Genomic DNA, 72,089 nt, shown 5'->3' on the forward strand with positions numbered 1-72,089 from the left:
AGTCCCTAGAGGTTTGGACTCGCAACACACATGGACATTGAAGTCTCTGGAGATCAAAACACGATCATATTTCACCATGATCCCGGACAGAAAGTCAGAAAAGTCATTTATGAAAAATCATTTATGAAATCCTTATTGCACTTTGGCGGACGATACACGACTGCGCAGAGTATAGGCGAGGCCGGGTTCAGTTAAAAAAGCTGCAACTCAAAGCTAGCGTAGCTAGTTACAGGGTGAAGCAATCGGCATTGGAGGCTAGCTCTAAACACTGATGCTATGCCCCCACCACGGCCAAAATCCAGTTCACGAGAGGTGAAGAAGTCATTTAGCCGGAACGTTTTCTTTCCTATCGACCTAGCATTTAGCATTTATCTCTTGTTCTGTTGGGTTTAACGCCCATTCTGTTGAAAGAAATATCGCATCTTAAAAGCTGAATAGACAGCGTGGAGGATATATTTATGTGCTTATGAATGAATATAATATAATATTGAACATAGAATGGCCTTAGTCAGATAAAGAAATGCGAAGTCATAATGGACGTATACCATGGGTTAAAGAAAGCCCCCCTTTTTCTTCACAGCTTTCCTCTAATTGCTGAAGCAGCAGCCCGAGGTGTGACTGCTTGTGCTTCTTCTCAAAATGCCTCAAAAATGGCTGCTGAGCATTGAATTTAAAACAAGGAGTGAATAATCAACGACTGGTCTGAAGTTGGAGTGAATAACATTGAAAATTAATAGATCAATGTGTCGTAGATATTTAAGTAAATAAGAAACTATAATTTGTCGTTTTTAGCATAGTTTTTGTGGGATGCAGTTACGTCACATTGTGGTTTTCATGAGAAGTTTTGAGAACTGATTGTTACTATTGCATTGCATTGTGAATTTCGTGGTATTTGTCATTAACTGAGAATTGTACTTAATTATATTTCAGAGGAACTTAATTGCATACGGTGGCGTTGAGGGAAAGTAGAAATGGGTTTTGCTGAGTATATGAAGTACATGCAGGTTAAAGTTTGATTCAAATGTAATATAATAGTGGATTATTCCACCTAGATTGGACATGGAAAGATGAAAATGTGTTGGGCATTGGATGGCGAGCTCACTGTGAGAAATATATATTGTAATGTTATTTAGGAGTTGTATTGATCATGCAACAGTGAGGTTCAACTCTAGGTGTTGTGAACTGGCCTTGGCTGGTTACATTTTTTATTGAAGCCAGACTACAAGTCGTATGGTTTAATTTTATTGAACTCAGTCTCCAAGCAGTGTAGTTTATATCTGCACATGTATTGAGTGTTCACCTCCCCTTCCCCCACTCACATGAGGCCAGTGCTATACTGCTAAGCTATTTGTCCAGCAAGTTGGCATACGAGATGGTGGAATAGTGGGAGTAAAGATGTACACGAACAATGAGAGTAGATTAAGTTGTTTTGTTTCTCATGCTTTTCACCAAGGCTCATTTGAGTGGTTATTGTTTTAATGCAGTGTTGTTTTGTGTTATATTGTGTAAGATATAATGTACCCCCACACGCATGTGGTTTATTTGTCACAGTTCATTTTAAAGTCAGCCACCTCATGGCTAGATCTCATCTCTGAGAGTCCATTGGGTTAATGAGTAAGAGGTCCTTTTGTTCTTCAGGCCACATGTTCAAGTCATTTGACCCCATGAGGTCAAGAGTCATTCTGTTAGACCACAATCTTGTGTAAGACAAATCATTGTTCTTTTGTCACATTTTGAATAACATGACATTTTATTTTGCTAGTAGTTGGAGTTTGCTAAAAAAATTTAGAACGACATAGTCCTACACTTGGGTCAAATTACATTGCTGTGATCTGATTAGTGTGCTCTGCAGGCTTACTATTGTTCTAACTAAGCAGTGGGATTTTTAAGTACAGGGAGGTTCTTTCATAGTGTGTGAATTATGCAATGCTGGAAACATATAGGTGTTGAAAAACTTAGTTTGGGTAAATATGTCACAATGGATGAAACAATTATTAGAGTGAGTTTTTGTAATATCATTAGTAGACATTAATTGTGTTTTTGAGTTTATGAAGAAAGAGTAGAAAGTAAACAGGAGGGATCTATTCATGTTTAAACATGACAGAGGTGCTGCACGAGGCTAAAAGCCATCTCACACTGTTGGCTAAACACAGAGAGGTGATTGATGAGAGAAGCTTGTGCAGGAGCAGGCAGCTGCAGGGCACAGAGAGAGAGAGACAAGAGAAGTAGATGTTTTGGAAGAGTTCAGAGAGAGTAACACTTATATAAAGTTAACTACTAGTCTGGAAAAGGTCATATTGTTTTGTGAGTGAACATGAAGTAAAAATATATTTACTAGATATAAGAACAACATGCTTATCTAGGTTAACAGAAACTGCTGTTAACCAGTTTCAGCAGCTACTGTCCTATCTGTGTTCCAAAGAGAACATACGTTGCATTTACAATTCATATTAAGAAAGTTCACAATTGATACCATTAAAGACCGTTTTGGATTAATAGGGCGTGTCTGTCATAAACATTCGTGCTCAGATGGAATAGAGTGTTGAGATGTTCTCAAGAGTGGGAGTTTTCACAAACGCTTTTTAGTTAGTATTGAAACAATTAAGTGATAAGGACAGAAAAACTGTTCCGTGATGATTTCTTTAGGTTTTAGTTTTAGTAATGGAGATTACATTTTGTGAGGAAACTTTTCCACCAATAATCTGTGTTCAAAAATATATATTCATTGACTGTAATCAGATTACTTGTTTTTCAAATATAGCGCTAAATACAGTTAGTTTTGTGTTCTGTTACAAATCTAACCATGCTTGTAACACAAGTTAGATAAACAATTTCAAAAAAATAATAGAATAAGCAAGTGGTTAAGGAGGTTTTCCTGTTTGGCTCATTTGATTTAGAACTGAAGTAAGGAAGAATAGTGTTTTATAAGAACTGTCATTCCTCATGGTTTTTAAAGATAAATCATCAGTTTGTTTGGACTTTGAGGTAGAAATAGGATCATGGTGGAGAAGGAAGACCTTTTTTGGTTTCAAATTAAAGAAGATTTTAAAGATGAAGTTTATTTTATTTTTTTCTGACTAGAATTTTAGAAGCAGGACTTCAACTAGACAAGATATTTTACAATGTGGTTTTACTACTTTTAATGGAGTAAAGAATCTGGGTAGACTACTGCCATTGGTTTGTTTTAACATTCACATGTTTCAGCATTCCTGACCATATAGACACTCAGCCGTTTTATTTTGTAACCCTTTGGGGGAGAGATTTAAATTGAGTTTTTCTCCAGTTGCTGATTTGCTGTGATTACAGCAGCACTGGATAGTTGTGCGCCACCTTTGGGTTGTACTCTGAATCAGTGTGTTGGTGAAGAGTTGCTCACTACAGAAACAGAAGAACTGTGCAAAGAACGCATCTCTGAGGAGGGTTTGACATTTTTGCTTGGGCCTCATTGCCAAGGCAACAGTGGTGTGAAGAGGAACTGCAGTTTTTGGGGATTCCTGCTGTGCAGAGGACAACGTGTGTCTGCTGATTGTACCACATTGATCCAGAGGTTCCTTCCCCCTCAGGACATCCCAGTGCAAAACAAGAGTTTCATTGATCCAATTCACTACAGCTGCAGAAGACAACACATCACTGACTGTTCACATTATGACAAGATCTGAGACAGGCTTGTCTCAGATCGTTCAGACTCTGAAGAAATTATGCGATGATTTGACAGCATAACTGTGCAAGAGTTTTCCAGAGGGTGGTGTACAACAATAGGTTTAGTGTTTGAGAAGGGAGGCTGATTGTTTAAACGATGGTCTGGAATACTGAAAAGATTAAAGTTTAATATCCTTGTTTAACAAACAAGACATCTAATTATTAGGTCACACCTAATAATCTTGACATATAAACTAACTATGAGTAAAAAGATGAATGGATTTTATATCCTAGAGAGGGTTAGTTATGTTGCGAATACTTCACAAGGTATTTACTAATGTATTTTGAAGAACAAATAACAAGGACACAAGTCCAATTTTGTTTTGTTTTTAGATTAAATTGTCCATTACCAAAACTGTTCACCTTATGTCTAGATTTGGACTTTGATGGTAAGGGAGTATTTAGGCTTATTTTTATACATCTGACATTTTCAAATATGTTGGCTATTCACTAGATAGACTTTGGTTAAGAACTTTTCTGAAGATTGAATGTTTGTTCCATTTCTAAATATTCCTATTTAAAAAGTAATTTTAGAGTAAAGAAGGCTGATGCTGAAATTGGAAATAATGTGAGGCCTTCAATCACCCATTGTAATGGTGCATATTATTGACGACCAATAGGGAGGAGGGGTCACTCGACCCACCCTGCAGTGGTTTTTTAAATCTTACTTGCAGCTTCACAGGAAGCACACGGCACCAGATTATGAGTTTGGAAGACTAGCGTCACCACCTCCTAATGGACATTAATTTAGTTAGTAATTAACTGACATTTAGAGATGTTAAAAAGTAAAAACATACCTATCATAAGTGATAATTTCTGAATTTAGCTACAAACCATTGATGAAATGACTTCTGTTTTTAGAATCCTTGATAAAGGAAGGAGTGATTGTTACATATTCGGACACCCAAGGTTCCACGCACTGTTAAAGAGGTTAACATTGTTTTTAAGTGGACCAGATTTGAAGATAAATGAATATGAGTTATGAAATACATAGCAGAGCTTTACAGATCCTAGTAATGGTTTGACTCAAGATAATAATTATGTGCACAAGTTTCTGAAATAGATCTATTAGACATTTTAATATGGATTAGGTGTTGATAAACTGCAGTAGTAGTACAATAAGGAAGTGACATTTTTTGGCTAACACTTTTCAGGGAATGTGGGAAACAGCTGTCCCAATGAAAAGTTAGAGATATCTTGAACATTATAGTTGTAATTGTGAATTAATAAATGATGGCGCTCCATATATACATATTTTTGTAGACAAAGGATACTGGCCTATGCTGAAATGTCAAAGTCTCTGCAGAAAACGACACATGGCCAAAAAAGACTGAGACCAACTGACCTTTGACCCTGACCGACAGTGTAACTTGACAAGGCACTGTGAATGACTGACTCTGGGGTGAACCTGACCAAACTTGACTTTACAACCTGACAGTGTGAGTGTGAATGTGAGTGTATGTCTGCATGTGATCAGTGCAACTGCATGATTTAAAACAATGACTAATCAAGCCTGTTTTTGGACTAACACATTTTTTCTGGGGCTCAATAAAATTCCACAGAATTGGAAAACCGCACTTGTGCACTCCCACAGGAGGTGGCAGTTTGCAGAATGTGAAACTCAAACTAAAACATGAAGATTCTGTTTCTTTTAGGACTGAAGGATGGAGAGAAACACTTCATTTCACTGAAGTGTTTACTGTGGAAATGATGGATGTACATTTGGGAAAAAATGTTTGGTATTTTCTTATAATCCATTATTACCGGAAGGTTTTCTTCCCATACAGGATTTTGGTTATACAAGAGTCATGTGTAAAAAAAAAGGGGGAGTGTCTGACCATTGATTGACAGTTTTAGAATTGACCTGCTCCATATCTGGGGATAAGATACTGTTTGGTGAATGTTGACATGTCTCTAATATTGATTGAGTTATAACAGGTAACACAGATGCAGAATCAGTGGCCAAAGGGCTACTGTGAGAGATGTAAGTCCAGAATGGAATACTGAAGAAGTTGACCTGTGAGTAATGTTTCAACAGGTATTAAAGTAACTGAGGTTTGAAATGTAGAAAGAACATATTACAGTTAAAGCTAAAACATAGTAATGTAATGAGACATAATTTAATTTAGACAACATCATGTAACTAGCCTGGTAAAGGAGTAAAAGCCATAGACTTTATTGTTTAGGTCATTATGGGGATATACATTCCATCTAAATTCATAATAGAAAGACATTTGATGACAGTTTGTTGGAATTCTGTATTCATTTTTTCAGCTTGATAATATCTAAGCACTGACAGGTAGAAGCAGTATCACCAGGAAATCATTCACTTTGTTAGTATCGTGATTTTGGTTGTTTTTGAATCCATAACATTAGTGTGTTTCTTTACCAGAAACATTAGCAGTTCATATTATATTTAGATTTTAAATAGGATCTCAAGGATTTCATTTAAACATAAACACAGATGCTTGTCAGAAATTCAGAGCTATTGAAATATGTTATTTAGTTTACCTAAAGATGTTGGGGTTCTTATTTAGTTGGCACAGTCCAAGTATTAAGATTCTGAAGCTGCACTGGCAGATAGGAGGTCTACAATTAATTTAGAAAACCTGTTCACAGACGGCTGTTGTTTCAAGACACCCCACCAACAGGCTCCAAGTGGGTCAAAACAGCTGAGCGTAGGCTTGAGGGATTTGTATCAGATTTCTCCACACAGGTTGCTGGCGCCAAAAGGGGGACCCGAGAAGCACGAGGCCGACACAGCAGAGTTCGTCTGGCTGAAGGTCATCAGGACAAAGTGGCTCAACCCCAGGCTCTCCGGCCCCGACTGAGTGACCCAGCGGACCTCTCATGCCGTCTGCCTAGGAGAAAAGGGGGACAGCTCGTACCACGGGAGCCAGTGTGCGGCGGGGAAACCACCTGCTAGGACCAGGGGACGACATCAGGACGGACCTGGCCCTCGTCAAGGCAGTCGACCCGGGAGGCATCATCAGCGGGCCGGAGAAGGAGAATCGGGAAGACATCTCTCCAGCATCGACCCGGAAGCCGCCATCAGCGGGCCGGAGGAGGAGGAGGAGGAAGACATCTCTCTAGCAGGCAGCCCAGAAGCTGCCGTCAGCGGATCGGGGGGACAAAGACACGGCAAGCCAGGACGGCACAGGGGACTTGTCGAGGCAGCAGAGGAGTCTACTTCTCTGATCAGTTCCACCTGTGAAGGGAAAGCCGCATCTCCCCCTCCCTATCAGCTGCCCCTTGTTGGCGTATTCCTCTGAGGGGGGGGGGGGCTGATGATTCACCACACAAGGAGACTGCACTAGCACCCAGCTGCCCCCTCATGGTTCCTTCACTGCCATGGAAAGTGGTGTTCTGTCTCCATGAAGGTTTCAAGTACTCTAAATACCAGCTTCGGATGGATTTATACAATGTTTGGGGGACGGACACAGTAGAAAAGAATGACAGTGGGTATATGTTTCAAGTGCCTTGTGTAAATTGCACTCTTTTAAAAGAGTGCAAAAGGGGGAATTGCGGACGTTTATGAAGAGTATTATGCAGAAGATGTGATGCAGCATATTTTTGGTATATTCATTTTAATCTCACCAATATATAAGAGGTGTATTGCATCATGTTATCCCTAAATATATGTGCGGGTATATACATTCCTGTGTATTAATAGTTGAAGGAACAAAATACATTTTTCCTCTTAAATATAGAGAGGTTTTTTATAGATTCCTGAAACAATGTTCCCTTTTTCTTTAAAGTAGATTAGCGCAATAGTCTTTTTCTCTCACTTTTACCCTTTTCATCAAAAGGGTGCTTTAGGCTATTTTTGAGGGGTAAAATGCAGAATTACTTGTGAGTTCTGTTTTGAGTGAAAAGATTACCCTTTTGAGTGTTTTTCTTGGTTAACCATTAGATATAGTGGCTAAATTCGTTCTAAGTTAATTATGCGCATCCTGCAGGCCTTGAGAATTTAGTCACACAGTTAAGAGAGACAATGGTCCTTTTAGACTAAGGGTGAGCTTACTTCGGGTGAATAAAAGTTCAGAGATGATTGGGGGGGGTATGAAGACAGTTAGGCTTGTTGGTGAGCTAGTTCTGAGGATGTCATGGGATAATGACTGTTATATTCCCAACAAGTATGGCTTTCATAAAGAAACACATGACTTGGGTGATAAGATGTGTTTTGTTGTAAAATGGGCCTGTTTGGTTTTCTGCTGGCCAGCGCTGGGTCACTGTGACAAAGCATATTTTGCGTCTGCCAATGAGGGGACCTGAAAAGATGACCAGCTGATCTCACCCCTTCCTTCTGTCTTCTGGTATATATTCTGTCGATTCCTGAGTTCGGCCTCTCTTCACATGCTGTCAGGACAGAAGGATCTCCGCAGCAAGTGAACAGGGCAGAAGTGGGCCGGCTACTTCTTAAAACATTACAATATGATTTTAGTATATTGTATTATATGGTATTGTAATGTATTATAGTGCATTGCATTATTACCTTTGATAATTAAAACAGATTGTTTAAACTGGTATCTGGGTGTTCTCTGTCTGATTTTCTTCCTGTTATGATTTTAAGCAGGACTCGTCAAAACGACACGCGGAGCCGAGTGGGGTTGTAAAAACCTCAAAACTCCAACAAAATACTGGCTGTAATAATAGGATTACAGTGGGTTGAAGAGGTCAGACCAGATAGGGTGGTGATATGCACAGATTCATTATCCATTTTAAAAAGTATACAGTCAACAACAACTGTCAGAGAAGAATTACTCATATAACTTAATCTAGGAAATCATGATAGCTAGACTCAGACTGGATCACACAGCATTGAATGTTACTCTATGTCGTAGGAACTGTGGAGTTAAAAAAAATGTGGAACACATCATATTACACTGCAACATGTACAAAACAGAGAGGGAACAACTAAGAGACAGGGAGAGTGGAGCCTGATGGGGATACTGGGAACAGAAGGTGAGGGGGTAAGAGCTACCAGGAAGGCCATTCTTAAGTATTTGAGTGAAAAAGGATTGATTGGAAGAATTGAAAACAACGTAAACACAGTGGTATAATTCCACAAGTGCTGACAGGATGATATGTTGATACACGCTCTTGTACAGTAGGGGGCGGTATGCACCTTAAAGTTGTTTGCAATCCGCCAAAAAACCGAGAGAAGAAGAAGAAGAACGATTATACATCCATGGAAGGACCAGACACATGGCAGCAACGTTCCCATCTGCTTCATTCATTTCTCCTGTTCAACAGGTTAGTAGTGTGGACACAGATTATGTCATATTTCGATCAAAGAAGTGTCTTTGAAACTGTTTTATGTGTAGTTTAATGTCATTCTGTGAGCTACGCCACTAGCGTGTGGCTAATGGCGTCCGCTAGCTTCTTTAGCGCAGGCTGTTGTCCCTGAATAATGTAGGGCTCTACCATGTTACCATGTGTATGACTCCCTTGCACTAGTTTGGCTTACATTTCAAGTTTATTCTGTTTGTATAAATATGTGAAATGCTGGTCTGAGGTCATAATTGTTCATATTATTTAAATGCTAAAGCGCTAATGCTATGCTAATAGTGTGCCTGTACAACATAGCAATGTTAAAGTGAGTACAGTCGACCGGGTTGTGTGTGTGTTATCTGTAATCACTGTATTATATACTGTAAATGAAAAAGGCTTTAATCCTTCATCAAAGTCATAATATGGCATGTGGATTTATGTCCATTTTTTATTAGAGACACATATGTCATACGGTTATTTTGATTTGCTAAATGTATGTTTACATTCTCAGTTAGCTTCAGGCCTCACTGAGGCGAAGTATTGAGGTAGAAAGCTGGTGAAGCCATTTCCTGCTGTCATTATATTCTGTTTGCACAGATAATAAACCTGGTTGACAAGAAGGAAGTCGTTTTCATTCGACACAACGCAGAGATACATGTGGCGTCAATCCAGACCGGTTACACAAAGAATGATAAATAGAGAAAACAGATATAATTTGTAAGTGAATTTATTAATTTGTTTAATACATTCTGGCTAGAACGACCACACAAACGGCAGCAACTTTCCCTCTGCTTCATTCTTTTCTCCTGATCAACAGGCTTATTATCTGATTACCAGCTCTGCACAGCGGACTTGTAACACTAGCAGCAGTGGAGATGGAGCATCAGAACCTGGAGGCTTCTACTCTCCTGAAGAAGAAGAATACAGCAACAAGGATCCATTTGAAGATAGGTAAATGTAAATATTACAGTAATAGTGTACTTGCATTGTGTGGGTGTAAGGGTGTAACTTTGGTTTGCGAAGTGGGGGGGACACAAAACAGGGGGCAATGAAACATTTTCTCAATTTAATTCCATTTCCTGCCTTTCTACAAATATATTAGGGACTATAGTGTTAATAAATCCAAGAAAAATGTGTAGTGTATATAATGAGTGTGCACACTTATCTAGTATCCTATCCATGTGAACCTGTTTTATTTGTGATGACCTCACATCCTCTAGGGGGGTACTAGTATATATTTCAATCATCAAAAATCCTGCTTGCTCACAAGCAATAACACATATTTGATCAACTCCTCTCTCCTATCTTTATCTTACCTAGTCTGCATTCTTTCTTTTTATTTATGCATATTTTACTAATCACTCCCCTTTCAAATTGTGTTTTTTATTTTGTACTGACCTATTGCACACAGTGGAATGATTTATTAACTCATTTTATATACAACTAATATTACATAGATGGAAATGATGACCAAACCTCCCTGAGCTGACGTTATCTCTCTCAGTCCCACAGGAGAGAGCTCTCCCTCTCCTTATTGTTGAAACGGCTTCTAATCTCCGTTAGCTCCGAGCTAGCACCAAATACTAACAACGTCTCTCTTTCTATCTCTCACACGCCGCCTCCTCCTCCTCCTCCTCCTCCTCCTCCTCCTCCTCCTCCTCCTCCTCCTCCTCCTCCTCCTCCTCCAGAGAGAGAGAGATAATTTTATTTTGAGTTGTGCATTGTTATTTGTGCTTGAGAAACATTCCACTTGAACTTTATTTTAACAAATTTAGAAGTAATTATTGTCCTATATATTTTTTCAGATTTCACAGCTGCCTGGGCCTAGCAGCAAGAACCTCCACCTGTCCCTGCCCCCAGGTCAAGATCTACCGTGGCTCAAGGGCCTTCACCGCAAAGGACCAGAGGACCATCATCACTACAGTGGCCTCCATCTCCATCTGCCACAAGATTAAGATACATCTCGGGACAAAGGCCTCCACCACAGCCATCACGATCAACCCAGCCAGCAAAGAAGTCTCGCCTAGCACCGCCTCGGTGAGACTCCAGAAAGCATGGAGCAAGAGACAATTTCCCTTTTGGCTGAACAACAGAAAAGAAACAACCGGCAATCAATAAAAGAAAAAGATGGCGAAGGCGTTTGGATACCGAAGACAAGAAATAGTGCAGCGGAGGCCAAGCATTGAAGGCCTCTTGGAGCGGTGGCCTGCACTTTTTCACATGGAAGAGGTAATTATTTTGATGAAACCCTTGTTTGTAAGCCTGTAGTGGAGAAGAATTGAGGGCCCAACTTACTAACAACTATAGACAGCCGAGGCAAATATGTTGACGTTTATTTTTTAATATATATCACAATATAAGCTTTACATCTATTACTCTTAGTGTCTTTATTTGGTGGTGGTTTTCAATAAATATGTGGATTAATTAATTTAAATGTTACATTCATACAAGCTGACTTGGAGTACTTTTAATCAAACCATTGGCTCTTTATAAAAAACATGTGTATTATAAATTCTCAGTATTTTTTGTTTTCTATGCTGCTTATATTTTCTAGGTAAATGCTGAGTTAATGCGCATAACAACATTTCCATTGGAGACAAAGTTCTTGGCGCAGTTGGACAAACACTCTACCAAACTACTGCAGGTCATCAGGAGCAGGGGAGGAGTTGTGAAACAGAAGACCACCGGGATCTTGCAGGTTTTGGATGAGGTATCTATGAATGAGTTTTTTATCTGTGGGATCAGTGGCTGAATCCTCCTTTATTTGCATTTGATTTATTATATATATATATATTAGGGCCGGGACTCGATTTAAAAAAATTAATCTAATTAATTAGAGGCTTTGTAATTAATTAATCGAAATTAATCGCATATAAATATTTGACCTAAGAACAGTGAGAAGCAATTTTTTTCACATGGATTTTAGTATACCATTAGGCGCATTCACACCGCAGTACTTTTCCCACAAAGGTTCATGAGAACTTAGTTCATGAGAACTCTTTGAACCTGGGGGTGGATTAGGCAAATGAAGCCGCTGACGTCACTTCTTCTTCTTCTGCTTTGGGTTTACTGGCAGGCCGCAAACCACTTCACGGCGTATACTGCCGCACAAAGTCCCCGGCCGGAAGTCCCCGGAGTTGGGGACTGGCTTCAGTAGAAGCTGCTGGGAGTCCCAGCAGCTTCTACTGAAGCCTTCCGAGTAAATCGCCAGAACGCCGACACCTCCTCATCTCCACCGCTCCCATGTTTTATTTTGTGTTGCCATAAGTTATTCTCTCTCCGTTGGTGCGCGGGGCTAATGCTAATAATGCTAATGCGAGGATAATAAAATGGCGGCTTCACAAAACTTTTTTGGGAGTTTTACGGGGCGTGGTTTGCAATCCGCCCAGCCAATCAGAAATATAGCTCTTTTCTCACAAGAGAGCCGTACGAAAGTCCCTGCTCTCTAGCAGCTCTCTGCTCTCTAGCAGGGACTTTCGTGGGGGTAAAAAGGTTCTCATTAACTAATTTTAGTACCGGCTCTTTTTGGTGTGAACGCGATAAAAGAGGCTAACGTCCACGCTAGCTTCCACGCTAGCTGCTATATGTTTTGCATTGAGGTGATACTTGAGGCTTGATGTGCTGCGGTGATATGCAAATTCCTTTTTGCATAATTTGCACACAACCGTGCTCTTATCGACGCTTCCATCCGTCCGTTTTTTAAAACAACATTTCCCACTGTTGTTCACTGTGGTTTGTTGTTGTCTGAAGTCATGAACGTTAGTTGGTGCTCCAGTATAATCGGTACGCCTGAAACTCATCCAGTGAGAAACGCTCCGCGGTGCAAAAATAAGTGCGATTAAAATGCGTTAATTTTTTTAACGCGTTAATTTTTGTGTAATTAATTAATCTTAATTAACGCGTTAAAGTCCCGGCCCTAATATATATATATCTCTGTTCTTACTCAGACTGTGGACATCGCCATCAGAAGAGAATGCATCCTCAAATCTCTAATGATCTACCTGGGTGAACCTGTTGACCATCTCATCAAAGAATTCCAGGTAAGACCTCCCACTCACTCACAAGAAGTTTGTTCATAAAAGAAAACATATTTGTACTGCATGCAAATAACTGCTTGGTTAGAAAGATAGTCATTTGTGATGACCTCCTGAGCTTTCCTCTTGGGCCGACTGAACTGACGCCTCAGGCCTGTTGAACTACGCTCTGTGGTCCTCATCCATTCCCCTTTCTTTCTTTTTTGCATGATATGCAGGACGCTGAGGCTGGAGAACTGGAGCAGGCAACAATGGAAGCCTTTGACACTGGGAAAGAGGATCAGTTTCATCGACCCAAAGACGTCAAGGTTCTCATCGAAGGAACAGAGGTCCTCAGCGGCTTGCCCTCGGTTGCGACAGCTTTTGCCATGCTCTTCGGGCTCATATACGCACTGAAATGGGGCGAAGCCTGCGAGCTAGTTCAGGCAGTCAACTCGAGCACTTATGCTGCATTCATACATAACGCCCCCTTGCCACTCTACAACCAACCAAACAGAGTCTCCTTAATATGCCGCTCTATTTAACCTGCCATATCTCTCTCCATGCATTGCTTGCTGCTGCTATTGCTGCAGCTACCTCTACGTCGCTGCTGCTTGCCTGCCCCACCACCACCCCAGCTTCCACCTGTAGGCTCGGGGGTTAGTTATTTGATCATCACTCATCGTGCTATGTATATCTATGGAGTGATGATGCCCGAGCCTAGTCGCCAACTCAACTATATGCTGCTTCTAATAAACATGTTAAAGGAACACGTGAGTTGTCTGACTGAACTTAAGATATCAGAAATAACTGCAATCCACTTTTGAAGTTGTGCAAAAAGTCCTGATGGAGGGGAAAAAGATGAGCCCAAAAGTGAATAGACTGAGAACCCAGCTGGTAGACACTTTGTTGCACTCACTCACAGTTACCATTGTTACATGGTAAGGTTTCTAAAACCAAGGTTTTATAATAATTATGCATTGTAAAACATTTGCGAAAAAGTGTTGTGTTCAGAAGTTGCACTTACAGTATGACCGATTTTCACTGTAGAAGTATGCATGTCTAATCATTCTCAGAGATTACATGTCTCACAGGCGCACGTTTGTCAGTGTTGCTTTAAAAAAGTGTGCAGTGGATAATAAGGACAAGTCTTTTTTTCTAAGAGTTTGATGTTTGGAAGCGGCCCACATATTACCGCATTTTAACTGTGGTACTTATTAACATGTCTAGATCAGGTAATGGCTGCCTCAGAGGCCAAAGCTGGTTGTGTGAACAACTTGTTTTTCATTCAAATAAATGTGCTCTGGTGTTAAATATACAGATTGATCTGAAGAAAATTGAGTCAATGTAAATATTTCGTGTGATTGATTACTCTAATATTTTTTTGTTGGTACAACGTTTTACTTTTATTAGTGTACCTTTCAGTTGCATTGCACTCCTTAAACGTGTTTGAGACACTTTAGATAACAATGTGGCTGTCATTTGATTAACTCTGAAAATACAGAGGTTTTTATTGAATAAATCACCCCAAAAATCACATGAATTGAGTTACAGGTGTCCCCTCAGCTGTGCAGACTTATTTAATAATATGGTAGGAAATTGTGGAGTAAAGTTAATATCTATCTTGTACACACACACTTTTCCTCTACTGATTATATTACTGGATGGAAACTGAAAGCACGGGAACATTAATAAACTACACAACAGAAAGTATGAATAACATTAATGAAATTGTGACTGTAGATATGTTTATACTTTATATTAGTTACTGTAAATGTTTAATTTAGATTTAATTATTGTGATTATTCTTTCTATCTAAATCTCACAATGGGGTAGGTTACAGGAACTTTTCATCAACAGATTGCTTTAGTCTGGCTTAACTCTTCACTGATTGGTTGCACACACTTTAAATGTACTGGCTATGCAAAACAGAAGGTGGGGCTCATTATCATATTAAAAAAACGCGCGTTTATTTGATAAAAAAACGCGCGTTTTTGACGCATATAAAACGCGCGGTTTTTTATCAAATAAACGCGCGAAAAACGCGCGTTTTAAACGGGCGAATAGTGGCACTTTAGGCTTTCCATACTCCGACATAACTGCACCCCTATCAGACGAGACATATACCACGTGATGACAAGTTAGGCTCGTGTTGTGTTCAAGGACCCTGACCATGGCCAGGAAAAACAGGTACTCGCTTGTTTAATTTTTTTGTGGTCTAGATTTCTTTAATTTTTTGCCTGTGTTTATAAATTACCTCGAGGGCCGTACCAAATTATCTCGCGGGCCGTATACGGCCCGGGGGCCGCAGGTTCCCCACCCCTGCTCTAATATTTTACCTCAAATAACGTCTCCTTCGGGCTCTCGCCTATGGCGTTATTTTTGTGCCTCTATCCTGAGCACGCAATGAAACATTTTGAGTATAGGAAATGTTATTGAGCGCGCAATTTAATTGTAATATATTTTGGAAGCACAATTGACTCTAAGCCTTCTCACAAACTCCTGTTCCATGCGCAAGCAGACGCTGCACGCACTCTCTCCCTCGCTCAACCTCTCCACCCTGTGCACGCTCAGGTTTGCCTGTGCGCTCGTTCAAGTTGGCACAGGGTTACAAATGTGCCACAAAACCAACCAATCGGAGAACTCAAGGAGGTCCATTCTGACTGGCTTATTTAGTGGGAAGGCTGACACAGCATTGCAACTATCTGTTATGCTACGCACAAAATTCTTTATAATTCCGCCGGGTTATTTTGCGCCACTTCTCCTCCCACATTGAACATCGCAAAAACTCTGTTCAAACATCAAAACGTTCAGCTCGGTCGGGAATCGATGGCTATTACTTTTATCATTCATAACTTTCATAATTCCAGAGATACATCCCATAATACATCACATTTTTAACATGGAAGTCAATGGAGAAACTCTTCCGACTTCAACAATCTTCATGGAACTTCAACTGCTAACTGCTCCTTCTTCAACTGCTCCTTCATACTTTCACTCAGAAACCTCATTCCAACTTTAAAATGTTACACATCTTTCTGACATTATTCGTGTAACACAACCTTTAAATCTGATACTTACTTTTCGAGATATTAAACATTATTCAGACCTTGGTAAAGAGGCCTTCTTCAGATTTTAGAGTGCGTGATGTCACAGCTATAGTGAGGACAGATTTAATTTTGCCTTCATATTTTCTTTTAAACCTGCCATGATTCCCAAACCCTACATTCCTGAGACATAATTTTTCATGACAAACGTAGGAAAACATCTCGTAGCTTGAAAGATAAAAAAAATTAAGCTAAATAATTAAACAAAATGCCTCTTGAGGGCATGAAGTGACAAAAACTTTCAACATTTCTCCATTAAAACCCATTGTAAGTTCAGCCTCACCTTTCTCCACCACAGCAGCCGCATACTTTTAGTTAATCTGCCAAAAAGGCCACATTATTAACCCGAAAGTACACAAAAAGTACACTTCAGATGCTCAAGTTCCTTGACATGCTTCACGTTTTGAAATTTCACAAATATCTGTTACGGTTCTTCAACAAAACGTTCACATGTAACAGGTTTATCTCTCATTCAGAACAATGAAAATGCTCTCCTCTAACTGATCACCATGGAAACCTTTGATCTCTGGACACGTTGTTAGCTCAAATATAAACACCTGTGTCATGGAAGACGATAATGTCATAACTCCAACTGACATGCTCAGAGCAGCACACTTCAGATAATGGTTAATGGTCCTGCCCTCAACAGCTCTACATCAATTATGGGGTGTCATCATATGCCGTTTCCATGGAAACGCATCCCTCGCCATAAAACACGATGTCGCTGTAACTCCAATGGACACGGTCCGATCGTCCCCCAAACTTTGCTTGTATATCACCGGTCCATGCCTCAACAGCTTTACGCCAAATCTGAGATCTCACCATAGGCTGTTGCCATGGAAACGCATCCCTCGCCATAAAACACGATGTTGTGTAATGGACACGGCCCGGTCGTCCCACAATCTTCACCTGTATATCACCTCTCCATGCCTCGACAGCTCTACGTCAAATCTGACATCTCACCATATGCCGTTTCCATGAAAACGCATCCCTCGCCATAAAACACGATGTTGTCGTAACGCCTATCAAAAGGGTCAAAACAGCACCACACTTCAGATAATGGTTAACGGTCCAACCCTCAACAGCTCTACGTCAATTATGGGGTTTCATCATATGCCGTTTCCATGGAAACCTATCCCTCGCCATAAAACACGATGTCGCTATAACTCCTATGAAAATGTTCAAAAAGTGCTCAAACTTCACAGGTCTGGTAACGATGCAGCCATCAACAAATCTAAGCGTATTATGGGATGTCATCAAATGCCGTTGGCATGGCAACAGATCATTCACCATCAAGTTAGTTCAAAAGTTTGCAGTTCAAATATTCTGCTGCTTTTCCAAGCCTTTTTACTTTATTTTATTTTCTTCTCTCGTCACACATTCAAGCCCCCGGTGTTCATGTATTATTTCAATCTAAATTCTTCACTTTCTTCTTACACATTACATTTCAGCATAGCAGTTTAGCATCAGCTTTTCAGCATAAAGCATTCCCACTAGCAATTTCTTCAGGAATTGCATTCTCTAGTTTCAGTTAACATGCGTTTTAGGACATTTTAAGTATGTGTGGTCTTGAACGGGCTGGGCCCACCCACTCTTTGATATCTGCCTACGCCACTGCGACAGACATGAAAGATAGTTTCTTTCAATGTTCACCAATGCCAATATCAAACACAGTTTATTGCATTTTTATAAACTTGCTGTCATTTGAAGCAAAATTATGTCTAAATCTGGCCATCTGGCAATTAGATTTGTATATCTCTTCATCTGATTCTAGTGTTGTTGAAGGATCTGGATCCATCTATTAGACAAGCTGTTTAATAATTGACTGTCCATCATAGTTGTAGTTTAATAAACTATAAGTGTTTATTATCACTGGCCCCACCATTGTAACCACTGGCCCAAGAGCATTCCTCCAAAAAAAATCGACTAATAACGAAGAAAAACACATTTGTTGCAATAGTAATTTATGCACAAACTACATTACCTTTTCTAGTTCTTTTTTTTTTCCTATTACCTATTTTGTGTATATGATATATCATATACACAACTATGGTGTAGTTATGCAATGAATGAAAAACTTTGGTCGCAGGTTCCTCAACAGTGCATTACAAGACATCTATCAATATGTGTGTATACCTCCACCATTAAACTGTCATATTCTGCATCATTCTTATACTATCTACATACATAAGAGTATAATTCATATGTATAATATCAGTTCAAATAAGTGCTGAAACATAGTTAACATTGCACTAAACCGTTTTATTGTAGAGATCACTTATAGTATCTTCTTGATTTTTTATATTCTATATTTCTATCATTGACCTTCTACTTTCCCCCTATAAAAGTATGTACTCTTAATATTTTTTTCATGTGCTTTAACCACCATCTACGAATTGGAACACATATAAAAGTCAGCCGAATTCATGTTGATACTGCAAGGTGACGTATTGTGTAAAGAGAAATTGAAGATGTTGTTTAATTGCTGATATATTTATGATCCACGTCACATATTCAGTTTTGGCGGCATTTCTTCCAGTTTGTCCAAAGGTCTTCTAATAAGGGCTCTATAAATAGAGAACTACGGCAGATGTGTAATAACTAAGTTATGCAGCCGAACCATGTATTACAATGCCATAAGGTGATGACTTTCAAAGAGAAAAGCAAGCACAATAAAGTAATAAAGTATTATTTTCTTTTTTTAATGTTTTTTGGATTTCATATCGCATAAACACAATATCCCAACGAGCATTGCGGCTAAACAATCCAATCACCGAGCTTAAACCACAGCTGAGGATCTTGGGTAATCAGTTCAGTGGTTGTGTATCTGTTTCCCGATATTTTATTTTGAAATTCAGTTCCTGACGGACACCAAAAAAGACAGAGATTATGGAATTAAACAAATAAATAAAAACAAGGATAATTGTGTGTTATTGATGAGTAAATAACAGTGTGTTATTTATAAAAGAATAACAAATTAGAAGGAAAAAAATATTTAAAAAAATACAGATTTCACTATTCTGAGGCTCTGAGCCCCATTTATTTTCCTCACTGACGGCAAAAAAAGTCTGACATCATACGATTTAAAATTAAAAACAATAATCGTGGCTTTATATTGAGTAAGAACGTGTTTTTATGAACCCCACAGCTTCTGGTCTTCCAAGACCCGACCGGACAAAAAGACGTGTTGCAGGCACAAAACAAACTACCAATAGAAATACATTGCTTTTAAAATCGTTCTGTGTGACACAAAAAAAAGGGGGAAATCGTGTTGGTGAACACGAATCAATAGATTAAATGTCGTGACTATAACACAAAATGCTGTGAGACTGGGTTGATATATAACAAGGAGACATTAGCTATCAAGGCACCTAAACATTATACAGCAACTTCACAACTCACATCATCAGTGACTTCTCTCACTCCTGAGTCTGCAACAGCATGAACATAATAAATATAAACGGCTCAAACCGGAAACAGAAACAACCTGCATTACAAAATAAGAGCCCATTTCAAAATATTACTGCTGAACATGAGGAATTATTAACAATAAGAAAGGAAAATGGTTATAATAAATAATGCTTATGAATGTTTAATAATCAGTTAAGGCTTTATTTATTGTTTTTATTTTCTACAGAGAAGCAGCTAGAGAAGTTTTTGGAGGAACTGGGGTTGGATCGACACTACAAAGAGAAGGTGTCCCTAAGCACACTTCTGAGGATTGACGAGAAGACCATTACCGATGAACCTGCAAACTGTAATCCAGATCTTCCATGGAATTTTCTGAAGAAACTAATGATGGTTAATGTGACAGATAGGAATGTGAAATGTACACCTGCACACGAGTCAAACGGTGAGGATCACACAGAAGACCTTGATGATTTAGATTAAAGTACACATTCAGGAGACACACTGAATCCCCTTGACATTGTCACTGCTCTCTTTCTGTGCTCTGATGGTTTTGTTCAGCAGGAAATGGCCCTCAAAATGTCCATGTGACAGTTTTCCGTGCCTCTGTTGCTTCCCAACTGTAACACAAAGCAGTGCACCCTCATGCTTTGGGCCATGAGAGACATTGTTAAAAAGTACAGACCTCAGTCACTTTCAGAATCCAAGGGATTTATTGAAGAGAGAATTGTTGTCTCTGAACTTCCAATGATATATTTTGTGAGACTGGGTGAGTGCTCCTTGTCCAAGTCAGAGATCCTCAATGAGCTTCTGAGCAGTTCTCAGCAGTATCATGACACCTTTGTTCACTCCAACATGGAGTGTGGTGACAGCCCAAGGAGAATATCCAATGGATTGGTTGAAATGACTTGGTATCTTCCTTGTGGGAACAAAAACATGGATGTCTTCAGCGAGCCAGTTGCTGTAGCTAACCTTCGTGGGGACATTGCTTCATTTGAAACACAATTGTCTTTCTTGTGTCAGACATCTGCAGCAGTTTTTGTGTTCTTTGATGCTTTGGACTCTGAGTGTGAGCTGCTGACCAACCAAAACCACAAGGCCCAAATCTTCTTGGTGGGTAACCGTCAAAGCAAAGATTTCAAATTAGATGCCGTAAAAAAGGTAGCAACTGTTAGAGATTTAAAGGGATAACTGATCCGCTTTTCAAATCTCCGCGCGTCCCTATCAAGCTGGTTATAATACAGGAAGGAATCCAGTGCCACCAAGTAAACAATAATCTACTTTAATGGTAATATGACAATGCAATACAATCAATACAGTACAAATTCAATACAAATTATCTTTGGGATCCCGAATTTACCTGCACGTGTGCCTGCCAGAGGAAAGAGACTGAACACCGCGTGTGTTTCTGTGTTTATACTTTTTAACAATGGGAGGAGTTATCCGATCCTCCCATTTGGACCTCCTTGATTGGCAGCCCCAAATATCACAGACACCTCAAATCTTAGGTTTCCCCAATCACTGTAGCTAGATCTAAGTTGAATGCAAATCAAGACATGCTCTCACCTTCCCCCATCTTCCTTTGTCCTCAAAAACACATGTCAACAGGCCCCAAATCCAGCTCACAGTTTTACCCAAATTATTCCCATTTTAAGCTTATCCATAGTTTGCTAACATGAATACATACAAATATTTCACTACACAACCAAGTTGAGCTTAACCAAGAGAAACATCATTTTGAAAGATAAGCAAATAAATGATGCAAACTTTGTAAAAAATGTGCGGGAAAAAGTCAGCAATGCATTTGAAAACACAAAGGTGAAGAGGGGAATTGAGAAGATGTCTGACATTGCCCATGAACATGGAATCTGTGTTGATGAAGAATCTCCAGAGTGCCAGACTGCGAAGGAAAATGCAGATGACATCACTGCAGAAATTCAAGACATTCATATATACAAAGAGGTTCAGCTTCCCTTGCAAGGCCAAATATGGAAGGACCTTACTTGCATGGAGAAGGAAGAATTGCGACTTCGGAAAGTTGGGTCTGAAAATATAGAAAAGTACAAAAGTGATCTTCAGCTACAGAAAACCAAACTTCGGGAAAAACAGAACTCTCATGACATGTCGAACGCAATGACATGTTTCATCAATGCAATATCAAGCCCAGGGATACAGAGGTTCTATTTCCTGAAATGGATGCGAATGAACCTCGATAACGTGTCTCGAGAAAAACTCTTTGACCTCAGGGAGCAGTACAAAGAAAAATGCAAAAACCCTGAGAACAAAGAGGAGATCAAGGAGATTGACCAACAACTTGCCAACAGCTCATTAGGGACTGAACACTTCTTCCGTGAGATGGGGCAGATCTATGAAGCTTCCCTTTTCCTTCCTGAAACAAACCCAGCACGTCAACAACTACAGCATCTCCCCAAGCTATGTGCTGAGTTAATGCTTGATGGATTTCCACTTGAGCTTGTAGATGGAGAAGCATCCAACATACCTCTCAGATGGGTGACTGACGTTCTCTCTCAGCTCAATGCCTTGGTGTCTCCTAAGAACAAGATCCTAGTCGTCACAGTTTTTGGAGTTCAGAGCACAGGAAAGTCCACTCTCCTCAACACCATGTTTGGAGTGCAGTTTGCAGTCAGCAGTGGTCGATGCACTCGAGGTGCCTTTATGTTGCTGATTAAAATCAATGAATATGTCAGAAAACACTTCAACTGTGACTTCATGGTGATCATTGACACTGAGGGCTTAAAGTCACCAGAGCTCGCACAACTGGCCAAAGCCACGAGCACGAAAATGAGCTTGCAACACTTGTTGTGGGGCTGAGTGATATCACCATCATCAATGTTTCAATGGAGAATTCAACAGAAATGAAGGACATCCTACAGATAGTTGTACACGCTTTCCTCAGGATGAAAGAGGTTAGCAAAAAGAAGCCCAAATGTCAGTTTGTTCACCAGAATGTGTCGGATGTTTCAGCCCATGACAAGAACATGCGAGACAGGAAACGAGATGACCCAGGCAGCAGCCAAAATGGAGTACTCGAGCTTCACTGATGTGATGGAGTACAGTCCAGACACTGGAAACTGGTACATTCCTGGACTCTGGAATGGAAACCCACCGATGGCAGCAGTCAATGCAGGCTACAGCGAGGCTGTTTATGAGCTCAAGAAGAACATCATCCACATTTTGAGAAGTTGTGGATCATCGGCTAATAATATCTTGGAGTTTACGGAGTGGATGAAGAGCCTGCAAACATGAAAACTTCATCTTCAGCTTCAGAAACAGTCTCGTGGCTGATGCATACATGAAGCTGTGCACAGAATTCAACAAATGGGAATGGGACTTCAAAAAAGAAATGTACACATGGGTTACACAAGCTGAAACAATAATCTCCAACTTCGATACACCTGCTGATAAATCTAACATATCTGACACAACCGAACTTCATTTGCATTTGAAAAATTTAAAAACAGTGCAAAGAGCCTTCGACGAGAAATGGAAAGCTCTGTGTTTAACCAACTCAAAGCTGCAGCCGACATCAGACAGGAGATGACAAAACTTGATAAAATCAAGGTGAACCACACAAAGGAATTAGAGGGCAGAGTAGGTGCATTGATTGACAAATGCCGAAAGGAAAAAGTCAAGATGTCAGAGGAAAAGCTGGACAAAGAATTTGACAAGATGTGGACTAAAACAGTGAAGGAACTTTCCTTTACAAAAATGAAGGTTGAGGACATTTTCACACGTGTGTCTCACCACCTGAGAACAAATCTATCAACCAAGGGAAGTCACGTAAGTCATTTGTTAAGTCAAAAAAGCCTGAAAAATGTGGACAAGATCTTTTTAAATATAAACCTCAAGGACCCAGTGAGTGGTTGAAAAGCCTATTCAGTGCACCAGGTCACACAAAGGCTGTACAACAAATAGTTCAAACCGGAGAGACGTGATGTAAGAATTGTGAAGATAAAACTTCTTTGCAGCAATGTTGAGCCAATCATGAAATGAGTGAAACTGGATTCGCCTGTCAATACACTGATATTTATTGAGAGCCTGAGCGGCCGGAGAGTTCACAGCATATCACAGTTCCCTGCAAGATACCAGCAAACTCTGAAGCCTAAAAGCGCCAAGAACCCATCTATACAGACAAGAAGAGGAGGGCCCTAAAACACGCGGGTTTTCCTTTAATGCATGCCAGATGTCGAGACAAAGACTCGTTGCATTGTAAACCCACATGAGCCAAGCTTCTCCCCCACAAGACATCAGATGACCTCTTGACCTGTGTCTTCCTGAGAAGCTATGGATCACATTACAGGCAGGAATACACTTCAACCATATTAAACAGATTCCCGAGGACAGTTCACTAAACTCTATATACTTTAACAAGACCAAAATATTCCTTTACAGATCCACCCTTTTATCAATTTATGATAATCAATTAACATTAGTCTAAAGAATATTTCAGTCAATACTTAAGTCAATAAGCGTCTTCAGAGTTGTGTGGGCTCACTCACATTAATTACATCAAAAGTAGAACAAGAATGAAAACACTTCAATCACCATGACAAGATACAATCAATCATAATAAAATCATCTCTCTTCAGTGTTTGGCATCATTTGTCAAAAAGCACAATAATAAACACGTGAAATACAACAATATTATAGCAAAATATATGTTTCAAGAATAAGATATTTTATCATTTATCACTCAGTTAATCTCCTTCATCAAACACAAATTCTAAATCAGCTTACATCTCAAAGATTTACTTCAAGGCAATTACTTATTAAAACACAATTAGAATTTAGGATTTATAATAAATCCAATTGAGGTATAAATCAGACTTCAACTATCAATCATTATGTCATCTCAAAATCTGAAGGGAAAACTAAACAATTCTCAAAATGTTTAACAATCTGAAGAATCAAACATTTTATTGTATAACGACCTGAAAAGGAAAAAATCAAAACATCTGTTCTTTATTCAGAGCATCAACTGTAATCAATATCAAAACATCTGTTCTTACCTGGTAATGATTAAGGATAGTAACATTGTCTGTTATAATATTAGAAATATCTTATTGTTCAATACCTTATAAATCTGAAAATATCAATTAATTAATTAGTTTAGTGTGAAAGTGTAATCTGATAAAATATATTTATCACCACTATTTAACACATATCTGTTCATTGGGAATACAAAAACAATCATTAATTGTTAATTGTACATCTGTAATCATCTGGTCATTCAATTCAAATGTTATCTTTGTACGAGAGCTAGAAAAACATGTTTTCCTCCTCTCTTTATGACACAGAATGTCTGGTGTGTAAAGGCATCCTGATACTGTAGATTAGCACTGAGGTGCTGATTGGCTCAAAACTCTTCTTCATCAGAGCGCCATATCTCAATCCCCCCCAATTGCTCTGCTTTTGTGGCTCAATTCAGTGAGCACTTTATGATCTCCCAGTGAAACAGAGGCTCATCTGCCTGTATTCCTTCTGCTATCTGCTTGAGAGCAGTGCACCTGCCTATTCCAAGTGGCACATCCAGATGCCCCCCCCGTGATGGGAGAGGTTATGAAAATATCTGCTCCTCCAATGAAACATGGAAACCTTGTATGAAGCCTCTGAAGCCATCGCTCGTCCTGCGAGCGAAAATGAAGAAGCATCCCATCTCATCAGAAAGTTGAAGATTAGAATCCTCTCATCTCGAACGACCTCCTTGCCCGTGGATAAGTTGCTCTCTGCAGCCGCAGAGTGTGCTTCTCTCTCTGACCCTTCGCCTTCAGAGCTGTTTAACACTTGATAGGGATGTTTTCCTGAGTGCAGACAACTCAAGGTAATGGATTAGCACATTATCATTCAATTACAAAAATAGGATAGGCCCCCTCAAAATTATTTGGGAGCCTTCCTGAGACATGCACATTATAAATGTAAGGTTTGTGTTAGTCATTTAACATGCAAGAATCATATACTCATCAGTCCAAAGCAGAGAAATGTTATTTTAAGTTAAATGTGAGCTAGTCCCTGTGGAATAACCCTTTCTCAATGATTATAAATGTTATATTAATTCACCATTTACCGTTTGATCAAGGATTAGTTTATCAGAAGTACATTTCCTCTTCCATAAAACATAGGTTTGAGAAATGAATGTTCCAATATGAAATCAATTGCTCAATTTCTCAATATAATTTGACTCTTCCCTCCCTTTTCTTACATATTGTCACATATGAAATAATAACTTAGGAGTCTATTTAAGCATGGTATTGTCTATATAAGCTATTAATCGAGAAAACTCAGAGTCAGTATGCAACTCGCAAATATCTCTTCTCCTTCCTATCCCTCTTTACTCACTTTCCCATCTCTTTCTCTCTTATTTCTGTTAGATATGAAGGAAAAAACATACAAGTCCATGTAAGCATCTGAGTTACCAGCGGCACACTGGTGTGCCGTGAGGCAAGTCCGGGTGTGCCGTGGGATTTTGTGACAACCATACATTATTTTTTCAATATACAACTACACAAAAATAATCATTTATTTTTTAATTTACTATATCAGTACTTTGTAGGTTTATGTACGTAATCTGCGCGACTTGCGCGTCCACATCTCCACGTGCAGTGCTGCATAAACATGGCTGAGTCAGCGATAACTATCGAGGGGTGGAGGTCTGCCCATTATTTTTATATCACGCAGTCTATTCTTCTTCTCTGTCTTCCGGTTGTTGCCTGTATTAAATGACACATACACACTACCGCCATGGATTTGATATGAACGAGGCGGCAGTTAGCAGCTAGCGGCTAGCTAGTAATGATCTAGTGATATCGGTAATATTAACTCCATTTAATACAACATTTAAGGTACAAGATTCAATCATACAGCCCATGTAGTATGACAATGAATTACAGCAAACATGTGCAATATATCCATTATTACAGCTCCGTGGGATGGCAGTAAGACGATATGGATCCGTTCCCATTGTGCATCCATGGGTAAAGATAAACGCAACTCACATTGGTTCCTCATACAGCATCTCTGTAAACTACGTGTATTCACTGAATTTCACTCTCTGCCTTTAACGCTCGTTGTAGCTCCAAAAGCTCCAGCCCGAGCCTGGCTCCAGCACCCTCCCTGTGAGCACAGTGTGCTCTGATTGGTCGGGACACGTAACATGAACGTGCCGGGCTATGCGATCCCGTGGATTAGATGCGCGTTCATAATGCAGAGGGAAATAACTCTCAGAATAACGTTATTAGCAAATGTTTTACAACTTGAGGAACGAATGTTTTTTAATAAGGGCTATACAAGTGTTCATACTGGGTAGTTTATTTAGTTAAAAAAATTATCCAACGAGTTACAGACCACTCTTTCCCCATGTAAGTCAATGGGAAAAGTGTTTCCGGTAGGGGTGGGCGGATCGATCCCAAAATATCGATACCTCCGATATTACGTTACGTTTCAAAATATCGATACTAGAGCCAATAGGATCGATACTGTTATACTTTTTTTCTCGTCTCCTCTACTCGTCAATTTCTTCAAAAAACTATGTGCAGACGAACACAAGTATATGCTCTTTTCTTCTCTCTCCACTGCTGTCCTCTTCTCCTCGAGGCTCCGTGCCTGAACGCCGATTATCAAGCTGACTGACCGCAGCCAGCAGGGCAGGACAGCAGCAGCCAGCGACTCGCGAGTGCAACACACACACGCGCATGATGGCTGAGAGAAAGAGCAGCGTTGTGTGGAGCAATTTCACAACTGGCCATTAAAACTTAGCGAACTGTGATGTGTGCAAGAAGACAGTTCGCTACTTTGGCCACTTTGTATTGTTATTTTTCATGTTTGCACTTTAAATTTGCAAAAGTAAAACGTGTATTTGTCTATAAAAACTGTCCTGTCTTTATTCATGAAAATGAATTCAGATTTAGTCTATTTATGATGATTTCAGCTAAAAAATCATGTCATGCAGCTCTCCCCTATATGAAAGTACATAAGACGCTTTTCATTAAAAAAAAGTATCGGTATCGATATCGGTATCGGCGATACTGGCCCTGAAATACTTGGTATCGGATCGAATCCAGATTTTGTGGTATCGCCCACCCCTAGTTTCCGAGCCTGGCAACCAAACCGGAAGTGTAGTACCGCCGTTTGGCCAGCACGAATATTTTCATCTGAGTCCGGTGCACTACCTGGGGGCTTGACTACCGCCGCCTGCTGGTAAGGAAAGTTATTGCCACTCACGCATGCGCAGTTTGTACGTGCTCGGCGAGGAAAGTAACGAGTAAAGTACCGAGTTACTTTATGTAGATAGTAACGAAGTAGTGTAATATATTACATTTTTTTTAAGGTAATACATTTATAATTTGTAGTTCCGGACCATGGACAATGCAGCTTCCTTGCATTGACAGTTGTCTGTGCTGAATTTCTGCTGAGTTTCCTTTGCCTCATTTTCTATTTTGTGACCTGTCTGGTGTAAATGAGTGTGTTGCTGCTTTGATGAAGCCTAATTTGATAAAGTTTCAAATTAATTTCGGAAATATTTCGTAATATAGTTGTCTTTGTCACATTTTATTTGGCATTAGTAAATAATTATGCACATTTACAGATACTTTACATAATATGAGTGATAACACGTGTTATAAGGGCTATCTTTTCACAATAAGTGTGCCTTGAGATTTTTTTACTTGTCCTTTGGTGTGCCTTGGGCACAACAAAGTTTGGGAACCACTGGCATAAATGATAGTGGGCGTCTGAGGGTGTCATTACTGAGAAATGTCAAAGAAATTCAAAACCTTACATTTAAAACAGGTTTGCATTCCTCCACTTAAGGTGACGTTATCATTGGAAACAATAAAAACGAACTATTTTGATGTAGAATCGTTAGAGCAGAACAAAATGGTTGTATTGTAGCCTGAGTTCCGTGCAGCCCTAGTTTCAACAGGTGTAAACATGGTCCATATAATGTGAATACATGCAGAAGTAGACAGTAAGAGGCCCCTGACAGACCTATTTGTTAAAATAGTAGGGGCTCTTCACTCTGCATAGCAGTATGAATAGCCTTAAAAAACAAACAACCCACTCCGTGGTAACGAGAGTCATATTTCTGACCCATATGCCCTAAGTGAAGCCGTTAGTCTCATCTAACTGACCCAAGGGTTGGTGCTGGTGTGACAGTTCCAAGTGTTCAGAGCAGACTTCCAGCTTCCAGTTCATGGCTCGGTGGGGGGGAGCAGACCCACGTGAGACAGTGTCAATGGCTGTATTGTTCAGTGTGAGGAGCGTCATTCTCTCTGGGAGCAGGAAATGGTGTCCATTCTCGGACCAAACCATTAATGTCATGTAGAGCAGCCATAGCATCTCTGTGACTGCACTCAGCCGGACTGTAGCTGGGTGACTCTTAGTGAAGCTGTCCAACGCCATTAGACAAAATGGAACCACGTGCTAACAAAAAGGACACAGGGTCATCAATGTCTCTCTTTACCATTGGCCTAATCATAAACAAATTAGTGGGAAAAATGTGGAACACTAATCCATCATGTGGAATGTTGAGTTAATTTAAATAATTACTTATGGGTTGAAATCAAATTAACATTAACATTAGAACCAAAGTCAGTTAACAAATTGGACATGCACAGATCAGTAATCAATACACCATTTTTCCAGCTCCGTGATGAAAACGATAACAGGCAGGGATGCAAACTTGTCATCTTTTGGGGAAATTTGCCGTTTTGAATCCAAAATAGGTCATGGGTTTAATTACACACATGCGCACGAAGTGACTGCTATCGTGTCCGTAGCGGGACCTTAGCATATATTTAGGATATATATATATAATATATATATACAAATACACAATATTGGACACAGACTATAAAGGGCACACAGTTTCATTAAATAATGAAAGTCAAACACATGTTTGTTTCCACTGTTTTATTGTGTGCCTGTCGCGATAAGCAACTTATTGACTTATCGGCTCCCGAGTATTTGCGATATTTGCGTTGGGTAATCTATGGTAGGGCTAACCCATACAGTGGTGGGGCTCAAATCAGTATTTGAAATGTAATTACATACACGCTATATCGCCCCCTTGTCAGTGAAACGCCACGCGTGAGGTTTAGATTATTTCCCTGTCTCAATCCAAATTGAACTGTATGAAATAAAAGGCACATTTGTGTTGTAGTAAATAAAAAAATAAAAGCGACCTGGAGGCACTCCTGCCATTTCCTCACAAGTGAAAGAGTTGACCCCTGCTTGGGGTCTGGGGGGATTCTCCCCCAGGAGATATTTTTTGAAATACTAACATAAAATACACATTCTCTCTTTTAGAGGAAAAAATAAATCCATCTATAACTACGCGACATATTTAAATGAAGCTGAAACTGCTGCTCCTCCCATAGGGAAGAGGCTGTGTGAATTACTTCGAATTACTTTGAAATTACCCCATTGTTCTTTGTGTCAAAATGGAAGGTTTCTGGCTAACGTTAGCTTAGGTACTCAGATCTTGTTCTTAAGTACAAGTAGAAGTACCAGAGTGTAGGAATACTAAGTTACAGTAAAAGTACTGCATTCAAAATGTTACTCAAGTAAAAGTATAAAAGTATTGTCATCAAAATATAGTGAAAATAGCGACAGTAAAAGTAGTCACTGTGCAGATTGGTTTATTTCAGAATAATATATATGATATGTTTTATAATGATTGATCATTAAAGTGTTCTCAAAGCTGGTGAAGGTGCAGCTAGTTTGAATGACTTTGTATACTGCAGGGTAGCTGGTGGATTTACTCCAGGTGGAACTAAAGTCTGATTCAACACTTGATTAGATTTCACATCATTCATCCACATCTGTAAAGTAACTAAAGGTATTAAATACATGTAGTGGAGTAAAAGTACACCATGTACCACTGAACTGTAGTGGAGTAGAAAAATAAAGCAGCAAAACATTTTAGATACTCAAATAAAGTACCAGTATCTCAAAATTGTGCCCAAGTATAGTACTTGTTGAGTTTATGAACTTAGTTACTTTACACCAGTGGCTATACAGATAGAAAGACTAAGCCTTGCACAGAGGCATGAAAATAGATTTTCAAAGTGCTCAAAAGTTCTGCCAATAAAAAACTGACTGCTGAATGAAATGTTCCTTTGTGCTCAAGCTCATAAAAAACCCCCAACGCACAGCGCTGTGGTCTGCTTCAAATTATCTTCTCCTTCCAGAGGTCACGCCTGTCTCTGACCCCGTGTCTTGCGTTTTATTTTATTTTCTTCTTCTGCAGCACCAAGCAGAGTAGAGAAAAGGAGGGGATTTTGACTAGAAATAATTTGAAACAGTTAAATAAAGAATGTTGAACTATATTTAAAACTGTAATTGAACTTCAACTCATATCCATTATCTGATTCCAGTGGCCAGTTGGAAACAGATAATGACAAAGTTTTCATTTTGCATCAATCGTGCAAAAAGGTTGAATCACCATTGTGTCTGAGTCTTGTCTTATCTGCTTTGTTTCGGAATGTGTTCAATACATTAGGTTATTTTATTTTCATTATTACCATACAATACATAGATTAAGAATAAATGAAACAAATAATACAACATTGATCCATTTGAGCAGACAGATGACCCGCAGTGATGCCTCTGAGGTTCCCGGGTGTAAAACAGAGGCTTTTTGCTATTTATTTTCCTTTTGCGGAAATGTAGATTACAATGTATAATTTTGCTCTACATCATGCATTTTATTTTTCTTTCAAGTAATTTACTTTTGGTGAGATAACTATAGTTTAGTTCATTTTACCTTGGCTGTGGACTGATTCATTTATTAGTTGTTAGAAAGCATGCACAAGACGGCAGGTATACAAACAAACACGAAACAATTATACAAACAAACATGAACCCGCAACAAATATCAGGTGACAGCTAAACTCATCCAGTTTCATTTTAATCCGAATTAGGGAAACTTCAGCGGGGGTAGGGAAATATCAGTACTTATTTTTACTTATTTTTTTTAATTTTTAAATTTTTTTAAACAACATCCAATTAAATAATCCGTAAGTTTATTAAACACAGTGTGAATGTAATATTCTGCCACCACTCTTCCCATTTAATAGCTCAATTTAGTTCTTGAGCTTATGGTGTGATTAACAGAAAATACAAGTCTGTGTTGTTAAACATTCCTCGTGTGCCGTTCACCACAGGGAGGAGGGGAATTCTGTTGAAGAGTAATAAACTACCTTATTCTCAATCAAAACCACTATGCAAATGTAGTGGTAAAACTGCTCAACCGACCGAGAGCAGAGATATTAATTAATTTAATTAATTCTAAGAACGGAATCTGCTGAAGAGTAATAACCACATTATTCTCAATCAACAACCACTATGCTAATTTAGTGGTGCTCTGCCCTCCCCGATCCGGAGAGCAGAGACTTTTAATGAATTCAGTACCCTTTATTTTAACAACAGCCAAATTCAACAACCCCTCAGTTTATGAAACACAGCGTGACGTAATATTTAGTAACATCCTAATAAGAGTTATGTTTATTTCCAAAACTCATAATGGTGCGATTTAAGTAGAATACGACGCTGTGCTTTGTTTCTCCCTGTGTTGCTCTCCACAGGGGGGGGAGGGGAATTACCCACACCCTGCACCCTGCAGCAGCAACAGGAACATTTCGAGGCGAGTTGATTTAACTAGTTAAACCGTTGAAATCTCCAGAATTCGGCGATTCGTTTCAGTACAAATCTTTACATTGCTTTTAAACCGAAGTTCCACATTACTGATGCCCTCTTTAAGGTCTCTCCGAATATTTGCCGTGCACACACACAGAGGAAACCAAAAATATTGCATCTATCTGTTCCACAGGTAATTTTATACCGTCAATCACAGAGTCTGGCGAGGCAATGTCAAAATATAGATTTGAAATTACACTCACCAGCTCGACGATTTGTTGGTAACTGTTCGCGACGCCAATTGTGAAGATAAAACTTCTTTGCAGCAATGTTGAGCCAATCATGAAATGAGTGAAACTGGATTCGCCTGTCAATACACTGATATTTATTGAGAGCCTGAGCGGCCGGAGAGTTCACAGCATATCACAGTTCCCTGCAAGATACCAGCAAACTCTGAAGCCTAAAAGCGCCAAGAACCCATCTATACAGACAAGAAGAGGAGGGCCCTAAAACACGCGGGTTTTCCTTTAATGCATGCCAGATGTCGAGACAAAGACTCGTTGCATTGTAAACCCACATGAGCCAAGCTTCTCCCCCACAAGACATCAGATGACCTCTTGACCTGTGTCTTCCTGAGAAGCTATGGATCACATTACAGGCAGGAATACACTTCAACCATATTAAACAGATTCCCGAGGACAGTTCACTAAACTCTATATACTTTAACAAGACCAAAATATTCCTTTACAAGAATTACATATTTATTGTTTACACGTCATATGAATGAAATGATTGCCATGATAATACAACAGGAGAATGTAATGGTGTTTGGCGATTAGGCCCCGGTTTGCAAGATAATCATTCAGGAGGGAAAGCACCGCTCCGATGAAATCCCCGGGGTCTAGACACTGGTGGTGGTGCTGAGTAGGTGAGACCGGTCTGAAGAAGGAAGGTTTAGCTTTGTCCTGGAGGAGACTGGAGGCGAGAGGGGTGGAGGCGGGTTGCGGTCATCTGCAAATGACAACTGACAGGGAGGAAGAGCAGGCATTTAAGGCATTTAGCATGTGCAGCTATTGGCTGTTGAGGGGTGACGCCCTCATATTTAATGAGGGGGGAAGGGAGCCATAGAGTGACGTGTAAGTGACTCGTGTTAGGTCTTCCTTATTGAACTTGCGCTAAAGCTTTAATTTCAAACCGGAGAGACGTGATGTAAGAATTACATATTTATTGTTTAAACGTCATATGAATGAAATGATTGCCATGATAATACAACAGGAGAATGTAATGGTGTTTGGCGATTAGGCCCCGGTTTGCAAGATAATCATTCAGGAGGGAAAGCACCGCTCCGATGAAATCCCCAAAACCAGTGAAGTATGAATACTGAGATGAACTGAGTTGCTTACCTTGTGGGGTGACTGGTGATCTGGGAAGGAAAGATAACTCTGACTGCCGAAATCAGTGCCGGTCTTACCTGAAAACGACCTGCATGCCTGGCCAGCAGGGCTTGACTACGCCGAGGAGCGAGCGGTTTCGTTTTGTAACGGTGGCCCAACGTCCACGACACCGAAGTGTACGGTAGCCCGAAGCTACGACACCGAAGTGTATGGTGGCCTTCCGCCACATATATCTTCATATATCCTTCCGCCATATATATATATATATATATATATATATATATATATATATTAGGGCCGGGACTCGATTAAAAAAATTAATCTAATTAATTAGAGGCTTTGTAATTAATTAATCGAAATTAATCGCATTTTTAATCACATATAAATATTTGACCTGTGAACAGTGAGAAGCAATTTTTTTCACATGGATTTTAGTATACCATTAGGCACATTCACACCGCAGTACTTTTCCCACAAAGGTTCATGAGAATTTAGTTCATGAGAACTCTTTGAATTTGGGGGTGGATTAGGCAAATGAAGCCGCTGACGTCACTTCTTCTTCTTCTGCTTTGGGTTTACTGGCAGGCCGCAAACCACTTCACGGCGTATACTGCCGCCCAAAGTCCCCGGAGTTGGGGACTGGCTTCAGTAGAAGCTGCTGGGAGTCCCAGCAGCCTTCCGAGTAAATCGCCAGAACGCCGACACCTCCTCATCTCCACCGCTCCCATGTTTTATTTTGTGTTGCCATAAGTTAGTCTCTCTGCGTTTCTGCGCTGGGCTAATGCTAATAATGCTAATGCGAGGATAATAAAATTCACAAAACTTTTTGGGAGTTTTACGGGGCGTGGTTTGCAATCCGCCCAGCCAATCAGAAATATAGCTCTTTTGTCACAAGAGAGCCGTACGAAAGTCCCTGCTCTCTAGCAGCTCTCTGCTCTCTAGCAGGGACTTTCGTGGGGGTAAAAAGGTTCTCATGAACTAATTTTAGTACCGGCTCTTTTTGGTGTGAACGCGATAAAAGAGGCTAACGTCCACGCTAGCTTCCACGCTAGCTGCTATATGTTTTGCATTGAGGTGATACTTGAGGCTTGATGTGCTGCGGTGATATGCGAATTCCTTTTTGCATAATTTGCACACAACCGTGCTCTTATCGACGCTTCCATCCGTCCGTTTTTTTAAACAACATATCCCACTGTTGTTCACTGTGGTTTGTTGTCTGAAGTCATGAACGTTAGTTGGTGCTCCAGTATAATCGGTACGCCTGAAACTCATCCAGTGAGAAAAGTTCCGCGGTGCAAAAATAAGTGCGATTAAAATGCGTTAATTTTTTTAACGCGTTAATTTTTGTGTAATTAATTAATCTTAATTAACGCGTTAAAGTCCCGGCCCTAATATATATATATCTTTTTCTTTACTCTTTATTTCTTTTTCCTTTGTTTTGTAACTGACAACGAAGTGTACGGTGGCCTTCCGCCACGCCTGACTTCGCAGGCTATATATATATTTTTTTTTCTTTACTCTTTTCTCTTTCTTTCTTTTCCTTTGTTTTGTAACTGACACCGGAGTGTACGGTGGCCTTCCGCCACGCCTGACTTCGCAGGCTATATATCTTTTTCTATACTCTTTTCTCTTTCTTTATTTTCCTTTGTTTTGTAACTGACACCGGAGTGTACGGTGGCCCGAGTCCACGCAGACTGCAGGAAATACATTTTACACTGATACGTTTGAGCAAGGCCTGGGAATGAAATACCTGTGTGCCGGAGATGAAGCCTGTTACATGTAGTTGCAGCGTGAGACGAGACATTATTCCCTGTGGGCGGGGCCCGCGGAATTAGGACAGGAATGCAGTTTTGAATATCGGGAACCTTAGTGAGACATGTATACTTTTGAATGTGTTTATGAGCCACCACCAGTTATATGTATAGCTACCATAGTTAGGGTCCGGGAGATCTTTGGGGAGCCAGTACGGTGCTGATGTCTGGGCGAATGTAGGTTGCGAAGGCGGAGGAGGTCCACCGTCCTAGTTGTTGAAGGGATGAGGTGGAGAGACCTTGATTAGCAGCCGAGGTGGCTGCACCTATCCTAAAGGAATTTCCTGAGTATGATGTAGGTGATAGGCCGGATTTAGTGAGGACTTGCTTGTTTACTGAGCGGCAGAAGAAAGCGAACGTTCTCCATGCGAAATCATAGGATCTGAGGGTGGATGCGGCTAAGCCCTTTCTCATGTAGAATCTGGCGGACTCGAGGTGCCGAGCTAGGGGACTCTTGATTAGTGCAGAGAGAGGAGATGAAGTGGAGGGATTCCGACTGGTTGCGGGCTGGCTTCCGGGCAGAGGCTCCGGAATGTATGAAAATGAAAGCGAGAGAGGGAGTCAGCGACGACATTGAGGTGACCGGGGATGTGGCGAGCTGTGATGATGAAGTTGTGGATTATGGAGGAACGCGTAATGCTTCTCATGAATGGCATGATGTCGCTGCACTGGGAGCGCGCCTTATTGATTATTCCAACCACTGATTGGTTGTCGCACAGCACCGAGATGCGTTTACGGAACCACAGGTGACCCCATACGTGGCATGCAACAGCGATTGGGAATATCTCGTGCAGAGCGGAGGATGAGGCATGATTAGGGAATGACGGGGGCCAGGACCCTGCGAACCACTCGCCCTGAAAGAAACCCCCAAAACCCACGGATGGGGCGGCATCCGTGAAAAACCTGATTGAGTCGGAGGAACACGCAAGGTCATCATAGAAAAAGTAACTCCGTTCCAGTGGGCGAGCAGGAGAGACCAGAAACGTAAGTCTGAGCGGCAGCCTTCGTCTAGGAGAACGCGGTCATGAAGATTGTCGACCGCTGATGCTGTGTCCAGGAGGCGGGAGATGAACGAGCGCCCCTGGGGGATGACGCGCATGGCGAAGTTGAGGTGTCCTAGAAGGGAGAGCAACTGTTGTTTTGTGATGATGTGTTGCTCGCAGTATGATTTTGTGATGTCCCGGATGCGCTGCAGTTTGTCTGAGGGGAGAGATGCCTTCATCTCTATAGAGTCGAGGGTGATGCCTAAGAACTCTAGGCTTGTGTTGGGACCTAACGTTTTCTCCTTGGAGAGGGGGACGCCTAACTCCTGAAAGCAGTGTTTTAGTTTGCCTAGTGAAGTCCCTGAACTGTCCTGTGGCGGATCTATGAGGAGGAAGTCGTCCAGTAGGTGAAGGACGGAGGGGATTCTAACTATGTTCAGCAGGATCCAGCAAAGCGCTTCCGAGAAGGAGTTAAAAATGCAGGGGCTGCTTCTGCACCCGAAGGTTAGGCGAACGGCGAAATGAAATTTGGACTCCCACTTAATGCCGAACAGATTCCACTGGGACGGGTGAATAGGAATGATTTTGAAGGCGTCAGTAATGTCCGCTTTGGAGAGCCATGCTCCGTGCCCTGTGAACTTAATCAATTTGATTGCATTGTCCACTGAGGCATAGTGAAGGGAGAACTGTTCTGAAGGGATGATACTATTGACGCTGCGAAATGGGCCGGAACGGGGAGCGGACAGATCGAAAATCAGCCTTTTCTTTCCGGAGTACTTGCGTGTGGCTATTCCGATGGGATTTGAACGGAACACTGGGAAGGGGGAGGAGCTAAAGGGACCGATTATATATCCTTTTTGGAGTTCTTTGTCGATGAGCTGGGAGACTATGTTAGGTTCTTTAGCGGCTGACTGAAGATTTTTTGCTACGAAAGTAACTGTGGGAGATGAGAGGACCCCTACCGTGAAGCCTTGGGAGAGCCCTGATAGGAGATAGTCCACGAACACGGAATCTGGGTGGGTGGATAGCGCAGCTGCTAGCTGAGGGATGTTAATGGGAGTGGAGGGGTGATGTTTCAGAATGTTTTTCCGCCACGAGGTTTCTGGCGCAGAGCTACTAGGTTTTGGTTGCGCCTGGGGCATACGGACTTCGGGTGTGCCTCCCTGCAGAAACTACAGATATGGAGAAATGAACAATAGGGGTGAGTACAAACATTTTCGTTGAATCTAGCGCAGAGTTTATCTTCGTATCTCGTGGGCACCTGACGGTTTGGTCTATCGATTCCAGAATACTGCATGTGAGAGGCTCTGGGCGCGGAGAAAGGCACTGATGGGCAGAGGGCAGCAATGTGGCCCTGCGCTCCGCAGCTGTTGCAGGAAATAGCGGATTGCCCGCCGGTAGCCATCACGAGCAGCTCGATGTCCATCACTGACCAGTCGAGGCGGATATTGCTATGCGCTAGGTGAAGCGCTGCTTTACTAGAAAAGCTCTTGTGATACTGGTAGAAGATGGATTTCCCGTATCTAAGGTTGATATCTCCGATAATGGCCATGTATGCATCTAATTCTGCTCTTCTCTCAGGGTAGACGGAGCAGATTACGTCACGGAAAATGCCGAAAGCTACCATGAATTGCCCTACGCTGATGTCTCTGATGAGCCTGGGGTCTGCGGTCTTAAAGACGGTGGTGATATTTCCTCCTGTGGCGATGGCTTTATCGCACTCCGGGGAGGGCAGAATAAGGCTAAGCAGGTTAACATCCTTCCCTTCAAGAATTTTTGACCTAAGCCGTGTGGAGATGTTAGCGGCTTGGGAAATAAAAGGCCTACCTTGTAGAGTTATATTTGTATTTATTCATGTTAGCAAACTATGGATAAGCTTAAAATGGGAATAATTTGGGTAAAACTGTGAGCTGCATTTGGGGCCTGTTGACATGTGTTTTTGAGGACAAAGGAAGATGGGGGAAGGTGAGAGCATGTCCTGATTTGCATTCAACTTAGAACAAGCTACAGTGGTTGTAATATTAAGAGAGGTCCCTTGGGTTTCTCTGGTGGTTATCAACAGTAGCAGTTAAGTGAATACTGTTCAAACAATACCTGTGTTTGTGTTTTATATTGATTTCTCTGTTTTATCCTTTCATAAATGTAAGGACTACAAATGGCTATAAACATTCTGGGCTGGTTGGAGTAAACAGGGTTTTATTGCTCTGTGGGGGAGGTGTAGGTATGCAGGCCTTGAGACCTTTTGTTGGAAAGTGAGCCTGTTTGGTTTCCTGCTGCGTTTCCTGCTGCGTTGCGTCTCCCAATGAGATGACCTGAAAAGATGACCAGCTGACCTAACACCAAACCCCTCCTTCTTACTCTGGTATATATCCGGTGGATCCCTGGCGTTCGGCCTCTTCTTCACATGCTGCCCTCGGGTGAAAGTAGCTCTGCAGTATGCGAACCAGGGCAGGAGTAAGCCGGCATTACTCCTTAAGCATTACAATATAACTGTAATATATCATGTTGTATTGTAATGATTGTATTGCATTGTCATATTGCCATTAAAGTAGATTATTGTTAACGGTTACTTTGTAGATATGGATTCCTTCCTGTATTATAACCAGCTTCATAGGAACGCGCGGAGATTTGAAAAGCGGACCAGTTATCCCTCCAAATCTCTAACAACCTGCAGGGGGGGCTGGGAGGGCCGAAGCCAGAGAATAAGGATTATCTGCCGCTGGGATGCGTGGAACACCCTGACCTGAAAACCCCAGCGGGACTGGGGCAGCGAGCGCTGCTCTGAGTGCGACAGACGTTGATGCTCCTGTGCCGGAGTCTTCAATGGCCTGAAGGCGAGCATCGATGGCTCTTATGGAGCTATTCAGGGATTGCAGGGCGCTGGCCACGCTGTTCTCCCCGCTCCCGGCCTGGTGAACCTGGGAAGGGGTGGACTTGGGAGGCGGACGGTGTCCTGGAGGGTTCGATTTCCTGGTCCTTTTTCCTCCGCGGCCTCGGCCGCGTCCTCGGCCGCGTCCTCGCCTTGGTCTCTCTGGGGAGCTGCTTGGGGCTGCTTCCCCGGGCTGGGGAGCTGTGCTGGAGACCTGATCCGAGAGCTCTCGGAGCTGCGAGAGAGTGAGGCCTGGAGCTGTGGGGATGCCCTGCTGCTGGAGTCGGGCGATGAGGAAGTCTACCTCCGATGATAGGCCGCTGTGGGGAGTCGAACCGGGATCAAAGATATCCATGCCAGGTTCGTCTGAATTGTCCGAGTTGGACATCTTGCGCTAGTTTTCTGTTTGTTTTTTCTCACGAGGAGGAGTAGTATTACTGCTACTGGTTGCGGTCATCTGCAAATGACAACTGACAGGGAGGAATAGCAGGCATTTAAGGCCTTTAGCATGTGCAGCTATTGGCTGCTGAGGGGTGACGCCCTCATATTTAATGAGGGGGGAAGGGAGCCATAGAGTGACGTGTAAGTGACTCGTGTTAGGTCTTCCTTATTGAACTTGCGCTAAAGCTTTCATCTGTCGGCATCATTACAGTTTGCTCACAGATGGTGAATGAAAAAATGCAAAGAAAGAGTCATTACCATGATACCTACATCAATGAGATTTTAAAAAAGATTGATGAGAGCCTGTAAAACAATCAGGAAGTTGGAACAGACATCACTTTTGAAGTCTCTCTGAAACAGCACATCTGTGCAGACGCAGCCAGAAGGTTTCAGAGAATGCATCAAGATTTCATCCAAAAGAAGGATCCCTACAGATGTCTGAACGAAAACAAAGGAAAGTTTCTTGCTGATTTCAAAGATGTGTTCTGTAATGGAAACTTCTGTGTAGCTATGCAGTGGGAGTCACCGACTCAGGAAGGAGACACGGGAAGAGCAGTAGCTTTGATGTCAAACACATGATGGTTTATTTGGAGTTAACGGCCGGAGGATTCACATCACAAGTCCAAGAGTCAGAGGTTCTGACTTCACGGTAGAGTTGCCACGTCAATTCTGGAGAGCCTCTCTCTTGCCAGCCCATCTAACTGGTTTCGCAGAGAGTAAACAACATATTTTGAGGAGATAGCCTAAACAGTGTGGGAACACAGAGCTACTTGCCTCGGACACTTATGACCTCGAAGATTTTACCTTGGAGTCCACAAATACAGAGAAGGAAGTGTCCCAGTGTACCCACAACACAGACCATCTGTATCCCAGTATTGACCGGTCACAGAATGGGAACAATAACATTATTGGCTAAGCCGCCTGTGTCCTTAAAGAAGGTAAACAGACATCAAGGTTTGTCCTGTATGTTACTAATTGGCGTCTTATGATAATTATTTCCACAACAGTCCTCTCTTTTTATCATTTATGATAACCTAAAAACATTAGTCTAATAATAATTTGGTCAATAATTAACTCAATAGGCGTCTCCAGATTCGAGTGTGGTCTCACCTTACATTAATTACATCACAAAGTAGAATAAGATTGAAACATTCAATCACAATGATTGATACAGCCAATCATAATAGAAAAAATCATCTCTCATCAGTGTTTGATCATCTTTTGTCAAAAGCATAATAATGAACACACATAAAACACAGGTGCACAATGGCTAAATATTTGTTTTTAAACTAATATTTTTTTATCATTTACCATTAGTTAATTTCATTCATCAAACTATAAAATCAAAACCAGCTTGCCGCTTTAAAGATTTACTTCAAGGCAATCACTAGTCAAAAGCATGTTAAAACTCAGGATCGTAAGAGATCCAGCTACAAATGCACAGTTAGAGTATAGAATTCACACTGGTGATTTGATCAATCTGTAATCTGCAAAAGTGCAGTGTCCTCAATTTTAGGATTACTTTTACGTTTACTTAAATACCCTTTAGTCAAGAGTAAGGCACTTAGTGAAATCAATACATTCATTTTAGTCAAGTACATTGTTCAAAATCTGAAAAGGAAAAGTTAGGCAAATATTCAAAGACGTTTGTAAAAACCTGGAAAGGAAGGATTACACATTTTTAAACCTTGAATTATTACATTTGTAAATGCTACCACTGATCTGTACCAAATTAAGTCTATCAAGTATTCCTATTAGCCATACTTACCTGAGCTACTTATGGTACTTGGAAAGGATTCTTCTGTGTTTATCTAATGTTGAGAATATCAATTTCTTTAAATTATACTTCTCTAATTTGAGGATCAAATATGCTACATAATTGTTATATGAAATATTATAAATATTTGTTTTGGGCCAAAACTGAAATTAATCCAGTACTTGAAACATCATTGTAGGTCTTTCTGTGCATGGATAATACATTAAAGAGTAGTGTTGTTAAGCCTGATTGCTGGATTCAAATCCACTAGAGTGCATGTACCTATCCAGAGGGGAGCCAGAACTTGATAGAGCTTGTCGCCGCACAACCAAACGTAATCTTGTGGCGAGCTAAACCCCACATCACTGGGCCAGGCCAGTTGTATTGCTCACGGTTGCGTTGTCGTTTTCCCAGGCGAGCCGTCATCACGAGGTGGGAATGCTCCATGGGGTGTGTGTGTGTATTCCCTCGGTCGATGTTGTGACACGGACAGTCAGACTCCGCACACCGGTAACACAAACGAGGAACCAGAGAGCATATGGAACCGCTCAGCTGGCACTCGCTCGTGATACCTTGTGTGTAGTGTGTTTTGGTGTATGTAGTGCAAGTGTGGTGCAAGTTGGTGATTAGGACACATCACTTGTTGTCATCTACTTTTGTTGGTGATTAGGACACATCACTTGTTGTCATCTACTTTTGTTGTTTCTCCTTGTCTGTGACTACGACCTTGCAGTGGCTGGCGTGGACCCACGTAGCTCTCTCTCTGACCCTTGGCCTTCAGAGCTGTCCTACTGTAGTTATTGGGTTAACACTTGATAGGGATGTTTTCCTGATTGCAGACAACTCAAGGTAATGGATTAGCACATTATCATTTAAATACAAAAATAGGATAGGCCCCTCAGAATTATTTGGGAGCCTTCCTGAGACATGCACATGCATAAATGTAAGGTTTGTGTTAGTCATTTAACATGCAAGAATCATAAACTCATCAGTCCAAAGCAGAGAAATGTTATTGTAATTTAAAGGTGAGCTAGTCCCTGCGGATATCACCCCTTCTCAATGATTCTAAATGTTATATTAATTCACCATTTACCGTTTGATAACATATTACTTTATCAGAAATATTTTCCTCTTCCATAAAACAGGTTTGAGAAATAAATGTTCCAATATAAAATCAATTACTCAATATAATTGACTCTTCCCTCCCTTTTCTTACATATGTCACATATGAAATAATAACTTAGGAGTCTATTTAAGCATGGTGTAATCTATTAATCGAGAAGACTCAGTATCACCTGTGTGCAGCTTACAAAAAAAACAAACAATTGTGAGAAACATATATTATGCAGGAAATGCATACCTTTGTTAAAAAAACAAAGCATATCTGATTTGGGAGGAAAAGCTTCTTCCCCTTAACATCTGAGTCACTACTGATGGCATAGCATAAATGATAGTGAGTGTCTGAGGGTGGTATTACTGAGAAATGTCAAACACATTCAAAACCTTACATTTGAAAACAGGTTTGCATTCCTTCTCTTAAAATGACGTTATCATTGGAAACAATAAAAGCTAATTGTTTTGATGTAGAATCTATCAATTGAATTGTTAGAGCAGAACAGAATGGTCGTATTGTAGCCTGAGTACCGTGCAGCCTTCAGTTTCACCAGGTGGAAACATTGTCCATATAATGTGAATACATGTAGAACTAGACATTAAGAGGCCCCTGACATTTAGGCCTATTTTAAAAAAAATAGTAGGGGCTTTTAACAGCTTGCCAACCTACAGGCATCCTCTGCATAGCAGTATGAATAGCCTTAAAAAAACAACCCACTCTGCGGTAACGAGAGTCATATTTCTGAACCAAATGCCCTAAGTGAAGCCGTTAGTCCCATCTGACTGACCCAAGGGTTGGTGCTGGTGTGACCGGGAGGCTTCCAGGTGTTCTTTCAGATGTCAAGCTTTCAGTTCATGGCTTGGTGGGGGGAGTGGCCCACGTTAGACAGTATTGTTCAGTTTGAGGAGCGGCATTGTCTCTGGAAGCAGGTAATGGTGTCCATTCTCAGACCAGACCATTAATGTCATTTCATGTAGAGCAGCCATAGCATCTCTGTTACTGCACTCAGAACTGTGTCAGAACTGGGTGATTCTTAGTGAAGCCGTCCAAGGCCATAGACAGAATGGAACCACGTACCAACAAAAGGGACACAAGGTCATCAATGTCTCTCTTTACCATTGGCCTAATTGCACAACAAATTAGTGGGATAAATGTGGAGCACTAATCCATCATCATGTGAAATGTTGAGTTAATCTAAATAATTACTTATGGGTTGAAATCAAATTAACATTAAAACTAAAGTCAGTCAAAATTGGACTTTGCACGGGTCAGAATCTAAGCAATACACCATTTCCCCAGCTCTGTAATGAAAAGGATAACAAGATTAGGTACATTACAGGAGTGTTCCACACCCAAACATGCACACTTATCTTATTCTAGTAGAGATTAGAGGACAAGGTCTAATGTCGTGAACAAAATGATCAAGTCAAAGTTATTTTGTTTATTGTTATGTACCTAATTTAATTTAATAATTAATCTTGAATTACTAATAACTTTAAAGAAGGCAACAATTTACAATTTGGATGAAGTGATTACTCATCCAAAGTGTGTGTGTGTGCTTGTCTGCCCAAGGTTTAAAACATTTGGGACAGCACAGCAGTGAGAATGTTATGAGAACCAATCTGTTGTTTATATTAAACTCGAAGGAAGCTAGACTGGAACATTTTAAATAAATCAAAACACTTGCACATTAATTAAATACATTTGACATTTAGCTCGAGCTGGGTTCAATACTTTTCTTTATGGTATTTAAAATTGGACTCGAGTAGAACCCCTGGATTTGGCTTGCAACACAAAGTGATACTGATCTCTGTAGGACTTGGAAGTGTTATGATTCAAAGTGCCTGTGAAAGAGAGGCCCTTGGAAAACAACACCTATTTTGTAACTGTAATTACCTATTTTAAAGAAATTGCAACATTATACTTTTAAAGAATTGCTCAATTAATTTAACACATTTATTATGCACACAATAAAAACTTCAACAAATATATTGATCCTGGCTTAACCAGCGACCTTTACTCTGTTGTTCATAAGCTCGGTTTCAGAAAACTTGTCAGTAGTTTAACAACTATTTTAATTTTAGTATTGTCTCTGGAGACCAATTGGTTGATACTAGAAATCATTTGAAGCAGTTTAATAAATAATGTTAAACTATTTTTAAAACTGTAATTGAACTTCAACTTATATTAATTACCCGATTCCAGTGGCCAGTTGGAACAGAATAATTAACACAGTTTCCATTTTGCTGCAACAGCGCAAAAGGTTTCAACAACAATTAGTATTATGTCTGAGTCTTGTTCTGCTTATCTGCTTTGTTTCGGAATGTGTTCAATACATTACGTTTTTATTCATTATTACTATACAATACATAGATTAAGAATAAATGAAACAAATAATACAACACTGACCTAAAACCAGATTTTGCAACCCTGATCTCCTCAGGCAGGTCTCTGAGGGTCTCGGGGCGCAGGACGGGCATAGGGTTTATACAGGGTCACAAACATATCTTAACATACCAGCAATACCATTTAAGAATGGATTCTTAAAGCAATATAATCTTATTTTCTTCTTACACCTAGCGCTCACCCTTAACAGTGGGCTTCTTGTTTACATTTTCCCCTGCACTCAGAGGCAGGACATAAAAACACTTTTTATTTTTCTCAGGTCATTTACTTTTGGTGAGATAACTAAAGTTTAGTTCATTTTACCCTGTCTATGGACTGATTCATTATTGTTACAAAACATACACAAGACGGCGGGACAAACCAATATAGACCCCCCATACAAACAATCAGACAAACAAAACATGAACTCTTAATAAACACCAGCGCGACAGCAAAGCTCTTCAGCTCAATTTAGTCCGGATTTTAGAGATCTTAGAGGGGGTGGGGAATTCTCTCCAGTGCGGCGTCTTCTCACGCCTCACCCTTGCATACAAGTTATTGATCGGTGCCTGAAAGCCGTCCAAGAGCGGTAACTAGCTTATCCTCTTGCGACAACCACTAGGCTATTTGTTTCTAGTGGCGCTGTGCCCCCCCGATCGGAGCCCACAGACTTTTCCCTGCCCTTTCTCTCCAAACAACAGCTCAGTTGACTGTAGTCCGTACGACCAGCCTATATACACTTGCTATCGAGTTCACCTCAAGGTGAAACACAGTTTGCCTATGCTTGCTTGCCACTACACACCTCTGATCAATTAGCCTATAATTTTATGTATGCACTCCTGACCGCCACCTGCTCCAGAGAGCCGTAGCGCATCGGGTGATGCACGCACCTCGCGCTGGCCCGTCTAACCATGAGAAAAGCGGTCCTAAACAACGAGTGCTTTTAGACCGTCCCGTTTGAAGGACGGCGGTGCCGTGAGTTAAAACCTATAGGCAATAAGCTGTGACTTTCTCCCTCTCAGCCTGCACTGCTCCAGCCCCACACACACACGGTGAGGTTTCTTTTACACACACACACACAAGCCTGCAGCTGGAGCCGTGTTTTTACAGATAGGTGATAGCAGCAAATATCTTTGGCTGCTTATTTTCAACTGCTGTGCTTAGCCACTAAGACCCTCAAAATCCGGCGATTTGTCCAATACAAATCTTTTACATTGCTTTCAATTCACACAGAAGCTCCACTTCACTGATGCCCTTTCCTTAAGGTATCTCTAAACATGAGCTGTGTATGCCTGTATGGCACTTCCGTCCCGAGCAGCATACACAGAGGAAATAAGCCAGGACTGAGTCCCCAGACACTGATCTCCTGGGTTTATCATCCCCAAATGTTCATTAACCAAAAGGAAACGCAGCCGATCAGTTTCACAGGTAATTTTAGGATACCGTCAATCACAGACTCTGATAAGGCAATGTCCAAAGTAGATTTGAAAATCACACTTACCACAATCTGAAGATCTGTTGGCATCCTGCCGACAACGCCAATTTGTAGTGGAAACTTCTGTGTAGCTATGCAGTGGGAGTCACCGACTCAGGAAGGAGACACGGGAAGAGCAGTAGCTTTGATGTCAAACACATGATGGTTTATTTGGAGTTAACGGCCGGAGGATTCACATCACAAGTCCAAGAGTCAGAGGTTCTGACTTCACGGTAGAGTTGCCACGTCAATTCTGGAGAGCCTCTCTCTTGCCAGCCCATCTAACTGGTTTCGCAGAGAGTAAACAACATATTTTGAGGAGATAGCCTAAACAGTGTGGGAACACAGAGCTACTTGCCTCGGACACTTATGACCTCGAAGATTTTACCTTGGAGTCCACAAATACAGAGAAGGAAGTGTCCCAGTGTACCCACAACACAGACCATCTGTATCCCAGTATTGACCGGTCACAGAATGGGAACAATAACATTATTGGCTAAGCCGCCTGTGTCCTTAAAGAAGGTAAACAGACATCAAGGTTTGTCCTGTATGTTACTAATTGGCGTCTTATGATAATTATTTCCACAACATGTTCCATAATGTAGACCAGTGCCAGAAGAAGGCAGAAGAATTCACAGACCGATGCTTGAAGCCTGCAGTCGAAGACTTTGTCAACCGTTCCCTGGGTCCTGATATCATTGGTGAAATGAGGACAAGTGAGCAGTTCAGCACAAGAATGTCCTTCCAGTATTCAGTTTTACTGGATCTGCTCTCAGAGGATACATTTGAAAAGTATCAGAGCTTTATTTCCTCTTATGAGAATTATGTGAAGGAATGGATACTCAACAAAATATTGGAACGCTTCTCAAATGGGTCTACGGTGTTTGAGGAACAACATCTCCAGTCATGTGTCAACAGCATGAATAATGCTATCCAGAAAGCTAAAACAGAAAAGAGTGGCAACATAAAGTCATTTGTTGAAGTTATCTGTCAGGAACTTGTTGACAAACTGGTCATTTCCCAGGATGCTCTTGGGGCATTCATGACCCTGAACAAGGCCGACCAGGAACAGTTTGCTCACTGGCTCACTGAGTGTGTGACGGAGATGGCACAAACTCTTAGAGAGAAGTTTAAGAAAACAGACATCCAAACTAAACTACAGAGCCTTCATGTGAATCCTCAGGACGAGCTTTTCAACACACTGATTGGATGTGGTGAACAATGTCCGTTCTGCAAAGCGCCCTGTGAGGCAGGAGGAACAGCCCACACTGAGCACTTCGCTTCACTTCATCGACCACAGGCTCTGGGTCGATACAGATGGAGTAATACCAACAAACTTTGCATTGACATATGCTCTTCCCTAGTAAACAGTGACATTTCTTTTCTCTGCATTGAAAGGGAATATCAATCGCACCCTTACAAGGGCTACAAAGAAATGTATCCGGACTGGAAAATCCAAGCAGATGCAAGCCTTCAGGCATCAGACTACTGGAAATATGTAATGGCAAAGTTCAATGATGAGTTTGCAGCAGCATACGTTGCAAAGCCTGCTGATATTCCTGAAGCTTGGAAAGAAATCACACCAGAGCAAGCAGAGGCAAGCCTCAAAGAGTCATTTCTTGTCATATGAGAAACTACAAGCTCACAGAGGGTCACGTCCTCCTCATTACAGTCAGCATCCTCTCATGGACATTTAGATTACACTTGATTTATATGAAGAGAAGCACACAAAGTAACATGCTGTTTATGAGATGGCAAGGTTGACCAAATATTTCAACAACTGACAAGGAATTTGTAAACAATTCAGTTTGATTAAATCAAACTTTGAATCCTTCTTTTTTGGTTGTTATTGTAGTATCAATTAATCAAATTTGATTTGATTGAGTGTTTTTATTTCCGATGCGAAAATATTTGCTTTTATGTTTTTTTGTGGTTTCGTCATAAACATATTAACAATTTCAATGTTTTAAAATATCATTAATTCTTCATGTCAACATGAAGATTATACAATGTCTTTATTTTTATTTCAAATAAGTATCTGATTCTTATTATTTACATTTTTATTGACTCATTCAGAATGGTTGTCTTTTCTTTTCTGAGCTGCATCAAAAGCCACACATTTAGATGTTTAAATCAGTGAATGAATCATTGTGTTTTAGTGGTGGTACAGTCAACATGTAAACATGACAGAAAGTCTGTTGTAATCAAGTTCAGTTTGACATGTGACCGTTTCCCAGAGTTAGAATATATTCTTATTTTTGTTTCATATATATGTTTAACAGATCATTCAATCTAAATGTCAACATGTAGATTACACATGCAGTTTCTTCTTACCTTTTTGAGTGCTAAATGTCATTTTCTTACCAAAAACCTGAAATCTTTGTTTTTGTTCCAATTAAGAATTTAGTTAAAAAATATTTACATTTTAATGTTCATGTTGTACTTTTTATTCAAAATGTGTTATGCTAGTTTTCATTTTGGGATGCATCAAATGCCACATTTTAACATGTTTAAATCAGTTAAAAGATCATTTAGTTCATATTTAGCATGTCAACAAGTAGACATGATAAAAAACCTTTGAATCAAGTTAAGGATGATATGTGATTGTTTTCCAGAAAGTTATATCTATTAGATTTTGTCAATTTTTAATGTTTTAAATATATTCCAGTCTAAATGTCAACATGTAGGTTATCCTTCAGGTTGTTTTTCTTACCTAAACAAGTATGATATGTAACTTTCTTTGCTACAAATCTGTAACAACTTTTTTTTCTTTCAACTAAGTACCTGATATTATATATTTACATTTATTTATCACTTAAAAGATCATTCAATATAAAAGTGCTATTTTCGTTTTTTTTAGCATCATATACAATCTTTATTTTACTCAGAATTTCTAATCTTTTGTTTCTGTGAAGTATCTGATTCTACATATTTACGTAATAAAAAATAGCATTCATTCTATATATTGTTAACATGTATACTTTACTATTTCAATAAAGAGACCAAATCTGCAGACTGGCTATGGATTTCTTTAATGTTTCCCAGATCAGAATCACAGCATACAGTGTATAATAACTTCTAAAGGAAACAGAAATATCATCACCTCATTAATTTAAATAGTTTTACTATACTTTTATTAATCATCTTATTCCATTATTCAACATTTTTCTTCATCTCAAGTCTTGGGTTTCTGAATTCAACAAAGAATGTAAAAACGATAAAGGTAATTCATTGTGTGTGTGTGTGTGTGTGTGTGTGTGTGTGTGTGTGTGTGTGTGTGTGTGTGTGTGTGTGTGTGTGTGTGTGTGTGTGTGTGCGCATGTGTGTGTCACTGTCTTTACCGTGGGCCACATGAAGTCACTTTGGTTTGCATGGCTGACTGCAGTTTGCTGAGGCTAGGTGTGTCCACATACATCCAGTCTGATCCACAGCTAATCACAGGTTCAGACTCTGAAAGTGAGAGGCATTCAGATTAACTTAAAGTTGCATTTAAACTGTTATCAAGAAACTAGAAGTAAAGAATGTTTTTAAGGATGTGTGTGCATGTTTTGCTTTCTAGTGTTTTTGTGTTGATTCGTCCCATAACTTTATATTTAGCTAATTAAAAACATATGATTACATTTGGATGAAGAAAGTATAGATGGAAACACAACAAGGGGAAGTCGGTCCATGTCATTCATTATCTTCATCTTCAGGTCAGCGGAGTTGACAATAATGAATAAATGACTGACCTGTATTCCACCCTGAGCTTTTTTTTAACAGTGTTAAAGATCAATTCAGCCGGTTATATAATTTTTCAAGAAATCAATCACATGGTCTTACTGAAACTGTCCGTTACCTATTCATTCTGAACATGGACTCCAGCAGACTACTGACATCTAGTGGACATTAATTGCAACAACACCTTAAACTCAGGATTTCTCTTTCTAATTGTTATTTTAAAAACATAAAGACATGATGGAACCTTACAAATTTCTTAAGTGTTTAAGTACAGTTGTCCCAACTGAAGCTCCCGTCACAGTGTACTGACTGATTCTGCAGTCCATTGCTGCTGTCATCAAACATCTCCACACACAGACAACACATCATATCTGTCTACTGATTTATCGAGAAGGGTCCAGCTGCGGCCGCGGCCAGTGGAGGTTGAACCTGTCGGAAGTTGTACTTCCAAATATGGTCAGAAGAGAGCACGCCCAACACGTGAGACTCTGACGCAAGGATATTTAACGAGACATGGGGCCCTTCTCACTTTTCTTATTTTTCATTTCCTCGCTCCTCGGTCTCGGTCTCACTGGAAGTTGATTTGTCTGCGCCATCTTGAGTAGCGTCCCAATGGCCTTATTTTTGCCGGAGGACCGAGGAGCGATAATAGAGGAGCTCGAGGAACCACCAGACCATCCTTCGATGAAATCCTCAGACACTCGTCCCGCCCCCTTACTGTGTAAATGTGTGCTAACCATAGAGTCGGGGGTGTTTGTGAAAATAACGGGGACAGAGCTGCTGTCAGACGATCAGCTGTGCAGCGTCATCACAAACGGACGTCGCTTCACGTGACGCTCCGGAGGAAAGTACGTCCCATTGCTCTTAAAACTAATTTCCCTGCTTCTCATGGTTTCCTTGCGTCTCTCCATGCTTCCCTGGTGGGAGGGACTAGTCACAGGGAAACGACGCAAGTGAGGGACGCAAGGAATCAATTTAACCGAAGCGAGAGCTGTGTCCGGGTCCTCGGCAGTAAGTCGGACCCATTTCCGGTGAGCGTTGGCCTCCGCCAGGGCTGCGCTTTGTCACCAATCCTGTTTGTAATATACATGGCTCGGATTTCGAGGCGTAGTCATGGGGGAGGGGGTCTGCAGTTCGGTGGACTAAGGATTGCACCACTGCTTTTTGCAGATGATGTGGTTCTAATGGCTTCATCGGTCTGCGACCTTCAGCACTCACTGGATCGGTTCGCAACCGAGTGTGAAGCGGCTGGGATGAGGATCAGCACCTCCAAATCTGAGGCCATGGTTCTCAGCAGGAAACCGATGGACTGTCCACTTCAAGTAGGGAATGAGTCCTTACCCCAAGTGAAGGAGTTCAAGTATCTCGGGGTCTTGTTCTTGAGTGAGGGAACAATGGAGTGTGAGATGGGCCGGAGAATCGGAGCAGCGGGAGCGGTACTGCAGTCGCTTTACCGCACCGTTGTGACGAAAAGGGAGCTGAGCCAGAAGGCAAAGCTCTCTGTCTACCGGGCCATTTTCGTTCCTACCCTCACCTATGGTCATGAAGGATGGGTCATGACCGAAAGAACGAGATCGCGGATACAAGCGGCCGAGATGGGTTTTCTCCGCAGGGTGGCTGGTGTCTTCCTTAGGGATAAGGTGAGAAGTTCGGTCATCAGGGAGGGACTCGGAGTTGAGCCGCTCCTCCTTCGCGTCGAAAGGAGCCAGTTGAGGTTGTTCGGGCACCTAGTTAGGATGCCACCTGGGCGCCTCCCTAGGGAGGTGTTCCAGGCACGTCCAGCTGGGAAGAGACCAAGGGGTAGACCTAGGACCAGGTGGAGGGATTATATCTCTTCGCTGGCCTGGGAGCGCCTTGGGATCCCCCAGTCAGAGCTGGTTGATGTCGCCAGGGAAAAGAAAGTTTGGGGCTCTCTGCTGGAACTGCTACCCCCGCGACCCGACCACGGATAAGCGGGAGAAGATGGATGGATGGATGGAGAAGGGCCCAAGCATAGATATATATAAACTAGGGCTGTCAAACGATTACAATTTTTAATCAGAATAATCACAGCTTAAAAATTAATTAATCATGATTAATCACCATTCGAACTATGTCCAAAATATGCCATTTATTTATGTATATTGTTGTGGGAATGGAAAGATAAATGAAAGAAGGCGGATATATCCATTTAACATACAGTAGCCTGTCTATGTTTATTATAACATTTTTCTGCATGTCAAAATGAAAGACAGCCTATCAATCATCAAACAGTGGGGTCTTAATTCATTACGTGTTGATTTCTACCAACAGGGGGGGGTCGGGGGGCGCGGCGGCTAGTGGAGTACTTCGTGACCACAGTGTGAACGTTGTGATCAGCTGTTTTAGCGCAGTTCTCCAGTGAAGGGGGGGGGGGGGGGGAGTCTCCCTCCGTAGCCGGTTGGCGTAGTTTTGGCACAGTTCCGTTGTACAGACCGACGTTAACAGCAGCCCTGTCTGTGCACATGGAGACCGACTCTGTCGTCCGGTGATCTAACCGCCTTCTGGAAAAGCTTCACAAGTACGTCGGTACGCAAATGTGCTTTGTGACACAAGTGACGGTACGCATTTCAGATTACGCACATAACCTGCGTACCAGTTATGTGCACCCCTGTAGGCCTACTACAGCAAAAGTATTCTCTGTCGGGACTTCCTGCAACAACACCACGCCGTTATCAAAGATGTTCTATTGAGAAGACGATCACTATGTGACAAAAGTTTTCAAAACCGTGGCTACTGAAATCAATCTTACTAACTGCTGTCTGTGCAATTTACTCCGCGCGAGTTGGCAGACTATATTTTGCTTACTTTAACATCATTTTTCATGGTGGGGCTAAGCCATTTCTTGGTATGGGTGTAGCCTACCCCAGCCATACCCTGGCGCTGCCACTGTGGCACGTATGGGGCGGGCCATTCTGCACATGCGTTAAATGCGTTAAATATTTTAACGCAATTAATTCAAAAAATTAATTACCGCCGTTAACGCGATAATTTTGACAGCACTAATATAAACACTAGATGGCTCATCATGGGAGATTTTCCAGCGTAGCTGACCGGCCGCCATCTTGCTACAGTCAACAGTTACTCTGATTCGCGTTATGGTAGCTGTTGTAAGGTGAGTGATCTGCACAAAAATACTCTTAACTCGCTGAAATCTTGACTGATTTACAAACGGTTTGGTTTATTATAAACATTATTAGCATGGCTATGATACAGGATGCTTGGACATGTTGAAATTGCAGCTTTTCTTTGTGTATGTGGTTGTATTTATTAGCTGGCTAATAACAAGGGGCTGTGAGTGAGACCTAGTATTACAAAGTTCACCCAGCAACTTTACACCAGTGGGAGAGGCAGAACTGCTCTTTCTTTTCAACATAACTTAAGTTACACATGATTTCTTCCAAGTGGTTAGGCTTGTTAAAAACATCTTGCATTATGATACAGGAATTTGCTGGCTTTGTGTTTACAGAAGTACCTGACTATGCCGGACTTTTGTGCAACCTACGGATGCTCCAATCGCCGCTGTCTGCAAACAAGAACCCGTGGGATCACCACATATGTTTATGTTTGCTCAGTCTAATAACCCCATAACATGGTTGTGAAAGAATACCAAAGCTGAGGCTGGACGATGATTGATTGTTGGTGTGCCATGTGTCACCGTGTGTCTTATTGGTTTTGTGTTGTACTGTATTTTATTGTGTGCAGCTGGTCCTTATCTCCAAGACACATTTAAAACAAATAACCTTGAACCTTGAAGCCCCATATCTCCCCACCTGCTCCTGCTTCCTACATCCCCTCCACACCACACCAAGTTGTTCTTCTTAATAATAATAATAATAATAAATTTATGTTGGGGGCCGCCTTTCCTAACACCCAAGGACACCTTACAGGGGCAATATAGGGAACAATTTAAACAGTGGATTTTGTGATATATCAGCCGGGGTGAGACAAGACAAACCACAAATGGACTACAGAAGGACATAAAAGGACACATGGTACAGTTTATATTATTCTTGGTCTTTTTTCAATAACATATTTCAAAGGTTCTGGATTTGTTTACAAATCTAGAAACTAAATACAAAACTAGGATGATATGAAGATCTCATGTCAAAAATAATTGTGATAAATTAGATAGAACTGGCCTGTCTGTGAGCACATTTTATGTTGGTTTGGTTCTTCTGATAAAGGTGTGAATATCTAAATAATATACAAACATATGCTATTGTCATTAGTTGTGTCCCTGTTCTTCAAGCTAAGGCATTGCTAAATTAACAACTCTTGGCTTACAGTGGTAACATGAGACCGATTTTTATATATAAAATATAAATGTATTTTAATTTTATAATTTATTTTAAATATTAACAATATAATAAAATAAATGGAAATATATACACCGGCAAATATTTAATATAAATACCTTGTGTGTGTGTGTGTATAGCTATTGCTTTATCTGATTAATGTTATTTTCATATGAAAGTCCATGATTATAAGTATGCAGTATCATAACTACATCTTTGATGTTTATAAAAAACCAAACCGTTTGAAAATTGGTTGAAAATTGAGCAAGCTATGGTTATTTAAAGAGCCTGTGACAGCATTCCAACAACTGTTGTGCAATGAAATATTGGGCTACTAGTAATCTCGAACCGTCAGTTTAAAAAAGAAAAAGCGATACCGTTCCGTTAAATATCAATAATTTCGAACATCGCGGGGAAATTCCTTCGACTCATTTTGAAGTTTTGGGGGAAGCCGGAAGTGACGTCAATGCGGGAACGCTTCACTGTGCGGCGAGAGAGCCAAACACGGACAAAGTGTGTTGTCATGCGTAGAAATGGTGAATTACTGAGTTTAGGCACGTTAATAACGTTTGAATGAAGTTGACTACAGTATATTCATATTTGTCAGTGCTTTCATGTCAATTCGGCGAACATAAACATAAATGATCGTGATGATGATTACATTAGGATTAAAAATCGGTAGTGAGAGCTACTGAATTTCCTCCCGTAGGATGTGATATAAAAACAAATCGATTATTTTTGTAGTTGTAAACTCAAGTGGATGAAACTACATGTATTAGTGCTTTCATGTCAATTCGGCGAACATATGATACATTAAATGATCGTGAGAATGATGATTAAAAATCGTTTGTTTGTGCCGGTCTGCATTTCCTGATGAGAAAACAAACCGATGCTTTTTGTAGTTGTCGTACACCAACATGGATTAAACGTGTGGTTTTTTTCACCACAATGTTGGGGAAATTAATGGATAAAATTTACGGATTATTATTATTATTATTCCCACTCCGATCGGGACACTAGGTCCACCGTTTCCCCGCAGCGAGGCTCCCCCGTTGACAGTTTACGTGGGCTGGGTGCAGTGGCGGACTGGCCATCGGGACGAATCCCGATGGGCCGGTACCGAAGTGGGCCGGTCGGATAAGTCACTAGCACATAGGCGGCGTGTGAGGCTCAGGTTTGGGAAGGCTAAATAACTTTTTTTACCTGACGCTGCCCGCCTCCGGCGTCTATAGAAAAGAGATCAACTCAGTGTGCAGAGTTTAAATCTCTCAAGTCCTATTACAGGATAAAGGAAATACAGTTTAAACTGCCGTATGCAGAGAAGACGCCAACGTGTTGCACTTATCATTCATATTACATCATCAATCAGATCATCGATCTTATAATATCATAATATATCATATATTTCCTTATCTCAGTCAGCTTCTCCAGCCGTATCTGGCCGTGCAACACTTACAGTGTCACATACTGTATGCAGAAGTATTATTTTAAGCAACACATTATGTTGACGAAACACTTGAGTCAAATGTAATTAAAGTCAGATCCACTCGTGTCTTAGACGTGAACGCGCTCTCAGCTGGTGAGAGAAACCCTGGCTTGATTTACCGAGTTGATAACCAGCGTCGTAGGACCGCTTAGCGAGATCTCGTTTGCAGTGGCGTTTCTAGGTGTACAAAACTGGGGGGGCAGAAAGAGGTCGGGGGAGAGAGAGAGAGAGAGAGAGAGAGAGGGGGGGGGGGGACAGAGAGAGGGGGGGGAGGAGAGAGAGAGGGGGGACAGAGAGAGGGGGGGGAGGAGAGAGAGAGGGGGAGTGTCAAATTACATACTGAAGACCACAGGAGCAACACTGTGAGCGCATACATTTACATACACAGCGTGGGGATGTCATAGTAATGCACCTTCATACATGGAGTAAAGGTCACCATCACAAAGTAATTCTTGACAATAACAACAACCGTAATGCTTTAGCATTAAAACACCATAGACTGTAAATATAAGTAAAACACAGACACTCATCATCGAGGTCACAATATCAATCGATCCAGCAGAGGCAAAACACAGAAGATCAACAAAATATATGACATAAATGAACTTACCAAAGCTGAAGGCTCACTTGAAAAGAAAAGCGGCACGGCGGTCCTTCCTCTGACAGAATGTGTCTATCACTTTGGGGATGAAGTCCTGTAGTTGCTGGATCAACTGGCTTTCAATTGAAAGCATGGCCAATGCGTTAAGTCGCGGCTGTCCCATGGTGTTGCGAGTGAAAGTCTTTATCCTTTTGAGGGTGGAAAAGTTCCTCTCTGACTCGGATGTCGTCATCGGAGTTGTCACTATTATTTTGACCAAAATAACAGTCTCAGCAAACGTTTCCTCCAAGTTGTTCTCGTGAATGGATTTCAACAGAGACAGGGCAGTGTTTCCAGTGTGAAGCTCACTGTGGCGGTAGAGCGTGGTCAGCTCAGACTTCAACTTCTCCTTGTTTCCCAACGCAGGCCACAGTTTCACGGCGCAGTCAAGCTCAGGTGTAGGAAATGACAGGACATGCTGTGGGAAGAATGAGCTGTCAACAAGCTTTGCAGCGATCAAATGGTCACTCTGTGAGAACCTCTGTTCCACCTGTGAGATGACTGTGTCACAAGCCTCCTTCATCACCGGCGCTGTGCTGCTGACTCGTCGGCCTGGCTCGTCTGTTCCATCATGAGCAGTGGCGGCCAATGCATCAGTTTTCTGCCTCATTTTCTGAACATTTTCCTTGAAACGGCAGAGCGCGCTGTTGATCCCAGGTGCATCGATGCTTCGTTTTTGCAGAGTGTTGTATAGAACATCCACTTCTGGCATAAGCAACGAAAAAAACTCCAGGAGCTGCATAAATGCTCGGTCCCGCAGTTTCTTTGACAGGCCGTATGCCTCACTTATGGTGACCGCATCCCATCCTGGTTGTGCGCGTATATGCTTCATACACTGAAGTAGTGCATCTCGGGTCTCCCAAACCGCGTTCACAGTTCTGCTTTTAAAGTTCCATCTCACAGCCGGTGGCCGTGGGATGCGTCTCTGTGTTGCCTCTGCAAGAGCTGCAACACGTTTTGGAGCACCGGAGAAAAAAGTGGAAAAAGCAGTTAGATCTGCAAAAAACACCTTCAGGATGCTCATCCTTGCTGAACACAGTTGCTGCAGGGTCAGGTTCAGTTGGTGGGCGTAGCAGTGAACAAACTGAGCGTTTGGGTACGTCTCCTTCATCACCGTCTGTACCCCGCGCACGTTACCGCTCATGACGGCCGCCCCGTCATAGGTCTGAGCGATTAGCTTTTCTTTCAGCTTCAGGGTTTCCAGAACAGCCTTGATGCTGTTAGAGAGACCTACACCAGTTTTGTCCTTTACTTCCACAAACTCCAAAAAACGCTCTGTAACTGTGAGGTCAGGCATAATGTATCGCAGCACAATCACCATTTGCGATTTACAGGAGACATCGGTTGTCTCGTCGGCCTGAACGGCAACAAATGATGTGTTGTCCACTTGCTTGGCTATTTCCTCCCTGTACACATCATACATGCAGTCCAAGAGTTCATTCTGTATGGTGCTTGATGTCCCTTTGAAAACAAGCTGAGCTTCGTAGTGCCGTTGAAGCCTGGAATCGCCCTCACACATTGTCTCGAAAATTGACCTGAATATCCCTGGATTCAGAGAGTCCGCCGACTCGTTGTGGCCCCGCAGTGCTGTCTCACATTTCCCACACAGTTTAATACAGGTGATGATCCGACCAAGCACGTACCTGTTTTCTTCCACCTTCCTATTATGAGAATCAATGCCGCGTCTGTAGGCGCTGTCAATCTGAGCTGCAACATTCACCCTTCCAAGTAATCCCAATTTTACGGCATTTTCCAAATGACTGTTGCTGCTCTCATGCTTCATTGTCCTCTCCGAAAGATGCTTTAAGTCCTTGTAACCTGTCCTCGACCAAGTACCTTGATCTTCACCAAAAAGCAGGCAAGGAAAGCAAAAGAGGGAATTCTTCTGGATGCTCGCCGTTAGCCATTTCTTTTTAGCAAACCACTCAGCGTTAAACCCACGTTTAACTTTGCCCGCAGTCTGGACCATTTGGAAATCCGGTGGATGGTGGGCACCGAGGCGCTTTACCTCCAGTTTCTCTCCGAGACTAAGTGTCTCAAATGTGTGCTCCAGTAAATGGTCAACTTCATTCATTTTCTTTCAGTTTTTTACTTCTTTTAATCGCTGGTGATGTTAGCTATATGCTGCTCTCTCGTCTCCTCTTCAAACTACACGTGACGTTTCGCAGCACTGCACACGTGAGTACTTACAGCCAATCAATTCTGAATTATGTGAGATGACGTATGGTGGGGATGGGAGCACTATGCCCCTACGGTCATTATTTTTTTGCCACACACATTAAATAGAAAAATACTCTGAGCATGCACAGTGTAGTTTTTACAATCACCGTTCACTTAGACTGTGAGAGGGAGGGGCAGGATCGGGTTTTGTCCCACATGGCTCTAAACAGCTCAAAACGGCACTCTAGACACTAATTAGAAGAACACAGACTAAAACAGAAATGTACAGACGAATCTGATTATTAAACATGACCTTAAAATATATTTTATATGTTTTTTTATTTATTTTTTAGTATTTTTTTGTAATCATTATTTGTAATACTTTCTTCTGACACTAGGCTGTGCCCCACCTGCCCCTAATGACCCGCCGCCACTGCTCGTTTGTTAGTTTGTTGTTGTTAGTTTGTTACTCAAACATATCCAGGGTATGTTGAACTGGCTTCGTAGTACAGGGCACAGGTGGTTAGCAGCGCTAATGTCAAAGACACAGACATTGCATTATATTTGTATTTTACGAGGATGCAGTGACACAGATATTTACATATTTACATTTCATATCTACAGCACCCGCCGCCCCTGACATCCCCCACTCCCCCCGTTGACAATTTACTAGCGGTACCGAAGTGGGCCGGTCGAGAGTCCTGGGATGATTTTTAGTCCCATTCCACCACTGGCAACATGACCGTATGATCGCCCATATTGACGCACCTAATTCCTAAACTTCTAACAGATACAACATAAACCGATCCTTCAGCCTCATATGAGCTCTCAGACACGTTCAAAATTAAACTGTCATCGCTGTCTGAGCTTGCTGCTGTGTGCGCCATCGTGCGTTTACATGCAGATGCTGGGATCCTGAACGGTGCAGCTGGAGCGCTGTGCCCGCAATGACGTCACACATAATTTGGCGGGACTTGAAGAATCCCCGAGAAGATCCAGAAAATGGTCAACATTGAAGGGCAAATTAATCGTTATCAAAGTACAAATATCCAAAATCAGTTCAGTAACGGTTTTCAAGGGGACAATATTTACTCAAATTGATGGGTTTGGATGATGGGGGAAACTCGTGTCACAGGCTCTTTAAATAGTAAACCATAATGTTATGAATGAGAGCACTGCCTGTAGCAAGATGGCGGCCAAGTGGCAACGTCGGTCAGCGCGGGTGAGTCATCTAGTGTTTATATATATATCTATGGGCCCAGGGCAAGCCCCCAGGAAGTGCGCCGGACTCAGATGAAAATATTCGTGCTGGCCAAACGGCGGTACTACACTTCCGTTTGGTTGCCAGGCCCGGAAACACTTTTTCCCATTGACTTACATGGGGAAAGAGTGGTCTGTAACTCGTTGGATAATTTTTTTTAAACTAAATAAACTACCCAGTATGAACACTTGTATGGCCCTTATTAAAAACATTCGTTCCTCAAGTTGTAAAAATGTGCTAACGTTATTCTGAGAGTTATTTCCCTCTGCATTATGAACGCGCATCTAACCCACGGGACCGCGCCGTGGTCCCGACCAATCAGAGCACACTGTGCTCACAGGGAGGGTGGGGGCTGGAGCTATTGGAGCTACAACGAGCCGTTAAAGGCAGAGAGTGAAATTCAGTGAATACACGTAGTTTACAGAGATGCTGTATGAGAAACCAATGTGAGTTGCGTTTATCTTTACCCATGGATGCACAATAAGAACGAATCCATATCGTCTTACTGCCATCCCACGGAGCTGTAATAATGGATATATTGCACATGTTTGCTGTAATTCATTATCATACTACATGGGCTGTATGATTAAATCTTGTACCGTAAATGTTGTATTAAATAAAGTTAATATTACCGACATTATTAACGTCCCTGTAGCTTCGTATTGCACTAAGAAGCTTATTGCACTGTATATAAATATATAGGCTACAGTGCAATCATTATTTCATGCTAAATGAAGCTCTGTTGGATATCACTAGATCATGTTACAGCGTAATATAAGTACATAACGATTGATGTGTACATTAGCATCATTACTAGCTAGCCGCTAGCTGCTATCTGCCGCCTCATTCATATCAAATCCATGATAACAACAAACCATTACCATGCTGTCATGAACGGAAAGTAGCTATTGGCTGTCCCATGCCCGGCGCCGTGGGAGGGCCAGGCCCTCCCATTTGACATTCCTGCCCTCCCCCAATAAACACGTTTTTTATTATTTATAAAAATTAAAAAATATATATATTTTATTTTTTTTAATTATAAATAAACTGTGAACTTTTATGCTACGATGTATGTGATGTCAGAACAAAAAATAAAAATCGCAGGCTATGTCAAATAAATGCATGTGTCTGTGATTTGTGATTCGTCCCCATTTAGACCAATCACAGCGTCACACTCTGCCGCCTATTCTGGATTTGTTTATTGTGCATTCTGTAGACTCCCATTTCTGTTTGCATTACAAAATGGACATCAGAAATTGGCTCAAAAGGTCTAAGGATTTATTCAAACGAAATAGCGATGAAAGAACTGCAGCCGATGGTGCTGCTGGCGACCCTGCACCTGCCGTTGCAGCAGCACGCCTTAATGTCACAAGCTTGACCTCGGCAAACCCCGGGACTGAGTTAGCGATGATCTTGGGGTTAATAAACCCAAGCAGGTGAAGCTGGATCGTTATCCAGGGAGATTGTTTTCAGGAAAGAAGCGCACTTTTGCCGCTGCATGGTACACAACAGACCATGGCTTGAATATTCGTTAAAAGCAGACTTTCCCCTGTAGACAGTTTAAAGTGAATACGTCTTCATCTGATGCGGCTTTTACTGTCAAAGGTTTTTGCGACTGGAAACACGCATTACTTTGTCCGGAAAGTCGCCAAAAGTCGCTAAATGACGTCATCGCCTAATTTGCATATCATGTAATGGCGGCTGTAGGAGAGAGCATGGTAGAGGCGAGTACAAAAAACGTTCCCAACCCTTCAAGGATCAAATTCTGGACTTCTCCAGGAAAGCATCATGATGTTTAGCTTGTCACAGAGATGTTTAGCTTGTCACAGAGAGGCACACACACAGTGGACGAGGTGATTGAGTGACTGAGGCTGTGTGAGTCAAAGCAAAGCAAAGGCAGTTATTTATTATAGTTTGAAAGTGAGTGAAGAAACATTTACATTTTACATTTAAATCCCGCTCAAAACCAGGACGGCTTGGCAGTTGGCGCATGCGCAATTCATTTGCAGTCTCGACGCGGGGGAGTGTGGTTGTCTCCTCTCTGCTCTGACTGCAGCAGCAGCTCTGCTGCGGCCAGGCAACTGTCAGTCTGAGCGCCTGTGAGTACTATGGGAGGGAGGCGGGGCTCACGGCAGCACCCGCGGCTCGTTAACTGCAGAACAATGTGAGTCTCCAAACACCAGAAAAGTCCCTAATAACACCATTATAAATCGTTAGATTAGTCGTTAGTCGCTTTTGACACAAATAAGTAGCCGGAGTGTTTGGAAAGCCGCCAAATTTAACGAGAAAATCGCCAAGTTGGCAACACTGCATGCGCAATTCATTTGCAGTCTCGACGCGGGGGAGTGTGGTTGTCTCCTCTCTGCTCTGACTGCAGCAGCAGCTCTGCTGCGGCCAGGCAACTGTCAGTCTGAGCGCCTGTGAGTACTATGGGAGGGAGGCAGAACAATACGTGAGTCTCCAAACACCAGAAAAGTCCCTAATAACACCATTATAAATCGTTAGATTAGTCGTTAGTCGCTTTTGACACAAATAAATAGCCGGAGGGTTTGGAAAGCCGCCAAATTTAACGAGAAAATCGCCAAGTTGGCAACACTGCGCGCGGTGCTGTTACGTGTACGCAAATTGACGTGCTTGATGTGAACGAGCATTTTGGTTAAAGTTGCGCATGCTCTATGAGTGCACATACGGGTACTTCTCAGGCATGCTGGGTAATCTGTGACGTTTCACTCTCTCAAAAGTTGAGCCATTTTATCATCATGCGCTAATGAGCAGCTCTCATAGGAATGAATGAGGCCCCGCCTCCCACGCTGTATCCAGTTCTTATTATACATCCATGGCCCAGGGGCCCTTTCTCATTTCTCTAACTCCCCTCCTCGATACTTAGTCCCGCCCACAGGAGATGCGAGCGAAGGACTGCATGGGAGCCTGCCTGCAGACCTCCACTCTCAGGACAGTTCCGGTGCAGACTGTCACTACACGATCTGCAGCTCTGCCCGATCTGCAGTGCGCATGTGCGAGATGGTCCGCCATATTGGACAACGCCGGACGGCATCCCAAGTAGGACAACATTGACACAGTGGCTTTTGGCAAAGCTCAAAAGGAAAACTAGAGAGAGAGATGAGTTATTGTTATTACAACGTGACTTCACTATTATTTAACAACTCTTTTTATTGGGTTCTTTTATTTGGGGTTAAGCACATTGTCAGAATAAGTGAGACATGGATTTAACTTCTGTTAGACAGCTATATGCCATACATTTTTGCACACATTCACAGTAAATATTTATTCAGTATGATAGCTGTCTAACAGAAGTTAAATTAATTTCTCATTTATTCTGACAATGTACTTAACCCCAAATAAAATAATCCAATAAAAAGAGTTGTTAAATAATAGTGAAGTCACGTTGTAATAACAATAACTCATCTCTCTCTCGTTTTATTTTGGAGTTTGCCAAAAGCCACTGTGTCAATGTTGTCCTATATGCCATATGCCATACATTTTTGCACACATTCACAGTAAATATGTATTCAGTATGATAGCTGTCTAACAGAAGTTAAATCCATGTCTCACTTATTCTGACAATGTACTTAACCCCAAATAAAAGAACCCAATAAAAAGAGTTGTTAAATAATAGTGAAGTCACGTCGTAATAACAATAACTCATCTCTCTCTCGTTTTATTTTTGAGCTTTGCTAAAAGCCACTGTGTCAAGTGTCCATCTCGGGTTGCCGTCCGGAGTTGTCCAATATGGCGGACCATCTCGCACATGCGCACTGCAGATCGGGCAGAGCTGCAGATCGGGTAGTGACAGTGACCATGGATGTTTAATAAGAACACATAGTGACACATGTCTCCACTCTCAGGACACCTCCACTGTCAGTACAGGAAGTGACGATTCTGACACGTTTTTTTTCCCGCCCACCAAAGGACTCGTTTGATGGAAGTTTTCAAATCACAATGGAGACTCATCACGGAGGTGATGAGTCCGCCCACCGTGCACTTTGGGTCGGCCTTGGTCAAGCCCTTTTGACCCCCCCAGCCTGGTTCTTGTAAAAGTTTTTCGCTCAAAATACACCTTGGAGGAATGTAACGGGAGTTGACAGGGGACTCTGCCCGCCTCACGAGTGCCTATTTTCGGACACTTTTTTCAATTTTTTTGGCTATTTCACCCGGTTTCTACCGGGGACATTGCCCGGTCTCGGGTGTCCCCCCACGGCCTGTGTCCTGAGAGTGGAGGTCTGCACCGGAACTGTCCTGAGAGTGGAGGTCTGCAGGCAGACCCCTCTCAAGGACCGAGGAGGGGAACCGAGGAGAGAGGAAGGGAAGCAGCAGGTGTTTAGAGAAATGAGAACTCCTCTCCTCTGAGCGGTCATTTTAAAGAGACGTCCATTAATGATGACAGGAGGCACAGCAGCCCTCTGTCTGATGGACAGATGTGTTCATGACGACTTATATATTTACTTTTAATTCATTGACAGTGCGGTATAATGAGACAATAACAGGCTACAGATGCGGACATATACACACACATATATTTATATATGTATATATTTATATAAATATATACAATTTCAGAATCAAACAGAGCACTCTCATAATAACGTAACACTATCAGAGACTGGATATACCCCCTCTCCCCTCTCTGGTCGCTACAATGAGGAAAATAAATTATGGGCCAAAAGTTTTATTTACAAGTATTAAAAGTAAGCAGAGGACACCAAACCAACTGAGAGCCGTCTGTCTGCTGCATCTGCACACACTGTACATATCACCCAAGTGTACCGTGTTGTGCCGTAGATTGAAGCCTTGCCGTAGATTGAAGCCCTGTTCGCGGGGACACGCAAACGTGACGTCATCGCCTGTATTGAGCGTTCGTCTAGTTTAATAAGCTTTTCTCTCTCTTTTGAATGATATATTTCCCATCAGATTAAACAGCAAACGGCTGAATAAATAATGTGCATACAATTGCGAGGAGGCTCGTTTTAAGGACACTTTTCAGATAGTCACAATCTTCGTATTGGAACAAACTTCCGTTTTTGAGTGCAGTCCCACTCTGTTATATTCCTCCTTCCTACAGAACAGACAATGACGGGATAATATGTCATTTGTCAGTATAGTCCTATTTCTTAAAACCTTCTCTGTTGTTTAAGTGTCTGATAACCACGAATAGTAAGCAATTATATGACAGTAATGATATGTCAGACACTGTGTTATTTTCAAGCAAGCCTAAAAGATAATGTGTTCAAACTGGCTTCACTCGCTTTAATTGCTCCTTTGAATGTAATTTTCCTCTGTGGTTTCCTACTCAACACATGTTTGTATTGTAATGCCACTCATATTTTATTTTGTATTGTATTTTAAGGTGACATTGAATGCTTTGAAAGGTGCCCTAAAATAAAGTGTATTATTGATCTTATATCTGTGCCTATATCACACTATTAATGTTCCTTATTTTAGATCTGCACTGTTCTCTATAACATGTTCAGCAGAGCAGGTATTTCTCCTGCCAGATATGGCACCCCCCCCTACAACTTTGTCCAGGACAGTTACAACTTCACCAAAATCACACTGGTGTTGCCTGTTCCCCTCTAGTTTATGCTCACCAAAGCATTTTACTCTGGGTCCTGCAGGTGAAAAACTAAAGAGGGGCTTCCATATCCGGCAGTGCAGTTGCTAGAGCTGCCGGATTTTGAAGCGCCCCCTGTAATTTTGGCCAGGACAGTCACAATGTCACCAAAATCACACTGGTGCTTTGTGTTCCCCTCTAGTTTGTGCTCACAAAAGAATTTTACTCTGGGTCCTGCAGGTGAAAAACTAAAGAGGGGCTTCAAAATCCGGCAGATCAGGTGTTGGTGCTGCCAACACAGTTACATTACATTACATTGCATTTAGCTGACGCTTTTATCCAAAGCGACTTACAATAAGTACATTCGACCAGGAAGACACAACCTTGAAGAAAACAGAATCATATAAGTACATCAGGTTTCATAGAGCTAAACATTTCAAGTGCTACTCAACTGGCTTTAGGTAAGCCAGTCCTTTATTAGTATAAAAGTGCTTCGTTAATAGTTCTAACGCTCGAAGTGGAGTCGAAAGAGATGAGTTTTCAGTTTGCGCCGGAAGATGTGCAAGCTATCTGCCGTCCTGATGTCAATGGGGAGCTCATTCCACCATCTTGGAGCCAGGACAGCAAACCCACGTGTTTTCGCCGATGGGAACTTGGGTCCCCCTCGCAGCGAGGGCGCAACGAGTCGTTTGGCTGATGCAGAGCGTAGTGCACGCGCTGGGGTGTACGGTTTAACCATGTCCTGGATGTAGGAAGGGCCAGATCCATTCGCAGCATGGTAAGCAAGTACCAGTGTTTTGAAGTGGATTCTAGCAGTTACCGGAAGCCAGTGAAGGGAGCGGAGGAGCGGAGTGGTGTGGGAGAATTTAGGAAGGTTGAAGACCAGACGAGCCGCTGCATTCTGGATGAGCTGCAGAGGTCGTATGGCACATGCAGGTAGACCAGCCAGGAGGGAGTTGCAGTAGTCTAGGCGTGAGATGACGAGAGCCTGGACCAGAACCTGAGTCGCTTTCTGAGTCAGCTGGGGACGTATCTTCCTGATGTTGTAAAGCATCTCACTATGTGTTAAATATCTTTGCCTTCAATACATTAAATTAGAAAGCTGACAGTCATAGTGCTTGTTAACATCTAAATGTAACTTTTTGCATGGAAAAAACCCTCAACTTAACTGATGTCTAGGTGATCTAGTATTTAGTATTGTTTAATGGAATGTATATCAGTGTATTAAAGTCAATTCATTTATTTAAACCAATATCTTTCTTGATTCTTTGTACAGTATGAAAAAAGAGTCTTTGTACCTGTGCTGAAGTTCACTGCTGTGAGGAGTCCAGTTCTGTCTCTCACTCTCTGGTCCAGCCTGTCTGCATCACCTGGACACCTTAAACAAACAGATATATATGTAAAGTACCATGTGTACAAACAATATAACTGATTCTCTTCTGTTGAACATGTTGGATTGTGTATTGTCCGAGTCAGGGTCCTTTTTATTTTACTGTAACTTTGAAAGTTGTGTTACCAATGTTTACTGTTTATTTGATACTAATTTGGTAATACAAATAATAAAAAAGTAATATCTAAGTAAGCATCTTGAAATATGACATTAATAATTGTAATATACACACATCTTATTGTGAGGTTGATTTCACATACACTACTTCGACATTACTACATACTCGAGCATAGCGAATTTAAATTAACCTTAGCGATGCATACTGTTCCTTCCTACCTACATAATAAAATATCTCTCTAAGTTACAAGGATGACCTCATTTTACCAACCTCAAAGAGAAGCCGTTTGTTCTACAGTATTATTATCCCACTTAACACTTGTCGATTTCATTTTAACCTTTATATACAGGAGTGCACATAACTGGTACGCAGGTACGCATGCGCGGCAACAATCTGAAATGCGTAACGTCACTTGTGTCACTACGCGCCTTTGCGTACCTGATTGGTCATCAAAACAAAACACATATTTCGTCTACACGTGTTTCTTGTCAACACTCAGTGGAGTAAATAATTAGACATGTCCAAAAAAAACAAAGGCATTAAGCAGCGACGTTGCCGTTTCGCTCCCTGCAAAAATCTTCTGACTTTCTATGATTGATTGAACTGGAGAGGGAGCCGCGCAGGACATAACCGACGGACAGGGACGTGCACAGACATTTTGGGGGGCAGGGGCTCAAGTGAGAAAAAGGCAACCTGATCTCACCAGAATGCGTGACTCCACCACGACTCCTTAACACCGCATTGCGTGGTGGAGTCACAAACTTTGCTACATTTACGTGTCTGCACCACGCAAACAACCCCAATGTAAAGTGAATGAGGCTCCTTTGTCGTGGTGCACACACGCATTTCTACAACGTTCTGCAGTGAGCTTTTATTCTATAAAACGTTTTTAAAATCTACTTTATAGCTTGTAGTAACTCACGGGAGGCTTCTTTTATTTGATTTGCATTCATAATAATTTGTATTTTTCGTCAGAATGTATTATGACAACCCTGTCTCCTAAAAATTACGTTCCCACAGAACTAAACTGCATTCTCAATTATGTTTAGCTAGAAACTTGTTATCTCCCACGTTACATTCGTTATGAACGTATCTCAAATACGTTTATTTTTTACATATCTTTGCCATTTATTGTCTTGCTTATAATAATGATAATAGTCATTTATAAATATCATTTTAGAGCACACATTTGAAATCAGTAGGCGAGGCTGTAATTTCGCCAGCTGTTACTCTCATGAGCGAGGCAGAAAATAATAGTTTTAACATGCCAAAAAGCTGCTGTGTCGTTTATTGCACCTCAAACATTAAAACAAATCTAGAGTTACGTGTTTCTGTACTTCCTCTAAGAAGAAAGGACAGTAACAGAAGATCTCTGTGATGCCAGATGTGGTGTTGTTAATGCAATATGATATCCGAAAAAAAATTCAGTTTAGGATGGCCGAAGACACTACACTACCCATAATCCCCAGCTATCGTTTGGGACTACAGTCCCGTTGACAAACCCCGTGATTAATCTTCAAGCTCTGGGATTGGATGTTGGAGTGGCAGTGCGCCAAGGTTACGCTGAGCGTCAAGCTCTTTGAAATGGAACGAAACCACGGCAGACTATTCAAAACTGGACTCGAACGCCCCCCCCCCAGAACTACATGCTGGCTATTGTGTTTCGCAACATGTTCTCTATGGCACGTCTCTACTGGGAATTGTAGTTTTAAAAGACGTTTTTGTTTTGACCAAAATTAGAAGTTGACAGTATTCAACTGTGTACAGCCCTGGAGGTTTAGGTGATAGGAAACAAATTGGTGTGTACAAATTTAAAACATGTAATTACTAAATGGGGGGAAATCGCTTGTGTCCATAATGCGCAGCATTAATACCCACATGACAGCTCATTGTTACTTTGTAATTCTACTCCACTACAATTCAGAGGTTAACCTGGTATTTTTACTCCACTACATTTATTTGAGTTACTGATTAATGATGTGAAATATAAACAACCCTTAAATCAGACTTTAGTTACACCTGAGTAAAATTCAGGGAAGGTGATTGTCAAGTGCCAACAATCAGGAGAGATATTTGATAGTTGGTGCTTGAGAAGACTAAACATTTATCTGCAGATCTCTATAAAGTATATTCATTAATCGTTATTCTCTACTAATAGTTAATTAAAAACTGTATATCATTGCTATTTTGCACATCCCTTTCAAGATTTCAAGATTTTCAAAGGTTTATTGACATATCATATACACAACTACGGTGTAGTTATGCAATGAATGAAAAACTTGGGTCACAAGTTCCTCAACAGTGCATTACAAGACATCTATCAATATGTGTGTATACCTCCACCATTAAACTGTCATATTCTGCACATTTCTTATTCTATCTACATACATAAGAGTATAATTAATGTGTATAATGTCAGTTAAAATAAGTGCTTCAACATAGTTAACATTGCAGGAAAGCAATATAGACGTTAAGTACTTTGTTAGGCTTAATATATCTATCTGTAGATAGATACCCCCAAAGCTTTTTTCTTATTTGAAAGAAGACCTTAACCTAAAGTATTCTTTAATATGTTAATAAAGGTTAATTAGTTTGTCTGTTTTGCACATCCTCCTATTAATATCTTTGTACATCCAACACTAAACTGTTTTATTGTAGAGATCACTTACAGTATCTTCTTGATTTTTTATATTCTATATTTCTATCATTGACCTTCTACTTTCCCCCTATGAAAGTATGTACTCTTAATATTTTTTTCATCAAATCACATTATTCAAAAAAATAACATTATTCAACAAAAATAATTCAATAATGTGCTTTAACCACTAGGCGGTGCACACAAGGTACACACAGCATACTAATAATAACTTTGTATTATTAGTGTAGGACACTTATGTATGTATAACATCTGAAGATATTTAGATTTATTCATGTTTTTACATAATTTTACAGGATATTGCTATACTATTTCTCATGTTTTACTTCTACACATTAATATCTGATTTGTAAAACATCACAGACAGAAAGGTATATCCGTCATTTAATGGTAAGCTATTGAAATTGTGATTCCATAGTTGTGTCTCCCATCACCCAAATCCCCTGACTATTCTCTCAACTCAGTATTTACATTCTTATATTCAAAGAAAATCAGTAATATCTTTAAAAACGTGCATTGCGGCTAAAACATCCAATCAGCGAGCTGAGGATCTTTCCTACGTCTGTTTCCGGTATTGTTCCTGTAATGAGAGTTCACATTTATGCTACATTAGTAGTTATACACATACCACTTTCGTCTCATTAGTATGCATAGAAAGTGACAGGTCACACATCTAAGTCCCGCCCCAATAAGCCCCGCCCACTTCCGCCGGAAGTCCCGCCCCCTCCAGCGGGAGTCCCGTCCCTCCATAAGCCCCCGCCCCTTCCGCCGGAAGTCCCGCCCCCACTTCCGGTTTTCAAAAATAAAATTTAAACATATTTTTTAAATGATACAAATAAAAATGCTGCCCCTACCGGTCGCCCCCGCTTCCGGTTTTCAAAATAAAATAACATAACATTTAACAACCATGAGAAAAATAAAATGCTGCCCCTGCCGGTTTTCAAAATAAAATTTGAAAATAATTTGAAAATGATAAAAATAAAAAATGCTGCCCCTACCGGTCGCCCCCGCTTCCGGCAAAATAACATGAAATGTAACAACCAGGAGAAAATAAAATGCTGCCCCCTACGGTTTTACAAAATAATAATTGTATAATGAATCACATATGCATAGGATCAATGTCCCTGCCACCTAGTCACTTCCTGTGCGCCTGTATACAGCAGTATTGACTGCAACTTACAAATACTTGCAAATAACATGAAATATACAACCATATATTTTAAAAGTAATGTCTCAGCTCTAAAGAGCAAGGTCCCGCCACCTAACCACTTCCTGTGCCCCTGTATACAGCAGTATTGACTGTAACTTACAAATACTTGCAAATAACAAGAAATATACAACCATATATTTTTAAAAGTACTGTCAATCTCACTCTCTCTCTCTCTGCTATTCTCTGCCGTGAACAGTTTGGTGAACAGTCTGAAGACAAGTCAAGACACGTGTGGGGGGATCATAAAACCCCCGACATCCTCTGCAGGCAAATGGTGGGATCACACACACACACACACACACACACACACACACACACACACACACACACACACACACACACACACCACACACACACACACACACACACACACACACACACACACACACACACACACACACACACACACACACACACACACACACACACACACACACACACACACACACACACACACACACACACAACACACACACACCACACACACACACACACACACACACACACACATCCCCCACCACTCACCCCTCTTCCGTTCAGGATGTTTCTTTTCAAGTTTTTGTGAAACTGCTAAAGAAGTATTTGTTTTTGCAAAAGAGGTTATTTTCAAAAGATCTTATTTAGGTTTTAATAGTGATACCTAAGGGTATTCTCTTTCAGTATATGGATTTGTGAACTAATGTGTAATTACTTTTATTAACTATAATTGCACAGGATCATTCTAAGAAGAGTGAGAGGGCTAATGAGCCAGCACCATACCTCCTCTATGCATTTTCTTGACCTGTATCTGATCATGAAAAACTTGACTCTTTTTTAAAAAAGTTATTTTTCATCTATCATTTTCAACCATGCAGCAAGAGATCAAATTTAAGAATAAGTAATAGTTTGTCACGATTTTACGGGAAATAGTCAGTGCGCAATGTCACATCTTAAAGACAGCTTGAACTGGATAAATGGTTAGTCTTTTTTCAAAACATACCGTACGTTCTGCATGTTAGTATATCTGGTCAATCGATTTAGACCCTACTGCCCTCAATAGGGAAGTCATGCTTTGGGAAGAGGTGTTTCATTTCACAGATCCACCTTGATTTGTTGTTGTGAGGGGTGAAGGAAGAGGGACGGGGGAGGAAAATTCAGAGGATGAAGAAGTAGAAAACATAACTTGTTTTGTAAAACGGTCA

The 72,089-nt window shown here is 41.2% G+C and overlaps 3 protein-coding genes across 5 annotated transcripts; all 3 read left to right on the plus strand.

Moving 5' to 3' along the window:
• The first annotated feature begins 8,553 nt into the window (after window positions 1-8,553).
• LOC117548996 lies at window positions 8,554-13,611 on the plus strand. Of its 3 annotated transcripts, XM_034220536.1 has the most exons (7): window positions 8,554-8,955; window positions 9,571-9,690; window positions 9,791-9,924; window positions 10,779-11,202; window positions 11,528-11,683; window positions 12,921-13,013; window positions 13,226-13,611. In XM_034220536.1, exons 4-7 carry the CDS (start codon window positions 11,101-11,103, stop codon window positions 13,529-13,531), a joined length of 657 nt encoding a protein of 218 aa, XP_034076427.1. In that variant the 5' UTR covers window positions 8,554-8,955; window positions 9,571-9,690; window positions 9,791-9,924; window positions 10,779-11,100; the 3' UTR covers window positions 13,532-13,611. The 3 variants fall into 3 exon arrangements, with proteins under 3 accessions (XP_034076427.1, XP_034076428.1, XP_034076425.1); XM_034220537.1 differs by lacking the exon at window positions 8,554-8,955 and having other exon boundaries at window positions 9,014-9,690; window positions 9,791-9,930; XM_034220534.1 differs by lacking the exon at window positions 8,554-8,955 and having other exon boundaries at window positions 9,014-9,690.
• Window positions 13,612-21,340: 7,729 nt separating this feature from the next.
• Window positions 21,341-23,063, plus strand: LOC117549014 (interferon-induced very large GTPase 1-like). Its single transcript, XM_034220570.1, is given in 4 exon segments — window positions 21,341-22,277; window positions 22,280-22,514; window positions 22,516-22,758; window positions 22,760-23,063. Coding segments are annotated over 4 exon segments (1,719 nt in total).
• A 16,584-nt stretch (window positions 23,064-39,647) lies between these two features.
• Window positions 39,648-49,395, plus strand: LOC117548994 (interferon-induced very large GTPase 1-like). The gene is made up of 2 exons (XM_034220532.1): window positions 39,648-40,135; window positions 46,974-49,395. Exons 1-2 carry the CDS (start codon window positions 40,050-40,052, stop codon window positions 48,010-48,012), a joined length of 1,125 nt encoding a protein of 374 aa, XP_034076423.1. The 5' UTR covers window positions 39,648-40,049; the 3' UTR covers window positions 48,013-49,395.
• Window positions 49,396-72,089: the final 22,694 nt, after the last annotated feature.

This window comes from Gymnodraco acuticeps, unplaced genomic scaffold, assembly GCF_902827175.1.
Source record: "Gymnodraco acuticeps unplaced genomic scaffold, fGymAcu1.1, whole genome shotgun sequence".
NCBI lineage: Eukaryota > Metazoa > Chordata > Actinopteri > Perciformes > Bathydraconidae > Gymnodraco > Gymnodraco acuticeps.

Coding starts and splice junctions, on each gene's coding strand:
- LOC117548996 (XM_034220536.1), top strand. CDS start 11,101: ATGGCGAAGGCGTTTGGATACCGAAGACAAGAAATAGTGCAGCGGAGG. Junction 11,684..12,920: donor TCTTGCAGGTTTTGGATGAG/GTATCTATGAAT, acceptor GTTCTTACTCAG/ACTGTGGACATCGCCATCAG. Junction 13,014..13,225: donor ATCTCATCAAAGAATTCCAG/GTAAGACCTCCC, acceptor CATGATATGCAG/GACGCTGAGGCTGGAGAACT.
- LOC117548994 (XM_034220532.1), top strand. CDS start 40,050: ATGCATCAAGATTTCATCCAAAAGAAGGATCCCTACAGATGTCTGAAC. Junction 40,136..46,973: donor CTTGCTGATTTCAAAGATGT/GTTCTGTAATGG, acceptor TTTCCACAACAT/GTTCCATAATGTAGACCAGT.